This window comes from Helianthus annuus, chromosome 3, assembly GCF_002127325.2.
Source record: "Helianthus annuus cultivar XRQ/B chromosome 3, HanXRQr2.0-SUNRISE, whole genome shotgun sequence".
Lineage (NCBI taxonomy): Eukaryota > Viridiplantae > Streptophyta > Magnoliopsida > Asterales > Asteraceae > Helianthus > Helianthus annuus.
In genome coordinates this window covers 154,605,210-154,673,615 of record NC_035435.2, presented here as the reverse complement: position 1 = coordinate 154,673,615, position 68,406 = coordinate 154,605,210, and the positions used below count along the sequence as shown (strand labels likewise).

At 39.2% G+C, this 68,406-nt stretch overlaps 3 protein-coding genes and 1 long non-coding RNA gene across 4 annotated transcripts; 2 read left to right on the top strand and 2 right to left on the bottom strand.

Annotated features, from left to right (window-relative positions):
* Nucleotides 1-16,765: 16,765 nt before the first annotated feature.
* Nucleotides 16,766-18,019, bottom strand: LOC110928177. The gene is made up of 3 exons (XR_002586189.2): nucleotides 17,777-18,019; nucleotides 17,595-17,686; nucleotides 16,766-16,964 (listed from the first exon to the last, which is right to left on the bottom strand). It is a non-coding gene; the product is annotated as an uncharacterized LOC110928177 (long non-coding RNA).
* A 299-nt stretch (nucleotides 18,020-18,318) lies between these two features.
* On the bottom strand, nucleotides 18,319-40,834 carry LOC110930339. Its single transcript, XM_022173638.2, has 8 exons — nucleotides 40,729-40,834; nucleotides 21,652-22,598; nucleotides 21,418-21,564; nucleotides 21,199-21,323; nucleotides 20,749-21,121; nucleotides 20,403-20,573; nucleotides 19,469-19,575; nucleotides 18,319-19,094 (listed from the first exon to the last, which is right to left on the bottom strand). Exons 2-8 carry the CDS (start codon nucleotides 22,561-22,563, stop codon nucleotides 18,641-18,643), a joined length of 2,289 nt encoding a protein of 762 aa, XP_022029330.1. The 5' UTR covers nucleotides 22,564-22,598; nucleotides 40,729-40,834; the 3' UTR covers nucleotides 18,319-18,640.
* Nucleotides 40,835-41,379: 545 nt separating this feature from the next.
* Nucleotides 41,380-42,456, top strand: LOC110932388. The gene is made up of 3 exons (XM_022175727.1): nucleotides 41,380-41,545; nucleotides 41,615-41,877; nucleotides 41,980-42,456. Exons 1-3 carry the CDS (start codon nucleotides 41,380-41,382, stop codon nucleotides 42,454-42,456), a joined length of 906 nt encoding a protein of 301 aa, XP_022031419.1.
* A 14,473-nt stretch (nucleotides 42,457-56,929) lies between these two features.
* LOC110932387 lies at nucleotides 56,930-57,334 on the top strand. The gene has a single exon (XM_022175726.1). It carries the CDS (start codon nucleotides 56,930-56,932, stop codon nucleotides 57,332-57,334), a length of 405 nt encoding a protein of 134 aa, XP_022031418.1.
* Nucleotides 57,335-68,406: the final 11,072 nt, after the last annotated feature.

Sequence of the window (68,406 nt, the reverse complement as noted above, 5' to 3'; positions counted from 1 at the left end):
AAAAGCCTAGTCGAGGGCATCAAGGCAAGGTTGGGAACAGCCAGGCGTGGCTGGGTCGATGAACTCCCAAGTATCTTATGGGCTCACCGTACTAGCCCAAAAACAAGCAATGGGGAAACACCCTTCAGCCTAGTCTACGGTTCAGAAGCAGTGATCCCCGCGGAAGTAGGTCTCCCCTCTCCAAGAATGTTGGCTATTGAAAAACTAGACAACATCATGGAACGCAGGATCGATTTGGACCTCTTGGAAGAAAGGCGCGAAAACGCTGCCATCAACGAGGCCAAATATAAATCCAAACTTGAAAAGTACTACAACACGCGCGTCCGCGTTTGTACTTTCAATCCAGGAGACTACGTCCTACGCGACAACGAAGCATCTAATGCTGAGCGCCCAGGCAAACTTGCCCCCAAGTGGGAAGGACCCTACCTCATCAAAGAGGTCTTAGGGAAAGGCGCATACAAATTACAAACGTTAGAAGGCGAACCTATCGCACGAACATGGAACGCACAACAGCTTCGACGTTGTTATATGTAAGCCATGTTCCTACATTTCCTATGTAACATACCGGCCCGCAGGCCATTATCAAATAAATAAATAAGCAATTTTATACATTGTTGTTTGTTACTACTATTACAAATGCGTGTTCCACTTTGCGGTATCTCAAAAACAGATTGGCAAAATCTTCATTCGCGATACCCATACAAAGTGGTAACCACACACAAATATTGTAATAGGCCAGCAAAAGGCAAAAAGACTTGCATGTTTATCCGGCCGGATAAACAAGTTTTGTTAACACTTAACACAATTCCTGAGCCCAAAAAGGCAAACAATGGGATTGACGCGTACTCATACGACAAAAGTATGAAGTATATTCGACCCCATTCACAAATGGGTAGAATTCCGGATATATAAGTTTTTACAAAGCTTCCACAATTCTAAAACCCCAACGGGGTAAATAACAGAATTGACGCGTACTCATACGACAAAGGTATGAAATATACTTGACCCCATTCACATATGGGTAAAGTTCCGCATACATACGTTCAAACATGCAAGAATTGAAAACACTTGTACAAATTGAACAAAAAACTTTATATTCAAAAAATTCAAGCACCCACGCGGTGCTTAATGGATTTACATGAAGTTCCTAATATATACAAGGGGAAAACAAAAAGGGGGCACACTTGCCAACCTAAGCCCTATTTTGTACCGCTGGTACCCGCGTCATCCCCAACACCACCAGCGGGATCTTCCTCTTCTGCATCAGCATACAGCATCCGCAGCCGGTCAACGTAATCCGCAGCCTCTAAACAGTCGTCCAACTTCTCCACACAAGAGAGGGACGTATCATAAAAGGAGGCTACGGCCGCGTTCAGGTGAGCTTCGGTATCCACGTCCCGAAAGCCGGATCGCTCTTCGATAACACCGCCTATAGACATGACGTTCATATGGGAAATACAGCGGTTATAACCAGCTTTAAAACCGGCATCGCGGGCACGTTCCTTGACCAAGTCTAAACCATCTGCGGTCTCAGGCGCATCCATAATAGCCTGAACAATCTGCAGTAAACAAAGGATAAGTCTCGGATACTAATCCAAGCAACTATAAAGGTAAGGGATACTTACACGCGCGATACCGTGACTCCGCATCCATTCACGGTCAGCCTCCAGTTGGTTAAACGAAGAGGTCAGAGCATCTCTGGCCTCAACGGCAACATTGGCCCGCTCTTCCGCCGCAGTCACGCGGGCTGTGAGGTCTGTAACCGCGACCTCCCGGGCCTGAACCTCAGCCTGTCAAAAAGCAGAAAACAGTTTACTCAGTAAACATTCTCAAAAAGTAGAGAAATATAAAACAAAGGTAACAAGTCATACCTGAAGGCTGGCAACAACTTTATCCAAACGGGCGCGCTCAGCATTCGCCTCTTCAAGAGCCTTAGAAGAGCGGCTCTCCCTCTCTTTGGCCTCCTCAAGGGCTTTTGCAGCACGAGCCCCCGTCTCCTTGGCCTCTTCCAGCGCTTTAACAGCCAGGGCCTCCGCCTGCTGCGCTTTAACCGCAATTGCCTCAGCTGCAGCTTTCTCTTTGCCCAAGACAACATTCGCTGCCTTGGTGTTCGTCAACTCCTGCCGAGCACGGAACAAATTGTCATTCTGCTTAGCCTAAGATTCATTCCACTTCTTGCGCTCGTTGGACAACTTTTCGTTCCAACTCTTGCGTTCATCAGAAAGGAGTTCGGCAAGAGTACGAACCTGTTTCAGCTGAGCAGTGGCAGCCCACTCCGAGGTCTGTTTCTGCTTCTCAAAAGCAGCTCTATCCTTCTCAAGCTGCTCCGCACCCGCACGAGCAGCCTTGATCAACTCTTCCGCTTCGGCCCGCATGCGAGCAGCTTCATCCTCTCTGCGGCCTAACACCTTGTAGTCTTCCAAAATGGCGTTAGCCACTATGGAACTTCCTACTAGCAAGGTGGAGAGTTGATTGATGCGCAACTCACGGGGGGCGGCACGGGCATGTTCTAATTCAAAGGGGGTGCCCAAACCACCCAGAATCTCCTTACACGCAGAGGGGTCGTTGGAAATATCATCCCCCTGCATAATAGTCCAGGGGGGTCGGTGATACACAGTACTTCGACCCTGGGTATAGGTGCGATAATAATACTCCAATTCAGACTCCCCAGGCTGAATTGGAAGCACATCATAACCCGCACCACCGGCAGACGAACCGGTACCCTTCTCACCAGCAGGAGACTTCTGCGGCTCAGCATCATGCTGCCGCACTTCAGCATCAGTTTTTTGCGGTTCTGCATCAGACTGTTGCTTCCCAGAATCAGAAAACCGCACACTCAAATTATCTCCCTCATTGGGAGAGATCAGATTGTTGGACGAGTCAACGGTATCGAATATCTGGGTCGCAACCTTCTCTGCGGTACCCTCCTTCCGCACGGTTGACTCGGGCACCACCTTGACAGGAGGTGTCGAAGGTTCCTCAGTCACACCCGCACCCGCATCATGCGGGGGTGACTCTGGAGCATCAAAGATAGAGAAATCTTTATCTTGAAGCTCTGCAAAACAAAGTCAAATAGCTATCAAAACACATGTTGTACATAACACTTGAGACAAGCTAAACAACACTTACCAACAGTAACCGCAGGTTTCTTCGATGTCGGACCAGTCCTCTTAGACTGCAACCTCCGACGTTTCGGTCCACCGGCACCAGCAGCCGTCTCTTCTACTGGCCTCTTCCCAGCACCAGACTGCGAGCCCGCAGCTGTACCCAAACCCTCAAGGGTATCAGATACTATCACATAATCCAAGTATCTACGGAAAGAAGAGTGAGAGATACCTGCCGCCTGCGGTACCAGATGAGGCACAACAGTGACCTCCGATATTTTCTTTTGGCGAAAGCGCACGCCTTTCACCGTTTGCCTCTTAGGCACACCCTTCGCATCAGGGTCCCCTAAAGCCCCAAGATCACCTGCATAAAAACCATCCGAGAGGTGAGTCAGTGCAACCATTATTGTTATCACAAGAATAAAGGATTCCTAAACATACCTTTGCCCCGCGGCAACTCAACTGCTAATGCGGCCTCAATAGGCACCCGGAAGTTATCTCGAATGATAACATTAAACTCCTCCTCGCCATCCGCACAAACAACTATTTCCACCTGACCCTGGAAATCCGGGGCAAACATCCTCCATACAGGAGCATCCTCTGATAGCAAACGCACAAATCAGTAACGTATACGGGGATTAGAAAGTTAAACAAATGAAAAGTACGTACCACCACTTTTCTCCCGCACCGCGGGTTTTGACTTCTTGTTCCTCCTTGTCAACATCATGCGCAACACCCACAACTGTGTGTTGGTCAACTTCACAGACTCAATGGTCTGCAACTGTGGAAACCACTCCACAGTCTTCAAACTTGGGACCGCAATGGTCCCTGCTATGATCGTCTCGGTCACATTCCGAAACGTCATCTTTGCAACAATGGCAGCAGCCTTGATGTAAAAGAACTTCTTTTTCCACATCGTCATCCCCTTGGGAGGAGTCATCAGTTTGGGACTACCCTCTCGCTGACGGAAAGAAAAGAACCCCAAGGACACCGTCATTTGATAAAACCGTCGGAAATCTCCAACGGTAGGCTCTATGCCAAGAGCACGAAAGGTGAATTCAAAATTTCGAATCCGGATCATACCAAACGGACTCAGTTGAGAAATGTGGACCTTGTACCACTCCAAAACCTCGACAACAAAAACAGTCAAAGGTAACCGGAGATTACAGTCACCAAAAAAGTCTGCCCACATGGTCACGTAACCGGCCGGAGCATCGGCACCGGTGTCACCCTCCGATGGGTAACAGGCCCCATATTCAGGAGGCATTTGGACATCAAGAATCAGACGATCAAAGGTCTTCTTGGTCCACTTTAACACAGGTAAACCACCACCGGCGGCTCCCCCCTCTTCTTCCTCCACTACCGGCTGTTTAGGGTTTTCACCCTCCACATTGTGTGGACTTGACGGTTCAGCCATCAGAAAGTGTCGAAGAAATGAAAGAAAGTGAGTAGAAACACTAAAAACCTCACCGGAAACTTCAAACAAATGATCGGAGAAGACAAGTAACTTCTTTTCTCTCACCGGCAAATTTTTGAAATTTCGAACAAGTGAGGGGAAACCACGAACGGTTTCCCCTTATATACCCATCGCAATTAATGCGGAGGGAGAAAACGAATCATCACGTTCAAAAAGAACGAATTGCGCGACACCACGTGTCAAGCGCCGTTTTCGCTGACGGTTATCACGCGCGCGTGGCCGCCCACGCGCCTGACATAAGAGACGTTTACACTCTTTGCTACAGTGCATTTAATGCCTCGGGCAGTGCAAACGTCCTTTCATTTCAGCACATGCCAGGAAGATCTCACCAACTTCCACCAACTCACACGTGAGATCAGCCACGTATGCAACAAAAAGCGACTACATTATCCAATTATAAGCGGCATGCGGTTTCTCTGGTATACCGCACCATAACCCATACCGCATGTCGTTTTTTTACATACCCCTAAAAATAGGTAAAAATATATATCTCTATACTATAAGGGGGTATAATACCTATCCGCACTATCCACGAGCACACGTGGAATATGCGGACATGACACACACGAGCCCGTTCAGGTGTGTCAGATGCTCAGAACCAGCGTTGTTCTTTGGACTGAACCGCATCTCAGACACAGGTAAACCGCATCGCCTTCATTCTCTTCAAGCTTCAAATCCCTCCTATCCGGTTCACAACCGCAGAGGGTACATGAACACCTTCTTTAACATAAAGAAGGAAGGGAATGTACGCGCGCGCACATCAGCAACCCTGACTCCTGAACCTTCAAGAGCTACATCCGAACAACACACCCGCTTCGAGCGAATATGGGAATGCAAAACCGCAGACACTCATGAGTAGCTGCGGACATAACCATAGCTTCCGCAGACTGGTTGCTACGGAAGAGCCAAGCTAACTCCACATCACCGAGCGAAGCTACTTCAAGACAAACTCGGTATTGGAGCGTGAAGGTAAGTGGCTCCAGAAAGAACGCAGATAAGCGCTCTAAACAAGCCCTTGTCGAACAGCAAGCGTCCGAACAGCGGTAACAAGTCTGCTTATGACTTTGTTTGCCCGCCTATGGGCCGCATAGAATAAACAATGGTGGGTATACCCTTGCCTATGACCATGTTTATTTACCCATAGTACAAATCTACATTGTTCGACCAAACATGGCCAACAATGACGCAACGAGGTAACCGCAAAGGACGTGCGGTTACTAGAGAGCTATGACGATGAACACGAAAACCCAACAAAAAAGGGATCGTCATCTCATGACTAGATGCTGAACATAGAGCTTGAGCAAAGCACTTACAAGCATCAACTACTTTTGATCCCGATCTCAGAGATTGATCCAAAGTTTCTTTTCTTCTTCATGTACCACTTCAACAATTGGTTTGAAGACAGGACCACCTCTCAGAGGTTGGAAGTTTGTGCATACCTTCAAACCACCATCTCAGAGGTTGGTTCGAAGTTTGTGCAGCATTACTAACAAGGTCTCCAAGAGACCTTCGGCACAACAACAGGTGGCAACCCACCTGGTGACATAAAACGGCTGAGAATTTCGCATCAGACGAAATTCCTTCACCGGTACGGAAGAGGCGTCAGATGACCCTTCCAGACCTCCAGCTTGATTTACATACAGAAAAGACCATCCACATGGTCTAGGATCTTCTCCAGACTCCAAACTACCTTCTAAACACCATAGTCCAGTACTCCTCCCACATACAACTTGTATGTGGCAGCAACACTAGACTGGGGGGACTTGAAGGGGTATGGTCCCAGATCTCGCGTCAACATCGACCGCGAGTGACCATTACCCTTATCAAAACCCCCACCAGCTAACAACCTACTTGTGCCCATGCGAGAACGCGTCGACACAAGGGTTGAATCCAATCTATCTAGTAACGAAGGAGGACTTACATGGAACATGAGAACGGTAGAGTGATGCGACATAGCATCACATCTGGTGTATGAAAACGGAAGTATTCACAGCAATGCGGCCTCGCACCGCGTCCAGTGAACACTTCTATCAATACAAGGAAGCCTTACCTTAGGCGTAGAAGAAGATGAACGTAACGATGCGGCTGGCACCGCATCATATGGGCATTTTCGTCACGATAAGGGATGCAGGCAAACAGTCTCCGCGGACGACGATGCGGCTAGCACCGCATCTCGCGTATTTCTTGATCACAAGCAGGAGACACGGTAACCTCAGACGTTACCGCATGCAGCGATGCGGCTTGCACCGCATCCTATGCACTCAACAAGTGGGACTGACACCACAGTGCAAGTGGCACCAATGGCAGTTACCTGTCAGAGCTACGTAAGCAATGGACTGACGTGGCGTAACCTCCACAACCGACAAGCCTGACACACCTGCAAAGGTGCAGCACGTCGTCAGTCCATCCATCATCCTCCTCCTTCACTCCTCGGCTATAAATACCAACCCCAAACCAGGTTTGAGGTATCTCTTCACAACTCTCTCACTACTACTACTATCTTACTTTGCTTCCCAAGCAAACTACTGATTCTCACACCGGAGAGTGGTAACAAGGAGCACCCCCCACCCCATCCTCCTTGTTACGAGTCACGGCTTGTTTCCTTGTGCAGGAGATCAAACACCGGTGATCCAGCCAGCGATCCTCGAGAGGAAGGGATTAACCCTTCTTGACGAGACCAGTGTGTTAACCCTGCCCGGTTAACCATTGTTTCATCAACTAGATAAAAAAATGTAGAAGTTTTATAATACTAATTAAAAAAAATGTTGACGTTTTATACTAACACTTGATAAAAAAATGTAGAAGTTTTATAATACTACGAGTGAAATTTATTAATGTATTATGAATTTACATCGAGATAGTTGGTAAACGGGCAACAAGCTGCGCCGCTACCCCTTTTTGAATAGCAAAACTAAGCCTTTTAAAAACTACGTCCATAGATCTCGGGGTTATAACATTACTATGCATGACCCTTTGAACTCGACTAAGTAGTTCCACAGCCTCTGGCGCCAGAAAACCAAAAGTATCAAAAGCAAATGGGATAAACACGTGTTGGTTGTCAAGGCACGCTTTCTCATGTTTGGTCACTTTACCCGAAGCAGCCTTTAAAGCAGCCTGACCCATCGTAAATGCACTACCCCCTAGGCCCACAAGCGGGGAAACCCCTGTTAAATCCCACACATGCATGTTTTCCTCCTACCCATCCAAAGATCAGAATGTCAGCTGGTCGAAGGGTAGATCTCCCTTCCAACGGGTCTGTTAAGAAATTAACGGGAGCCTCTTTCTTAGCAGAAATACCAGCGCACCTGAATATGTCAAAAAGGACATCCTTAACCAAATCATGTCGGTATTTGAACCCCGGGAGCTCTCTACAGTGAACTGCATGCTCCCCAAAGGAATCCAAACACGCCTTATGACAAACAGGGCATACCTCATCAACTGGGAATAAAGGAATCATGAGGCGATACTTAAAGATAGTACGATACTCCACTGGCGACATATGCTGGCCTAACCCATCTATAGGTATAGCAAGAAGGAAATCTTGTGCATGTGGTGCTCGGAGACACTCAAAAACGGCTTTTTGTCTAACGGTCAAGTCAAACTGTACTTCGATTTCGTGGACAATTTTACTAAAAAGAGCACTCGCCAATGCATGTTGGGCTTTAGGGGGCGTGTCCTTATTAGTGAAACCGCTGAAGTCAAATCTTGGAATCGTATCACGAAGACAAGCCAATACTAATTAAAAAAATGTTGACGTTTTATAATACTAATTAAAAAAAAATGTTGACGTTTTATACTAACACTTGATAAAAAAATGTAGAAGTTTTATAATACTAATTAAAAAAATGTTGATGTTTTATAATACTTATAAAAAATTGGCATTTAATAATATTTATAAAAAATTGGCATTTAATAATATACACAATTCATTTCATAAAAAATTTAATTTTCTTAATATTTCACAACTTCCCCATACAAATACCCTATCAAAATAAAGTTTCACACACCCCAATCATTGGTAATCATTGGCTGACACCCCAATGATTGGCATTAATTAGACGGTAGGGACCAGTTTGAGGCGTATTGGGCAATAAGGGGCGTATGGGTGGGGCCAGTTGAGACGTATTGGGCAATGAGGGTCATTTAGGATTAGGGGTGTGTAGATACTTTGGGGGGGGGGGTGTGGATACCTCCTCCGTTATTAAATTAGTCTATCCGATCAAAGTTTATTAAACTAGTCGAAACCGATATGTTAAAAAAGGTGAAGATAAGCGACTTCTTTTTTTATCGTTCAATTGAATTTAAACAAAAGTACATGTGAAAATTATGAATATAAAGGCCATATTCTTATTACTCTTTTGTTCTTTTGTCTGGATAAGGCTTTGGTTATTTAGACATGCCCTTTGGTTATTAACGAGTTAACGCTAACTCGCGCGTTGTGACGGGATGTCGATTACGAATGACTCTAGCATATATATATGAGACTTGTGTGTCAATCCAATGTTTCTTTTCTTGTAGGATAGGATCTTCCCAAATAAATGAGGGCTGATTTTACCATTTTACCCAAAAGGTTACACGATTAAAAAGGACACAGGCGTCAAAATTTATCATTATCCCGTCAAGTCACCACGTGGCTGTTAAAATATATAATATATGGTGTGTTAATTCAAACTTACATATAATATGCGTACAATGCGTTATTTGAACATGAGATTACAGGGCAAAATAAATTGATTATTTAATAACCAAATAAATAACTGTTGGAATTCTGGTGACGAACATGTATGTGATTGAAATAAGTAAACAATATAATCCATGTGAACTTGAACCAACCTTTGAATAGTAAACAATATAATCCAGGCATTCATTGAACCTTTGAATAGTAAACAATATAATCCAGGCATTCATTTTATCAACCCGATTCTCATACATATTCCTAAACTCTCCCCTATGTATATCATTTCACAGTATAATATGAGACACCCTCTTCCTGTTAAATCGACATGAGTCATGTCGATGCCATATAAAAGTTGGAGATTCCTCTTATCATTCAATTTCCACGTAACAATTTAATTGGGATACACACCCACCATTTAATTACTACTTATTTAAAATTCTAATAGGGACACAAATAAATTTCAAAAACTTAGATGCCACCAAAAAAGAAAAATAAACAGGTTATGGCGATTGTTTTTTTTTTTTTAATTAAACAAAAGAGGTTATATGATCTATTTGTAAGATTAAATATTTTATTTATATATTTAATCTAGTAGCCATCATTATCATTTATATAATATGGATCAAAATATATTAAAACCTATAATAAATTAGTTGGTAATTGTTGATGGGCCAGATTACCCTAATTAACTAATTGGGTTTCCTCTTGGGTGTATATAAAGAGATTACTAGAGAGGGATTAGGTTTAGACATTCATAACATCACACTCAATATCGCCCCTCCTCTCTCTCCATTACTACGAGTTCTTCAACCCTAAAGAACTCGGTACTACCATCAAGAAGATACATCCTAAAGGGGAACCAGACCAATCTGACGAACATGACGTCTACTTCCCTCTCTGGTGTGGTGACTGCTAATCAGGTACACACCTCTTATTTTATTGTTCATGATTGAATTTACATCATTAGGGTTTATGTTTTACCCATGTTCTTATGATATAATCAACATGTGGTATCAGAGCAGATGTTGATTGTATCAATTCAATCAAGGAATTCAATGAATCGATTTGGAAATTAAAATCAATCAAAATTATTTTATCTTTGATGATTGCTAAGTTGTTTTATGAAAATAATCGAAAGCAGTTAAACTTTTTCGGTAATAATTCCCACTGATATGTTGATTTTGAAATTCGAAATCAAAATTAATTCATTGAATTGTTTTACGAATTACACTTCATCAATATTTAATTGAAGTCAATATTTTATGGATGCTTATGATTGATGATGAAAAGAATATCTCATATCATAAATAAAGTTTGCTGCAATCATTAACCAAGTTTTGTCCATTGTATTATAAATTAATTGAATTCAATGGAAAACACTTTTATTAATATTATAATTATGATATCGGAATGTGTATTACCTTTAATCCAACGATTTTTTTTTTGTTGGTAATAATGTAAATAACATTTAATTTTAAAAGAAATCCCTTTAATCAGGGATAACTTAGTTTTTGATTATAATTCCTAAAATTGTGTAACTTTATCTCAAAGTTTCGAATAAAATATAATTTTAATTATAATCGAATAATTAACTTGGATAGATACACATGAGATTTTTAGAAATTATGATCAAAATCCCTTAAAATTAGCTGATTCAAACTTATCACAATAACAGCTGTTGACAGTGAACTCGAGACCATAAGGTTATAACTCGAGACCACAAGGTCTCGACTCGAAATCATAAGGGTCCTCAAATGTTTACAACTCGAGACCACGATTTCGACTCGAGACCATAAGGTTTCGACTCGAGACCACTGAGGTTTCGACTAAGGGCTTCAATCTTCACTACTCGAGACCGTGGTTGCGACTCGAGACCTCATCATTGAGTCGAGATCTCATAAAACACAGTAGTCGAGACCATGATTACGACTCGAGACACTGAGGTTGCGACTCGAGACCTTAATGAGTCGAGACCTCATAATGTTATAGATGAGTCGAGACTTGACTCGAGATCTCACTCGAGACCTCATAACTGAGTCGAGATCTCACTCGAAACCTCATTATTTTAGGCTGTTTAATGTGAACTAAGACTTAGCTATTAAATAATTGGTTTTGTAAATACTTAGTTAATTAATAAGGATCAAATAATCTTTTACAAAACCAAAATGGCTTAACTTGAATGAGCTTCTGATATATCACTTCTGGCCAAAGCTGATTTGATGCATCTATTTATTGTTCAAGTATTATAAAAGCTATGTTAAGTATGCATTACAAAACGTGAAATGTCTTAATTCTGGCCAAAGCTGATTTAATTCATTTATGTTTAGCATGCTTGACAAGTGCATAACTAAAGTGATTGTCTCATTTCTGGCCAAAGCTGATTTGTCACGATTACTTTGCACACATACTTAAATGATTACACTTCTGGCCAAAGCTGATTTGTCTTTGTTTAAGTAGGATTTTACTAAGTCTATTATTTTGATGTTAGTAATAGACATATCACAATCTCTTCACATAATGATCCTTACTTAATTTTATGATCATTTCGTCTGCCTTATTTTAAGTACCCATAATTTTACTCACTATAATTTACTTCTACATATATCTCATCCACTCTAATTCCTAAACCCAAAATGTTTGCTTTATTTAAAGTTTCTATTGGAATTAGCTCTTAAATTAAATCCTTGATTATTTCTTAAGACACGATAATCCTATTGCTCTCTTCTGATAAAGATTATAAAGAAGAAAATTAGAGCATGATGATCAGGACAAATCGAACATGATGTCTCTTATGATAATCAAGAACTCTCTAACATAATGCTATCACTAAAGTTATTTCAGACTAAGATTTTCCTAAGGCTAATCTCTTATATATGGAATAATCACTAGAACTCCTTAGATGCATGCCTTCTTTTAAAATTCTAAACTATAAAGTTAAGTGGTATATGTGAATACATAATAATGTACAATACCATGACCCATAAAGTTAAGGGCTTACGCATGGAAATAAGTACATTTTCCAGTACATTACATATTAAGATTTTCACTTGTACAATTTGATGCCTTATAAATCAACTATAACACTCAACAATACCAAAGTATAATGAGTGTGTTGGTAAGCAACATATGTACAGAGAAATAAATGTTTGAAGCTGGAAAATAAATTGTTACTCACCCTACAACCACTTAAACTTTAAAAGAGGATTGTTCTAAGGTCTATTGACAAAATACAAGTACAAAATCCCAACTCTAAGTTTCTTCAAAGGAAAATCTCACTGCATAATTATGTCATTAGACTAAACATAAGCAACGAGACTATCCATTATTCTAAAGAACAGTTGGATGAATTAATTAGATAGTCACTTATTAAAGATATTTAAGTCTACTAATTATAATATTCCTATTAACACATGATTACTTCACTCTAGTTTTAAACGTTTCCTTACCAGAAGTTAACAAATAACTAAAATGAGAGTTAGTGACATGATTAAATGTTAAGGCTATAAGAACAATAATAAGCAATCTTCTAACAACGTTTTTCGATACCGTACATATATTCTGAGTATTAATCAGAATATAGTATCATAATTAAGCAATGTTATGAAGGTTGTGGGGTTTGCATAGTCAACATAAAGTCACACTTATCTTAAACTCTCATCTTATTTGTTCTAAATACCTGGATTGAAACATTATTAAGATAAAACTAGATGATACCTTACACTTTCACAACTTTTGTCATCATGCAAATGAAAAATTTGACAGAAGGAAAATGAGACTTACAAATTTCATCCATTATAACCAAAATTCGTGAGAAATCATGACATGGTTAATGAGGATGATTTCTTATCTAATCTCATTCTAATTGTTTTTAAATCATGACGTTATAGCCCTAAATATCACTTGGCTCAAGGAATAAGTATGGGTCCATCATAAGTCATTCATTGACATTCGTGGAATTTATTCCAAATGGAACATTCAGACATAATTCATTTATCATTAAAGACTATCTACTTGTATCTAAATTTGTCGTATATGGCCCACAGTTTTTTAAAAGAAATCTATTCATATATGTACTTAATAAGATTTCTATTAAATATGTCCCTAAAGTTTCTCATGATATCTGGACATTAAAGGAATCAAATAAAGTCTAACGTATATGTGATAGGTTCCCACGTCACGTAGCTCATTGAAACTTCTCTTGTAGCATTCTAGAGATATTAAAGATCAGTGGGCGCATTAAGTGTCTTAATAATAACTTGCAATAGCTGCAAAAGGTGGGGGAGTTAAAACTTTATATTACTTCAATTTACACCTCTTGTCCAAGACACTGTTCTATCAAAACTTGTCTCCTTAAATCTAAAGCTACTCTTACAAAAGTTTCATTGTTGCTTAATTGTGGGCACACTTAGATTTCTCATCTAAACTAACATAATCCTCAACAAGAGAAACTACAACGATTAACGTCATTAATTTGTGTTTCTCTATTAGAATTTGTTGGTCATTAAATATTGACCCTAAGCATGCTGAGTTCCTAAAGATTTCTAAAGTCAGTGGGAGCAGTCAAAGTCCTTATCATGACTTGCAAGGAATACAAGAGGCGGGGGGAAGATTGTCATTAAATTCCACTCTGAATTTAACTCCGATTACACCTCTTGTACACCATACTGCACCAACTCTTACAAACTTAGAATCCTGAAAATGATAGAAACCTAATCAAGAGCTAATCCATAAAACTGAAACTTCTAACAAACCCAATAATCAACTCAGGAGGTCATCTAGGTTTAAAAACCTACTAACTTTGATGATTACATAACCTCCCTAATTTGGAGTTGAAATGGATTTTGGAAAAGTTTACCGATCCTATCTCTTCTAATTAAGCCATTAGTGTTAATCAATCTTCTGAATGGAATAAAACTGTTTTCTAGTAAAACTGATTTTATGTGTTCATATAACGTTTGGGATTTGATTGAATTACCTAAGAGTGTTCATAACTAAACCAAATCCTAATATGTAAACGTTAAGACACTAAGAAGCATGATTGATTGTCAAAGGTTATACTTAGAAAGAGATAAATTATCAAAGATTTCTTTGAGGATCATCACTGTTCTAGTAGCTTATAATAGATTTGAGCTACATTAGATGAACATTAAAACAACTTTCCCTAACAACTGGCTGACATATTTACATGTTCATAAAACAACTTGAAAGTTCTAAACTTAAGATTAAAGAACAGTTTGTCTATAAGCCAATAAAATCCATGTATGGATTAATGCAAACATAATAATGTGATGAAATCTTAACGTAATTATTTTCATCAACAACCAAGTGGATTAATGTACCTACCTCAAGATGAGTGGGAGCAACTAAATTAAACTTGTCTATATAGATGATATTCTTTTGACAGGTATATGTTACATAAGTCAAAGCATTGTTAACACAAACTTTGATATAATAGATCTCAGAGATATCTCTTACATAATAGATATCATAACATGTTGAGATAGACCAAATGGGACATTACTTCCGTTCCATAAGTTTAACATTAAATTGGTCCTTACATACGTAACAAACAGTACTGCTCTCCTTTAGAGGATAATAGGATAAATGAGATTATTTCTTACGCTTCATTAATTAGAAGCCTTACGTAAGTTTAAGTCTATACTTGTTTAGATATTACTCACATTGCAACACACTAGATATGTCTAGATTAATGTGAAGCATCTTATGGAGTATTAAAATATCTATAAAAGGAAACGAGAGACTATAATTTAAAGAAGAAGTGAGAATTAAAACCGGTTTATTACTCTAACTTTGTAATATTCAAAGATGACAAAATGTAATTTCGGGTATATCTTTATGTCAGCAGACAAAACCTATCTTATGGAGGAGTCATAATAAACTGATAATAACAACCTAAGTTATAACGACATAATATAGTCACTAAATGTTGTTGAAAATTTATCAGTGGACTCATAAGTTTATTAACTCCATGTGATTAATATATTGAAGACTTATTGTGATAAAGTCAGCTACCATGTCTCCTTGAACAGTAACAGTTCGAGAGGTGCTGCATTAAATTTCGATACACAATTAATTATTCGTTTATGAACGAATTGAGGAAACTAAATCTTTGTATCGAATGCATTCATGATATGCTTAAGGATCCTATAACTAAAAGTCTATCACCCATAACTATTATGTAAGCGCTTATAATAATCACGGGTTTATTGATGACTATGTACAACTGCATATCGTACTATGAATGATTAACTTTTAATATTCCTCATCAGTTTGATTTTGTATGTCTCTTACATATGTTCTGCCGGTGTAATGACATATAGACAACTATAAATACAAATCAAACGCTAAAGGGCTTGTTTGTATTTTGATCATAACTGTTAGGTTTTAAATTAAGGCTATAGTATGACTAATGGGGGTCCTGAGTCGCATAATGATTCAACGGCTGTATTTCTCTGCTATAGTACTTGTTTAAGGCTAAAATGAGTATTAACTTCTGATCAGACTAATCTAATACTCATGATAAATGATTATTCGGCTAAGTGGGAGAATGTAAGATTAAATATTTTATTTATATATTTAATCTAGTAGCCATCATTATCATTTATATAATATGGATCAAAATATATTAAAACCTATAATAAATTAGTTGGTAATTGTTGATGGGCCAGATTACCCTAATTAACTAATTGGGTTTCCCCTTGGGTGTATATAAGGAGATTACTAGAGAGGGATTAGGGTTAGACATTCATAACATCACACTCAATATCGCCCCTCCTCTCTCTCCATTACTACGAGTTCTTCAATCCTAAAGAACTCGGTACTACCATCAAGAAGATACATCCTAAAGGGGAACCAGACCAATCTGACGAACATGACGTCTACTTCCCTCTCTGGTGTGGTGACTGCTAATCAGGTACACACCTCGTATTTTATTGTTCATGATTGAATTTACATCATTAGGGTTTATGTTTTACCCATGTTCTTATGATATAATCAACACTATTCCAACAAAACCATCACATTCAATTCTTATTTCTTCGTTAGTTTAAACATTATGTTTCCTCTAAAGATGTAATTGAGAATTGGTTGTAGTGATTCCTCTTCAGAAGGTTCTTTTCATCATTAGCAAACCAAATCCGAATTGATACACAACATATAATCAAACTAAAAAAACATATAAAACCTGAATAAATCGAGGTATCGAAAATCTTTCACAGCGAACAACCAAAATCGAAACCGTAGTGTACACCAAAATCATCCAATCATTGCCTGTAATTCTCTACCTTTACCTCACCATTTTTGTTCGCCCTGCTGAACCCCAACAATTGAACTACAAATTAGTTCCGGCATTTTAATAAACACATAGAATGCATTACAAAACTAACACAACACTTGCCTAAAAACACAAAGTAGAACGATTTACAGCAACCATGAAAGATTAGTTGAAGAATCTGAATACGTAAAAAATAACTCTTTTTATTCGGATTGGGAAGTACGTGGTCCAAAGAAAAAAAGAAAAACCAAAACCTGAAGGGATTAGATACTTGAATGGAAGCGAAAATTACACCGACGACAGTGACACTGTTGTAAGCCTGTCGCGGCCTTCCTCTAGACCGTCTCAATATCAAATACATTGAAATTCTCCTTTTGAATTAATTGTGATAATGCATTAATTTGAAACATTCTGATAGGAAAAAGAAATGAATGTTCGTAACATATATAGTGAGTAGATTGAAGAACCAAGCAAAATTCTTGATAATAAAGCCACACAATAAACAATTGTGATACTACATGATGATCAACAAAATACATAACTCTGACCACATGATGCCTCGAACAATATAATATAGTAGGTAGATTGAATAACCCAACAATATTGGTGATTAATATGTATATTTTTGTATTGGACACAAAATCATTAACGTAATCTTGCAAAACCATTGAACCACTATGACGAAATACCACAAACTGAACATCATGAACAAACATCAAATTGCCATGGATGGATAATAAGATCATGCAAAAAAAAAAGACAGTAATTAAAGAAGAAACATCTCCCATTTTCACTATCATCACCATTACTCAACATGACTACCACCTAGCCTTCACCGGAAACGGAACCGCCTCCTCCGGCAAAGGCACTGCCACCGCGCCACCGTTAGCGCGGTTAAGACTCACCGGAGACGTCAAGGCGGCGGTTCCGACTCAATGGAGACGTCGAGGCGGCGGTACGACTCGCCGGAGATGAAGAGACGCAGTTACGAATCGCCAGAATTTATAGAGTTGAAAATAACGTGATGAAGTAAAATCATACCAATTTAATTGATATGGCCATGGCAGGATGAAGACTTGCAGAAAAACGCAGGTTGTTCGATTATCCACACCATCTGATATCAACTATAAGTCCTAGAATCAAGAAAACACATCAATCATATGATGAAGTTAACATTGAATGAATGAAAACAACAGTTACAATTGTTCATATGGAATTTATACCTGTCGGGATTTCTGCGAAGGGTTGCGTCCCTTGATTTCGGTGGAGCGCTGAATCAAAAAAACGAAACGACGCAACCGTTGAGATTGACTTTATTCCGGCTAAGGGTTGCGACCCGTGGAATAACACATTGAATAGTTTTTGTGAACCGTTATTAGTACCATTAGAACCGCCGAAATACTTGAACTGGTTTTATGGCGTGTAGATTTGTTTTAATACTCGCGCCGGTTGTGTTTGTATATGTCGGATTGTTTCATTTGATGCATTGCATCGGTTTGGTTAGCAATTGGTGATTGTTAAATTTTGAATGAAGGAATCGTGCCTATTAAATCTAGAACGAAAAGGTGTCTGTTTTTTGAATGAATCAGTGCAATATACAATATACAATATATATTATAATTTTCTAATGGCCGTAACTTTTTAACGAAAGGACATGACTCAAGTTGCTTACAATATACAATATATATTATAATTTTCTAACGGACGTGTCTTTTAAATGAAAGGACATGACTCAAGTTGCTTTTTGTAGAGTATAGTAATTTGGACACCCCTTCCTTTTATATGACACGAATAGCATTTATACATGTGATATCCACCGAAGAAGTTGTTATGGAAACATAAATATACAGACATCATACCGCCTTTGTAGCATCAGAACACATATAAGATTGCTATGATTGTCTTTAACATCCGAAGCTTTACTTATCCACGAGTTGTTCTTGGTCCGTATCGCAGTTATTCCACCATATAAGCTCCGTTCAATACGTTTCCTTGGCTAATCTGTTTCCGTTCTTTGTAGTTTCAGACCAACAATGATAACAATGTCCAAAAACTTTATGGGGGTTAAAGGATATAAAAAAGGACATTTACAAGGGTCTAAATTCAATGCCTTCAATAACAATGCCAAAAAAATTCATGCTTCTGAACCTTTTTTCCTCCACATATAATTTATAAACTATGTCAGTGGTACTAACTGAAACTTCTGAAAACTGAACTTCCATCCAACCATCTTTCCTTTGCTTTGGGTGGCCTTTCATTTTGCGGGCCTGCAATGGGCCGGGAGTTGATCTTTTATCGCCATGGGATCCGACAATTGGGGGATGACAATGAGTATTTAAACAGATTGACAATGGAAGCAAATGGCATTTGTAGCCATCATCAATTCCAATTACCATCGGACCCTCGAATGAAGCGTAGGTATCAGGTAGTTTGAATATGAGGTGGCATGAATATTTTGTTTGAGGTGACAGTATTTTCGAATCGGCTTTAAGACGAATTTCAAAACTGTAACGCTTAAGGGACTTGGTTACCACTTTAAATCTGCAAAATATTTATGAAAACAAAATATCAAAATATTTAACAAGTTTGCAAATTGCAATAAACACTCATAATAGTTATGAAAACAAAATATCAAATAATAGAGAGCATGCTGCATAAAAAGGTAGGAAACTGTATGCTATTTTTTTATTTAAGGTGTTAAAACTTTTTTATGCATTTGAGTTTTTTCTTTTGCCCTTTTTGGCAGAAAAAACAGCACTTAAAAAAATTTAAAAAAATCTAAAAAAAGTTTAGTAATACCTTTAACCAACATAAAAATAGTTGCATACTTCAAATGGAAAATTGAATATGTTTTTCTACTTAATACATAGTATGAAATCAGTTAGCAGCCAAATCAATAAGAAAGAGGGATAAACCTTGATTGTGATTCGGGTACGGAATTGCATTTCCAATCAGTAGTATCCAGAAACGTACTTGCAGGTATCATAAGACGTTTCTTCATATTTTTGCTGATAGAAAACCACTGTTCATTGATAAACATTTTTGTTGTTAAGACTACAAAATTGCCATCATTTGAAAGAGATGTCTAATGTGAAAATTGGGCCATGGAGAGGTCTAATGTCAAAATTAAGAAAGGATCATTTACAAATTTATTCAAGATTTCAAGGCCATGTAATAATTTTCCAAAAACCACAGGTAATCACTAATCACCTACCCCCTAAAAATAATACATAGGTCTGCCCTTGCATACGTACAACTACAAGTAAAAGGTATATGAACGTATTGTTATACATACATGGCTATGTATATAGGTATAATATGTACATACATAGACACATGTATATGTTGGCATGCACATACACATATGTGCATGACTACATTCATACTGTATATGGATACCATAATGAAATCGCTAATCATTCACATCCATACTACAAGGGTTGATTATGTATTAGTATAAAGTAGTTTAGAAGGTAGTTATGAAGTTCGGGGACCAAAGGTGTCAAATCAGAAGATTGTAACCGACACCCCTAAGGGAATCGATGTCCCTTGGGTCGCACCTATTTGATTGACGGCTTCAAAAGAAAAGAAAGGGACATGCCTCTTCATGTTTAATCACATCCACAAGATCAAGGACACACCCGTTCGTGAAGAGACGCGTCTATTGATTCGCACCTAGATTTCATTTGTAAAAACATTCCATTCAAATTCAAGTTATATGAAAGTTTAGTTTATCATTTACGTTCTAGAGATCAAAGATCAACCTGGGCAACACATAATACATATATACCCATACACATATATGTCTTATTACTAGTTAAAGAATAGCTAAAGAAAGAATAGGAATACCTTATCACCGTCAATGAGGAAACCTTTGCGAAGAAGAAAGTAAAGTTCCTTCTTGGTTGTCCATTGTATATAATCTTTTGACAACTCAATTAAATCTTTAAAATCCATCAGCAAATTTGGCTCCGAATCGGTCTCCACTTTAACTTTTCTCTCTTGGTTTCCACAAGTCACCTATAAAACGTATCCTTTATATAATTTGTTGATTTATATCATTGACAAAAAAAAAAAAAAAAATTCCACCCATCAAATTCCATAAAATTTCATTGTATGTATGAATAATATGAAATTTAAGATTGATAAACTGAAGATAATGTAAAAAAATTCAAATAATTGTAATTTAACTTACATTCTCCAAAGGCCGAAACTCAATGCCTTCAAACGCAAACTCCTCTTCAAAACCAAACTGATGGTCTAACGGAATTTGGTTCCTTGACAAGAAGTCAATACTGAAATTTTGTGGTCCGTGGTGGTTAGTAAACTGATAGAGCTTAGTCACCAACCATCCATCATCCTCTTCGGCGTATGCAATACATGATCTAGAATAATGTGTCTCCTCAGCCAATTTGTATTCAAAGGGTATGTATTTTGGACTACTTCTACCACAATATTTGAACACAATGTAAATTGTGTATGTGACATGTGGTGACAAAAAATGAGAGTTAACTTCCACTCTAAAACGATTGCTATACACATTCCACACGTAATATGGAAACTTGCACCTATCACAATAACATCATATCTTGATACAGGAAAACAATTATATGATAAATATATTTATTGTGAGAAAGTAACTAACCTTGCAACTTTTGCTTTCCTGTTAGGTGCAGTATATGCGTTCTTGGTTACGAGATTGTCCCCAAAGAAACATTTTGTTGCAGATACCGTTTTGGTAACTTCTCCCCTTATATTAATTGATACCCACTGTCTAGCAAACATATTCAAGTTCAAAAAAAAAAAAAAAAAAAAAAAAAAACTTTCAAATGAAATACACAATAATATGGCGATGCAAAATTACCATCTTGCCATCATCAACAAGAAAACCTTTTAAGAGAAGCATGAGAAGTTGATTATGTGATCCATATGACAGAGGAGGTACAGCAAGGTCTGCAATCTTGATCAGTTCTGCAATATCCACTCTCTTAACAAGGTTTTCAAAAATCTCCTATAAATATAAAAGGTTTTAATTTCTCTTAGTTTTGTAGCAGTAATACCAAATAACAAAATTTTTAAAACAGAAAGAATATAATACTTGTTGTTCTAGCGCAAACTCAAGTTGTTTCACGATCTCAGCAATCGTTGGTCGTTCTTCACGAGCTTTCTTCACACATCGATAGGCAATGGCTGAAAAGGAATTAAAAGAACCCGGTTCCATCTGTTCTTTTAGACCAACAAGAATAATCTCATCTAACCGTTTCTCCTCATAGCACCGTCTCCACTTGGGCACTAAAATGTTACTTAGTTCACCACCACTATACTCGCAGCATAATCTCCCACACAAAACTTCAAACAACACAACTCCAAAGGAGTACACGTCAGACTCTTTCGATAGAAAACCCATCTCCCAATACAAGGGATCGCAATACCCAGGCGTACCCACAACATTAGAGATAAGATATGTTTGCGGTTGGTTAGCAGGGCCGGTTTTCGACAGGCCAAAATCAGAAACTTTAGCCGTCCATTTCTCGTCTAGAAGAATGTTTCCACTTTTGATATCTCTATGAATAACTCTCTGTTGTGATTCCATGGGATCATGTAGGTAACTTAACCCACGTGCAACGCCTATGCATATCTTCAACCGTTGGGTCCAAGTGAGATTAACGTCACCTAGATAACGATTAAGGCTCCCACGAGAAGCATACTCGTACACAAGTATCATCTCATCACCCTCATTACAAAAGTGCATTAAAGAGACCAAATTTTCATGTTTGTACTTTGAAAGCATCATTATCTCCTTCCAAAACTCAACGTTTCCTTGTCCTAATCTACGATCTAACCGCTTAAAAGCAACCATGGTTTTTCCCTCCGGGAGAAAGAGTTCCCCTTTGTATACCCGTCCGAACCCACCACGGCCTATTAGCTTGTTTGTACTAAAGTTTTCGGTAGCTGATATTATATCTTGCAATTGAATTTTGAGGTGATCAAACTCTTCTATAAAAGACATTATATACAGATCAAACTCTTACACATAGTTATAACCTAAGACATGCAGACAGATAGTTCTTGTCAATTTCTGAATTAACAAAAGAACTCAAGCAACACATAATATATTTCACGTTAGAGTAAAGTGCCAAAATGGTCTCTGAGGTTTGGTAACTTTTGTCACTTTAGTCCAAAACTAAAACGTTTTGAATTTGGGTCCCCATTTTCATCCAAATGCAAAATCTGGTCAGATTTTTTCAAGTAAAATCCAACTTTTTTTTGTCTTTTTCCTCCTTTTCAATGAAGGGCAAAATTGTCAGATTTTTTAACTTTGTTATAATAAAACGTTAAAAAGACCATTTTGCCCTCCATTAAAAGGGAGGAAAAAGAAAAAAAAAAGTTGGATATTTTGATTTTGGACGAAAATAGCAACAAAATTGAAACATTTGACCAAATTCAAAAGGTTACTAAAATGGTAAAAGTGACCAAATATATACAAATTTAACTATGAGGAGTAAGATGTTGTGTAGTAGCAATAAGTAGCCTACTCTCCTTCTTCCACTTTCATGAAAAAAATGAGAATTACATAATTTGCAGGATCAAATTCCTTATCAAAACCTGCAATATTTGTATTCCAGCACATACTACTATTTCTACTTTTCTAGTGTACAATTTAGAAGAAAATGACAGTAAGCCAACAAGTACTGGAGAGCAATCATAAAGCCACACAATATTGTTTTCTGATGGGAACTAACCTGTGTAGGAGAAGCCGATTGATCTGTCGGATAAGGTTAAAGAGTCAACCGACAGAACCGTGTGAACAGAAGAAGTGGACTTGTTTGACCAGTTTGGGTTTTAACTCTAGGTGTTTGTGTTGGTTCAGTTCTGTTTATACATAAAGGAAAACATATATAAATCATACCTGTCACAGCAGATAGTGCAGAGGAGAATCCAGTGAGGGAGTTCGACATGCCTGTCATCTTGATCTGGTTCCTCCTTAGGGTGCTGACTGATGATGGGGACTTAGAAACCGAAAAGGGTATCGGTTATGGAGAGGAGGCCGAAAACCTTATTGATGTTATGACTTATGGGGTGTGAATTGTGAAACTGAGTAACCCTTAAACCTCCATATAACTCTCCTTATATAAGCACTCAGGAGGAAACCTAATTAGTTACTAAGGGTAATATGGTCCATCAACAATTACCAACTAATTAAATAATAGGTTCTAATATATTTTGATCTCTATAATGTAAATGATTAAGATGGCTATAGATTAAATATTAAACATAATATATTTAATCTTACATTCTCCCACTTAGCCGAGTAATCATTTACTATGAGTATTAGATAAGCCTGATTAGGAGTTAACACTCATTTTAGCCTTAAACAAGTACTATAGCAGAGAAATACAGCCGTTGAATCATTATGCGACTCAGGACCCCCATTAATCATACTATAGCCTTAATTTAAAACCTAGTCGTTATGATCAAAATACGCGTAAGCCCTTTGTTTGATTTGTAACCTTTATTTGTCTATATGCCATTATACCGGTTGAACATATTCTAATAGACATACAAAATCAAACTTGAGGAAATTTCATTAAACATAAAACATAAGCTAGTACAATATGCTCAAATAAGGTCTTTACATAATCCCATATTACGAACATGTTCTTCATAAACCTTAGGAGGGAGACCTTTAGTCATCGGATCCGCAAGCATATCCTTAGTACTAATATACTCGATACAAAGATTATTTTCCTCAACACGTTCACGTACAAATAGATATTTCGTATCGAGATATAAACCAGCTCCAGTCGAACTGTTACTGTTCGAGAAACTAACGGCAGCTGAATTATCACAGTAAAGCTTCAATGGTCTAGAAATGGAATTAACGATTTTGAGTCCAGTGACCAGGTTTCTAATCAACATTCCATGACAGGTTGCGTTATAAACAGCAATGTACTCTGCCATCATTGTGGAAGTTGTAGTCAACTGTTGCTTATGACTCTTCCAAGAGATAGGGCCGCCTGCTAACATAAAGATATAGCCCGAAGTGGATTTCTTGTCATCTTTGCATTTGGCAAAGTCAGAATCAAAATAGCCCACCACTTCCAAATGATCACTTCTTCTATAAGTCAGCTTATAGTCTTTCGTCCCTTGCAGATATCGAAGTACCTTCTTAGCTGCTTTCCAGTGATCTAAGCCAGGATTAGTCTGATAACGGCCTAGCATTCCAGCAATATAAGCGATATCTGGACGAGTACAGACTTGAGCATACATCAAGCTCCCGACTACTGATGCATAAGGTATCTGGCTCATTTGCTCCTTCTCAACCTCTGTTGTCGGACACTGAAACGAACCGAAAACATCTCCCTTAACTACTGGAGCGACGGAGGGTTTGCACTGTTGCATGTTATATCGTGTAAGGACACGATCTATGTAGGCCCTTTGGGACAATCCTAAGATCCCTTTGTTTCTATCTCGGTGAATTTCGATGCCAATGACGTAAGATGCATCTCCGAGATCCTTCATGTCGAAGTTATGCGAGAGTAACCGCTTCGACTCATGCAACATGTCTAAACTATTACTTGCCAATAGAATGTCGTCAACGTAAAGGACAAGTATAGTAAAGTTGCTCCCACTCATCTTGAGGTAGGTGCATTGATCCACTTGATTCTTCATAAAACCTTGCTTCTTCATGACTTCATCAAACTTGAGGTACCACTGACGTGATGCTTGTTTTAACCCGTAAATGGATTTCTTCAGCTTACAGACTAGATGCTCCTGACCTTCAGGCTCAAAGCCTTCAGGTTGCTTCATGTAAACATCTTCGTCCAAATCTCCGTTAAGGAAAGCGGTTTTAACGTCCATCTGATGCAGCTCTAAATCGAAATGAGCTACTAGGGCCATGACGATCCTTAATGAATCTTTACGAGAGACAGGTGAAAACGTCTCTTGATAATCAATCCCCTCTTTCTGAGTGTAGCCCTTTGCAACCAATCTCGCTTTGTAGCGTTCAACGTTTCCATTCGGATCCAGTTTTGTTTTGAACACCCATTTGCATCCTACGGGTTTGACTCCGTTGGGTAATTCTACCAAATCCCAAACGTCATTTTTCTTCATGGAATCAAGCTCATCAATCATTGCTTTATTCCATTCAGAAGACTGATCACTGCTAATGGCTTCATTGTAAGAGATAGGATCATTGAGCTTTCCGGGATCCATTTCAGTCAGGTAGGTAACATAATCATCCCAATTAGGAGGCCTTCTTTGCCTGGATGACCTCCTGAGTAGATTATCGGGTTCAGCGTTGTCTTGGTTTTGAGCGTTTGATGTGCCTTCGTCATGAGGTATAATGGGTTCTGATTGTAGAGGTGAATTTGGAGTTGGTGCAGTAGCTTCAGGTGTAATAATTGCATTGGGTACAAGAGGAGTAATCGGAGTAATGGTAAGCGACGAGTCTCTCCCCCCCGCGTCTTGTACTTCTTGCAATTCTTCGTAAGGGTTGGTACTGCTCCCACTGACCTTGAAATCCTCCAGGAACGCAGCACGCTTGGTTTCAACAATACGGGTGACATGGGAAGGACAATAGAAACGATAACCCTTAGAGTTCTCAGGGTACCCGATAAAGAAACAGGTAACTGTCTTAGGGTCAAGTTTCCTTAGGAAAGGATTGTAAAGTTTTGCTTCAGCAATGCAGCCCCATACTTTCATATATTTAAGACTCGGTTTCCTTCCTGTCCAAAGTTCATAAGGAGTTTTAGGGACAGACTTAGAAGGAACTCTATTGAGTATATGAACAGCTGCTTTTAACGCTTCAGTCCAGAGGAATAATGGTAAGTTAGTGTTGGCTAACATACTGCGCACCATGTTCATAAGGGTACGGTTTCTTCTTTCAGCGACACCGTTCTGCTGAGGTGTACCAGGCATGGTGTATTGGTTCACAATCCCCTGGCCCTTACAAAACTCATAAAATGGACCAGGAGCTTGACCCACATCAGTATGTCTTCCATAATACTCACCGCCTCTATCTGATCTCACAACTTTAATCTGACGATCTAATTGCTTTTCAACTTCAGCCTTATAATCTTTAAAAGTTGTTAGAGATTCAGATTTCTCCTTAATAAGATACAAATACATGTAACGAGAATAATCATCAATAAAAGTGATAAATGAAGTATGTCCTGTTATGCCAGCGATTTGGTAGGGACCACTAATGTCAGTGTGAATGAGTTCTAATAAATTAGAACTCCTAGTGGCACCTTTCTTATTCGCTAATGTCATTTTACCTTTAAGACATTTGACACATGTTCCAAAATCAGAGAAATCGAGAGGAGGTAAGACTTCATCCTTTACGAGACGATTTAATCGCTCTTTTGAAATGTGGCCTAAACGCTGATGCCACAACATGGATGAAGTCTCTAAGTCTCGTTTCTCTTCCATCTTTGTGAGTGATTCATTAATGTTATATGACAACAAAGATTTGGAAAAGCCATCATCTAGTTCTAATCTATAGAGACCTCCATCCAGAACACCAGTACCATAAAGAACAGAATCATAATGGATAGAGAGTTGGCGATGACCATGGGAAACAATAAAACCGTCCATGTCTAACTTTGGTCCTGATACAAGGTTTCGAGTTACCTCAGGAACATATAAGGTATCATAAAGTTTAATACATAAACCAGTTTTCATAACTAATTGTAATGTTCCAATGGCCTTCCCTTCTAATTCTCGATCATCCCCAACCTTAAGCGTTCTTTGGTTTCTTTCCAGCTTCCGGATTGAAAGGAATCCCTGAGTAGAATTGGTAACATGAACCATAGAACCAGAATCAAACCACCAAGAATTAGCAGGAACACTTAAATTATAGGACTCAAGTATCATAAAATAATCGTTACCTTTCTTAGCCAGCCACTCCTTAAAGTCAGGGCATTCCTTCTGCATGTGTCCTGTCTTTTTACAGAACTTGCAGCGGATACTGCCTAAGGAGTTCTTAGAGCTGGAAGGTGCACTTGTATTAGGGTTAGGATTAGACTTATGGACTTTAGAAGCATCCTTCCTCTGATAATTGTTCTTCCTTTTCTTAGGATTGGAGGTAGTAAAGTTGGCAACATCAGTATGGCGATCCATCCTCATACGCTCCTCCTCCTGTACGCACATAGCGACCAGCTCACTCATCGTCCATTTTTCCTTCTGAGTGTTGTAATTGATCTTGAATGATTCAAAAGACGAAGGAAGCGAAGTAATGATGAAATGAACAAGGAAACCATCACTGATTTCCATTTCCAGCCCCTTCAGCTTATTGGCCATGTCATTCATCATCATGATGTGCTCGCGAATGCCGCTCCTCCCATCATACTTAGTTGTCACCAGCTTAAGAATAAGAGTACTAGCGTGCGCCTTAGACGTCCCTTTGAACTGCGCCTCCACATGTTCCAAGTAGGTTTTAGCATCTTCAGAATCAGGAATAGCTCCCCTGATTGCATTGCTTATGGATTGCTTCATAAACATGAGAGACATGCGGTTACACCTAGTCCACTTTTCATGAGTTAACTGCTCAGCAGCAGTACTTTGAGTGGTAAGGTCCGCTGGCTTTTTCTCTCTTAGAGCATAATCAAAATCAAGCAATCCGAGAGTAAGCATGAGAGCATCCTTCCATGCAGCAAAGTTATCACCAGTCAAAGGTGGAATCCCGCAGTTGGGTGCTGATAGTGGAAATAAGATGAGCAAGTTATGATACTAAGGAAGAAATTCTAATGTGATCTATGGGCACGTTAAACTAAGGCAGGCAAAATAATGACCATTTTACATAATGAAGCTGTGATAATGTCTATTACTAACATCAAAATAATAGACTTAACTAAAAAATTCTACTTAAACGAAAACAAAACAGCTTTGGCCAGAAGTGTAATCATTTAAGCATATGTGCAAAGTGGTTGTAACAAATCAGCTTTGGCCAGAAATTGAAACAATCACTTTAGTTATGCACTTGCTAAGTATGCCATCTATGAAAGAATTAAATCAGCTTTGGCCAGATATTAAAACATTCATGCTTATGATGCACACTTAGCATAGCTTTCGTAATACTTGAATGATAAGTAGATGTATCAAGTCAGCTTTGGCCAGAAATGATATATCAAAAACTTATTCAAGTTAAGCTATTCCGGTTTTGTAAAACATTACATTATCTGATTCTGATTAATTAACTAAGTAAATTACAAAACCATTCATTTAATAGCAAACTACCCGTTAGCGCGGATCGAACTAATCACGTTATGGTTGCGAGTCGCAACTACGGTCTCGACTAATCACGTTATGGTTGCGAGTCGCAACTACGGTCTCGACTAATCACGTTATGGTTGCGAGTCGCAACCTCATGGTTGCGAGTGATGACGTTATGGTTGCGAGTAGCAACCTCATGGTTGCGAGTGATGACGTTATGGTTGCGAGTAGCAACCTCATGGTTGCGAGTGATGACGTTATGGTTGCGAGTAGCAACCTCATGGTTGCGAGTCGCAACCTCGTGGTCTCGAGTAGCAACCTCGCTAACAGCTGTTAATTGTGATATCATAACCGAAAATTCGAAATCTAAGGGATTAAGAGATATTCTTTCCTGTTTTAAAGTGATCTAATTTTATCAACATATTTCGAAAATAATAACTGTTTATCTAATAACAGTTTCGAATAAAAATTAAAAAATAAAATTAGATCAAACATGGAAAAAAACACCCATTAATCCTAAATCATTCCAAATCATAACAGAATTTTCGAATTTTCACATGAACATGATGAACCCTAATCATAAAAAATAAAATTCTGGAACCCGAAACCTGAATTTTAATAATTTTACTAAACAGATTTCGGCTAAAATTATAATCCAGTTAATTCGGTGAACAAACAATTAATCTTTTTCATCGAAAATCATGATTTCGAGTCGATGCTTATGACTCGAAACCGGCTGTTAAGGTTTTAAAGGTTTCAAAATTCCGTTTTCCAAGTTTCAATCCCAGAATTATGGATACGAAAACAGAACTGACTAATCAACATATGCTCTGATACCACATGTTGGTTCAGTTCTGTTTATACATAAAGGAAAACATATATAAATCATACCTGTCACAGCAGATAGTGCAGAGGAGAATCCAGTGAGGGAGTTCGACATGCCTGTCATCTTGATCTGGTTCCTCCTTAGGGTGCTGACTGATGATGGGGACTTAGAAACCGAAAAGGGTATCGGTTATGGAGAGGAGGCCGAAAACCTTATTGATGTTATGACTTATAGGGTGTGAATTGTGAAACTGAGTAACCCTTAAACCTCCACATAACTCTCCTTATATAAGCACCCAGGAGGAAACCTAATTAGTTACTAAGGGTAATATGGTCCATCAACAATTACCAACTAATTAAATAATAGGTTCTAATATATTTTGATCTCTATAATGTAAATGATTAAGATGGCTATAGATTAAATATTAAACATAATATATTTAATCTTACAGTTTGTTATGTGTGAAGTGCGGTATGGGTTGGGCCGTGAGGTGACCAATTTTTTTTTTTAACAGCAATTTTTTTTTTGTGTTACGCTACTCCATCTTTAAATTGAAGAGCTCTCTTATCCCATTTTGGTCAGACTAGAGATGGACATAATAACTGGTTCTAAACCCGACCCGGTAGACTCGACCAGGCATCAGTTCCAGTTTCTACCTGCTGTATAGAAGAACCGATTCCGGGTTCAAAAAACCCGTAGGTTCGTACCTGGTTCCACATTTTATAAAAAAAAAAGGTCGTACCCGGTTCCTACCCGGAACCGGTTCCTCCATAAACACAAAGAACCGGCAGGATTAAAATAAAACCAATTACATTAAAAGTGAAAACCAAACATTACCTACCTACCTACCATACATTAAAAACAAACATCATACCTAAACATCATAACAAAACATAAGATTAACATAAAACACACTCAAACCAACATCACATAAACATACTAAACCTTCGAAGAACCGGTTCCGGATGATTCACCGCCTTCACTTCTCTTAGCCGTAGCCTTTGTCACCGAACAATGACGGTCGGTGTGTTTTTTAAGAGTCGAGTTCGCTGTAGCCTTCATGAACTTCCCACAACCTTTGCAACGTGCCATTTCATGGCTATCAGACATCAGGCACATATCAAAGTGCTTCCAAACTTGGGGGTTTCTTTTGGTTTCCAAAACCATGACCACTGATGTGCGTGAAGTGTGTTATATTTTAGGTATGTATTTTAAGCCCTTTTACACTTTTTAGCCAAGTTTTAAATTTATAAACCACGATATTTACTAACACTAAACACACATATGGGCAAGTGTACCCATTGTGGACGTAGTATAGTGTTGGTAAGATACCGAGGTCGTCCAATGACACAAGAGCTTTTAGTACCGGTTTATCCTCAACGTCTAATCAAATCAAAAATGTTAGAAAAAGATTTTAAACTAAGAAAATAAAACTAACTAAAATGCTGAAAATAAAAATAAAAACAGATAGACAAGATGAATCACTTGGATCCGACTCGTGTGTTAGTGTAACGTTTGATTATTTTCGCACTTTTCCACTTGTTTAAGAGATTATCTTAGTTATTGTAGTAGGCCCCTCTTTTGAAGGCGACGTTACCCTCAACCCAGTAGTTTGAGTCAGCAAGGATACAATCCTAAAGGGTCGGATTATTGAAAGATAATTAACTAAGTTATTAATGCATAATGTGGTAGGCCCCTCTTTTGAAGGCGACGTTACCCTCAGCTAAGTAGTCTGAGTCAGCAGTGATACAGTCCTAAGTAGCTGGATTAAAGTTTTAATAGTAGTTTAACTTATGATGGGATCAAAGAGTTTGGACCCCCGCCATCCAATACCTTTGGGTATTGAAGGAGGTCCTACTAAATTTGACCCAGGTCCATTGCAGAACCTCTAAACGCTGAACAATGGCAAGACTCTTACCAAACCGTTCCCTTAACCCCCGACCAGGTAGCCAACATACCTCCATATAAACCGTGGAGATATGAATGGTTAAAATCTTTTATTTTATATAGACAGTAAAATAATGCCAAGACACCACGGACAAACGACAAGGAAGAATCACCTTCAACATAAGAAACTAGTAATTAAAGTCATTAATACAAAACCAATTAAAAAGTGCAAAAGACTAAAAATAAAAAGTATTACACTAAACACTTGTCTTCACCAAGTGATGTAAGCGACTTAGGCAAACATGGCCTTTGATTGTCAAGAACTCTTACGATCAATCTTGGATCCCGAGACGACTCACACACTCTATGATGGATAATGGATTATGGTGGTAGATGATGGTGTTATGGTGGTGGTGGGTGGTGGGTGAAGTATGAGAGAGGTGGTGTGCCAAGGGATGAGTTGAAATGGCTCCAAACACTCCTATTTATAGGCTGAACAGAAGCTCGGGCACGGCCCCGTGTCCATCCTTGTCTCTCTCCTCATTAATTGTAATTCGCAATTACAATAAATGCGCCTGCAGGAGTCTGACCACGCCCCCGTGTCCGCTGGGCACGGCCCCGTGGTGGGCAATAGAAGCTTCTAAAGGTTTGTCTTTTCTGCTGCTTCTTGGGCACGGCCCCGTGCTCGCTGAGCACGGGGCGTGTTCAGTCTTCTGTTTTCTTGGTTTTGCTTGGGAAGATGCTGTTGAGGGGTCGGGCATTCCACTTTTGTTCCTTTTCTTGTATTTATGTTAGATTTTGCTGTCTTTTTGCTTCTTTTGTTAATTTGAGCTCATTTAATCCTGAAAATACAAAAGGAAGACAAAAACACACTTTTTCCAACATTAGTACTAAAAAAGGGTTAGTTTTATGCCACAATTGATATAAGAGTGAATTGCAAGTTTTGTCCTTTATCTTTAGACCATTTTGCAAGTTTTGTCCTTTATGTTTAAGTTTGACGAGTTTTGTCCTTTATGTTTAAAAATCAAGCACGTTTTACCCTTTGGGCCTTAAAAATCAAACACGTTTTGTCCTTTATGTTTAAAAAATCAAGCACGTTTTGTCCTTAAAAATCAAGCACGTTTTGCCCCAAAGGGTAAAACGTGCTTGATTTTTAAACATAAAGGACAAAACTCGTCAAATTTAAACATAAATGACAAAACTTGCAAAATGACCTAAAGATAAAGGACAAAACTTGCAATTCACTCTTGATATAATTTATATGTTGCATTTTGCATATCAAATACCCCCACACTTGAATCTTTGCTTGTCCTCAAGCAAAACTCTTTATAATGTGGCTTTATTCACTCCCAAATGGAATGGGTAGAAGAGAAGGTTTTTTTTTTTTTTGGGCTTTTCATAGAGTGTCGGGATTTCCAAGACTCTTTGTTGAGGTTTTATTTTTATTTATTTACAATTCTATTCGGCATGATTTATTAAGAACATTCCTTAAGATAAATTACTTATTTGGACATAACATACCTTTTTTAAAATTTCATATATACAAGTTCACATACCTCACGGGAGATCACGCAACACTCGGCCGAAGGTGTATTTTTTTTAGTGAATCACTCGAGAGCGGCATGGAACTTACTTCTACCATAAGCTTGCCAAGCAATCAATCCTCCTTCTTTTTAACTATATACCTTTGTAAATATCAAGAGGACTTTATGGGTTTTTTTTTTTTTTTGCTTGGGCTAAAGGTGGGTAGCTGGGTTAGTGGTTAGTAAAAAAGGGCGAAAGGCGTAACAAACGTCGGTTTGAAAGACTTTTTATTTATTTATTTTTATTTTTATTTTATTTCGATGGATTGTTCAAACAAAGATATTTGATAAACTTTGTTTGTTTGTTTGGCTTCATCGATTTTTTTTTTTGAAAGTCATAAGAGAACCGAACGTTGTTACTAAAAAAATAAATAAAAAGGTTTAGGTGGGTAAAAAGGGTTGTTTTGGGTTAAGAAATGAAAATGTTTAGGCTCAAAGAGGTTAACTAGGGGGATTTTAGGTAGGTGGTAAAAAAAAGAAAAATAATGGTATAGAATGAAAAAGGGTTAGTCCTAATGACTCCATCATTTACTTACTTGGGTTTAAGTTGGTAAGGACCGGGAATGTATTGTTGTGGCAAGTTCTAGAGTCGTATGAACCAAGCGGCTATTCACACAAGAAACGAAAAATGAGCATTTAGTGTAAAGATATATATATTTGTATGCTCGTTAAAGGCTCAAAACTCACTTTTGTGGGAAAAGGGTTTTTATGTGATCAAGTATATATAATCGAATTTTAACTAAGTTTATTATGCCTTTCATAATTTTCTTATGTTGGTTCTTTTTATCACGACGCTATTGGTTGTAAATTCGTAAAAATATAACCTTATTAAGACTTGAATTCCCAACTTAAACTTAGACAAGTAAAAAAAAATTGAAAATTTTTGGAAAAAATTTGGAATGATTAGTGGTTCCAATAGAGTTTTATGTAAGGCTTGTTATTAGGACTTGCAAAATTCAAGGTTTTAGCATCCTCCCACACTTAAATTACACATTGTCCTCAATGTGTCCCAAAAATAAGTTTTTAGGTTGATTGAATGTGTAAAATGGTGTTTAAAGCAAAATTTTATGTTACTGGCAGTCTGGACACGGCCCCGTGGGGACCGGGCACGGCCCCGTATTCAGGTGCCAGTAACAAAAATTTAAGAAAAGAAACAGAAGCCTGAGCACGGGGGCGTGTTCAGTGAACACGGCCCCGTGTCCAGTTACCTGAACTGGGCGATTTGCTGCAGATTGTGCAGCACGAGGCCGTGTTGGTTGGACACGGCCCGTGCTGAGCCTACTGTAATGGGAGATCGTTGTCGGATTGTTCTGTTTTAGTGCATGGGGCGATGTTTCTCGTTTCTCTTGTTATCCTTCACCATCAGAGTGTGTTTTATTTCTTATAATACCATCCAAACCTTAAAACCATCCATTCATTAATAATCATAGAGAGGATTACATAGTCCTAAAAAGAAAACAAATAAAAAGTCCTAAATTAGATAGATCTAGTGAAACCTAAAATTATCATAAGGAGTCCTAATCCCTTGTTAAGAACCAAAATTCCGGGAATTCATCCTCGGTATTGTAGTAGGACTTCTTAGCCGAGTGTTATCTTCCTAGATGTTTTTAAAGCCATTCTTCTATTTCTCTTGGGAGAAAGAAGGTGGCTTCGTTTTCTTCAACATCTTGCGGAGGAGGGGTAGCGTCAACTGGAACTCCTTGCAATATGTCCCTAGGAGGCCCCGGGTGCATGGCATAACACTCGGTTGGTATGATAACTTCAGGCACCACGTTTCATGCCCTTTGGGTTATTATAGGTACCAAAGGGGGCGATGCGAGAAGGTTTAACCTCTGGTGCAAGAGGTTAACTTCCCGGAGACACCCTTCCAATCCCACCGTTAGATGGTTGATGCGGTCGACCAAGGCTTCTTCCACCCCCGTCATTTCATCTATAGCTTCTCTTAGGGCGTAAACATAGTTTACAAGAGAGCCTTCCGCCGTAGATGACCTCCTTCTGTTTCGGTTGTTCCTTGCGTGTGATGCAGACGTTCCGCTTGTTCTGCTTGCCATTCTGAGAGGAAAGACCGTAACGAGCTCAAATTTTTGCAAAACAGTCCCTCGGACACGGCCCCGTGTTCGTTGAGCACGGACCCGTGTCCAGGTGTCTGTAAGTTTTTATATCAAGGAATCTTGCAGTTTTTAAATTATTTTACTGGTTTATATGTAAAGTTTAAGCACAAATAATTTAAAATAAAGTTTCCATGACTTATTTTAGACAAGATTCCTTGGATAAGATCTTACAAACACTTCATTAAAGGTTGGAATCATGAAGTTTCCAACTCTAATGGAGGTGTTAATTAAAAATTGAGGAAGAAGGTAATGGACAAAAGTGGAAAAGACAAGATGGTTCTTGAGAACCTTCTTTTGGAATATACCTAGGATAGTATGAGTGAAGATCTCAGGAACCTCTGTCTTTTGAAGTGGTCCAAATGAGCAGGAATCATGCTGCATTTATAGAAAACAACAACACGTTGGACACGGCCCCGTGTCGGCTGGACACGGCCCCGTGTGTAGACAGAATCCTGACACATTTTTGTCCGTATTCTGATAAAATCAAAAGAGAATCTTTTGGTGGACACGGGGGCGTGTTGGCCGGACATGGCCCCGTGTCGAAGGGCTGATTAGGAAGGTTGTCTTTTGTCTTAAGGAACTTTTCTGGATAGGGTGGTTCCTTACTGGATGGAACAACCCCAAAGTGCCTAAGATACCTTAACTAACCTAGGTTAAGACGAGAACGCAAGAGGTTGTCGGTGAGGGTGATTCCTATGCTATATGTAGGTGGACAAGTCCAACCCTTTTTCGGGCTCTTGTTAAAGAAGGTGTATGCCGAATCGCTCAGGTCTATGTATGCATCGAACGAAGTCGATGGGGAGTCCTTCACGGCACAATCGACACAGGGACGACTATCGTCCAAGTCTTTGCAAGAGTCGAAGGTATTATCGGGAGCAACGAGATTGTTTGAATGCGATCCCAACACTTCTTCTTGGTTATCGTCTTGAGATGGATTTAGAAAATCCATCCTAAGTTCCTTTAACCAATCAAGAATCAGATCTTCTAGTTGAAATAGTTCATCAAGAAGCATTTCCCCTAAAATATCTGGTTGGGCGCCTTCGAGGGAGAGATAAGGATTATTTTTACTTTCGCCCCTCTTAAGGATACAGGGAAACGATGAGTCTATATAGTGGGGCTTATAGTTTAGAAAGTAACATTCTAATTCTTTATATCCGCCTCTACATAATTAACACCACGTACCATAAGAGTGCCGAAAGTAAAAAAAAAATCATCATCACTCATTTTTGTGTCAGAATTTACCAACCGTCGGGATCTTACGGTTCTGTTTTTAGTAACTGAATCTTGGGCACGGGGGCGTGTTGAGTGGGCACGGCCCCGTGTTCAGCTTACTGTCTGACTTAAAACAGGATTGCCAGTTCCAAAGATTGGGCACGGGGCGTGTTTAGCGGGCACGACCCGTGCTGAGTTCTGCAGAAGCTGAAAAATTAAGAAAATTCTAAAAAAATAAAAAGAAAATAAAAAAAATGATTAGGCCGTTGATTCCTAACTTTCTTAATCTCCTTGTGTCCCCGGCAACGGCGCCAAAAACTTGATGTGCGTGAAGTGTATTATATTTTAGGTATGTATTTTAAGCCATTTTACACTTTTTAGCCAAGTTTTAAATTTATAAAACACGATATTTACTAACACTAAACACACATATGGGCAAGTGTACCCATCGTGGACGTAGTATAGTGTTGGTAAGATACCGAGGTCGTCCAAGGACACAAGAGCTTTTAGTACCGGTTTATCCTCAACGTCTAATCAAATAAAAAATGTTAGAAAAAGATTTTAAACTATGAAAATAAAACTAACTAAAATGCTAAAAATAAAAATAAAAACAGATAGACAAGATGAATCACTTGGATCCGACTCGTGTGTTAGTGTAACCTTTGATTATTTTCACACTTTTGCACTTGTTTAAGAGATTATCTTAGTTATTGTAGTAGGCCCCTCTTTTGAAGGCGACGTTACCCTCAACCCAGTAGTTTGAGTCAGCAAGGATACAATCCTAAAGGGTCGGATTATTGAAAGATAATTAATTAAGTTATTTATGCATAATGTGGTAGGCCCCTCTTTTGAAGGCGACGTTACCCTCAGCTAAGTAGTCTGAGTCAGCAGGGATACAGTCCTAAGTAGCTGGATTAAAGTTTTAATAGTAGTTTAACTTATGAGGGGATCAAAGAGTTTGGACCCCCGCCATCCAATACCTTTGGGTATTGAAGGAGGTCCTACTAAATTTGACCCAGGTCCATTGCAGGACCTCTAAACGCTGAACAATGGCAAGACTCTTACCTAACCGTTCCCTTAACCCCCGACCAGGTAGCCAACATACCTCTATATAGACCGTGGAGATATGAATGGTTAAAATCTTTTATTTTATATAGACAGTAAAATAATGCCAAGACACCATGGACAAACGATAATGAAGAATCACCTTCAACATAAGAAACTAGTAATTAAAGTCATTAATACAAAACCAATTAAAAAGTGCAAAAGATTAAAAATAAAAAGTATTACACTAAACACTTGTCTTCACCAAGTGATGTAAGAGACTTAGGCAAACATGGCCTTTGATTGTCAAGAACTCTTACGATCAATCTTGGATCCCGAGACGACTCACACACTCTATGATGGATAATGGATAATGGTGGTGGATGATGGTGTTATGGTGGTGGTGGGTGGTGGGTGAAGTATGAGAGAGGTGGTGTGCCAAGGGATGAGTTGAAATGGCTCCAAACACTCCTATTTATAGGATGAACAGAAGCTCGGGCACGGCCCCGTGTCCATCCTTGTCTCTCTCCTCATTAATTGTAATTTGCAATTACAATAAATGCGCCTGCAGGAGTCTGACCACGCCCCCGTGTCCGCTGGGCACGGCCCCGTGGTGGGCAATAGAAGCTTCTAAAGGTTTGTCTTTTCTGCTGCTTCTTGGGCACGGCCCCGTGCTCGCTGAGCACGGGGCTTGTTCAGTCTTCTGTTTTCTTGGTTTTGCTTGGGAATATGCTGTTGAGGGGTCGGGCATTCCACTTTTGTTCCTTTTCTTGTATTTATGTTAGATTTTGCTGTCTTTTTGCTTCTTTTGTTAATTTGAGCTCATTTAATACTGAAAATATAAAAGGAAGACAAAAACACACTTTTTCCAACATTAGTACTAAAAAGGGTTAGTTTTATGCCACAATTGATATAATTTATATGTTGCATTTTGCGCATATCAACCACTTCATCGTTGCATGCCATAACCGATTTTTGAGGTGTAACTTGAAGGTTGAAACCGATTTGAGTGGGACTAAGTTTTGAGTGAAGGTGATATGCTTATAAATACTTGAAACCGATTTTAAAGTTTTAATGGAAATTAATCGATTCCAACGGATATAAAGCCGTTAGGAATCGATTTTGGCAGCTTTATTGTAGGTTTTTCTGGAAGATACCCGGAGGAACTGGTTACAATATACCCGGACCGGTTAGAAACAGTTCCGGTAATTTTGGTTTGAAACTCAGTCAAGAACCGGGTCCTAGAAGAATCAGCTCCATTCAAACTCAGTCAAGAACCGGGTATGGTTAGGAACCGGTTCCAGGTATACAAAAAACCTGATTTGCCCATCTCTAGGCCAGGCTATGTTGTCTTAATCATGCCCACATTGGTTTCAGAGTTTGGCTTGGGCGTTCCCCCAGGAAACTATACAGCCGACTGCCACTTGACAGACGTTGTGCTACCATAAGAGCTGAACACTCTGTGGTGTAACATACGGAGGGACAAAACCCGGGTAGGCTCAGGATAAAACCTGGCATCTCTGCAAGAAGGCTAGGCTCTATCCATTATTACCTAATCCAATAAAATGACATAAGTGGAAATTGAACGTGGATCTCCATTGGAGAAACCAAGTCTCTCAACTAGTAAGCCACAACTGGTGGATTTCTTCTTGCAAGCAATAACAAACCAACAAAAATATCACCACTCTTTTTTTTAATTTATCTTATTTAAAAGTTAGTTTAATGGGTAAGAATGGTGAAATCATTACAAATCAAAGTTAAAAGAAAATGAATGCGAGCTCATTTTTATGTGACCGTGATGTGACAGACAACTTTTGACATGACACTAAAAAAGTGAAACCATAACACACAAGTGTTAAAAAGATTCAGTCGTTTAGTCCAGTTTGAGTTTAACCTGTATTCTGTGTATATATTTTTATTAATGTGACATCTAGCTACTAATATGTATTATAATCTTTTTGTATCGTTTTATAACTTTTTTGTGGCAAACCATCAAACCTGGCTGACCTACTCAACCACGGATTTGGTGTTTAATGTAGTTAGTGGTTTTGTATAAAATTTTCATCCTAATGGACAAACTATAGCGTAAACACCCCATAGCGCTATCAATCGTTCGTTGTTTTATTTGTAGTGAAAACGCTTGTGTTAATCGCTATTTATGGCCTTCACCACTGAGAAATTAAGTGTGTTGGTTAAAGCACTTGATTTCCCAATTAGTTGTAGATTATTTTAGTGTAACTGAATTGACTTGTTGACCAAAGTGTATCTGATATACATCAAGCAAATTAGGATAGTGTGGACTACACATTTGTTTGTGTTTATTATGATTTACGTATTTAGGAACCTTGGTGGTCATTATGGGCGAAGCCCCTAAGCAATGGGGTTCTAACGGGCAATGCTCCCTTGGCGGTGGGTCCGAGTGCAACACCCCTAAGAGCAGGGTCCAAGGGGCGGCAACCCCTAGCATGTTCCGAAAATAATCTCGTCTAACCTTTTCTCTCAATAGCGTTGTTTCCACTTGGGCACTAAAATGTTACTTAGTTCACCATTCCTATACTCGAAGCATAATCTCCTACACAAAACTTTAGACTACACCCAGGCATACGGACAACATTAGAGATAAGATATCTTTGTGGTTGGTTAACAGGGCCGACTTTTGACAGACCAAAATCAGAAACTTTAGCCGTCCATTTATATCTCTATGAATATCTCTCCCACGAAAAACATACTCATACACAAGTATGATCTCATCACCTTCGTAACAAAAGTGCAGTAAAAAGACCAAATTTTAATGTCTGTATTTTGAAAGCATCATTATCTCCTTCCAAAACTCCAATGTTTCTTTGCCCTAGCCTACAATCTAATAGCTTAAAAGCAGCCATGGTTTTTCCCTCCAGGAATGAGAGTTCCCCTTTGTATACCCGTCCGAACCCACCACACCTTATTAAGCTTATTTGAATTTTGAGGTGATCAAACTCTTTTATATAAAAAAAAATAAAAAAAAAAACATTCTATAGAGATCAAACTCTTACACAGATGGTTTTCATCAATCAAACAACATTTCACATAAAATTCTCAAAAAAAAAAAAAAAAAAAAAAAAAAAAAAAAAACCAAAACAAAACAAAAAACAAAGCAGTATTTTGTATTCTGACACATATTACTATTTCTAATGTGCAATTTGAATGAGATCATAGTAATTCAAGAAGTACTAGAGAGTAGGTCGTTCATCACACATAACAATCATAAAGCTACACAATATATGTACATTTCGATAGGAAAGAAATGAATTCCTAACCTGATGGACTGAGTGAAGGGGATGAAGAGAACGACTGAGCAACAAAATTGAGTGGATTAGAGAGATTGAAATTGGGGAAATTGGAGTCAAAAAAGCAATCAGTAACATTACGTATGGTCAACACATGACATAATTCCCAGTGTGCTACATGAGCGTCACATTAGACTTTTTCTCTACTTTTTTTCAGTTTTCCCCATGAATACATGGTGTCGTCCAACTTTTTTGTATTTCACATTTGTAATTTTAAATTAAAATAAACAACATACAATATGTGTATATGTTTGTGTTAGCGTTGCGTGTGCATACAGGCGCGCGTATGGCATGTGTGTTTGTTTTCCTCCCCGATGATTCATTAGACTAAAGGGTATGGGGGCCGGCTAAGGCCCAGCTAGGACCGGCGCCGGTCCCTCACACCGCCCCCTGGGCTCGGCTCGACAAAAGCGACTCCCACAGCTGGGGAGGACGGGCCTGCTTTTTCGCCTTTTTCAAAAAAGAGCCGTTGTAACGGCTATGTGTTATTTAAAAAAAAATCCATTTTTCTATAAAAACACATCCATTTTTACCATATTTTCCCCACTTTCAACCCAAAACCCTCTCACTTTTATACCATTTTCTCCCCACTTTTATAAAAAAATTATCTTTTCATCCACAATGCCATCTAATTCTTGGTGGTCCTCGTCTTCGGATGAGGAAGAAGAGATGTTTTTCGCAAACGCTATGCTACGGGCGGGGCAGATTCTTATTGAAGAGGAAGAGGAAGACGTCTCGTCTGAAAGCGTTATTACCAAACGAATACGAATTAACAGAGACCGCGAAGGTTTATCATTAAAAAAAATTTATTATCCTTATTCCTTATTTCCTCGTATTTATATATTTTTTACGACAGGAGCGCACGAGAAATTGGTGAACGATTATTTTTCGGATGAACCACTTTGCAATGACGAGATTTTCAGACGCAGGTTCCGAATGAGTCGCCGGTTATTCACACGGATTGCTAATGATTTGGCGGGGCTAGACCCATTTTTCACGCAACGACCTGATGCTCGAAATTATGAAGGGTTCACCACGTTACAAAAGTGTACTGCGGCCATTCGCCAACTGGCGTACGGGACAGTGGCCGACGCTTTGGACGAGTACTTACAAATGTCGGCAAGAACTACGCGGGAATGTTTGTATTGGTTTTGCCATAATGTGGTGAAACTGTATAGCAAAAAATATTTGCGTAAACCAAACGCGTATGATGTTCAGTAGTTGTACCAAGCTCATGAAGCACGACACGAGTTTCCGGGAATGCTTGGTAGTATTGATTGTATGCATTGGGCGTGGCATAACTGCCCGACTGCGTGGCGCGACCAATATACGCGAGGTGATCACGACCATCCAACCTTGATACTTGAAGCCGTGGCATCACAAGATTTGTGGATATGGCATTCTTTCTTTGGTCTCCCTGGTTCACTCAACGACCTCAACGTGTTATACCAATCGGCGATCTTTACCGATGTCATTAATGGAACCGGTCCGGACACCCGTTTTATAGTTTTTGGGGTTGAGTATAGACGTGGGTATTATCTTGCTGACGGGATATATCTGTCTTGGTCTACAATTGTAAAGACTATTCCATATCACGAGGACGAAAAAAGGAAAAAATTCGCCAAGCGTCAAGAAGCTGCAAGAAAAGACATCGAACGTGCTTTTGGTGTCTTACAAAAAAAAATGGGCCGTCCTTGAACAACCGGCACGTGCGTTCACACCGAAGAGGTTGCGCCTTTGTATGTACGCTTGCATTTTGCTCCATAACATGATTATTGAAGACGAAGGTCGGGCGATTTGTGAGTATGATGAGAATGCATCTTACGGGAATACTGTCTCGGTTGATCCGCCACAACAGGATTTAAACTCATTCTCGCTAACCAACGACTTCACGCATGCAAACCTTCAACAGGATTTGGTAGAACATATTTGGAACAACGTTAACGTCGCGGACGGTGACGGTGACGAAGACGAAGACGAGTAGTGTAATTTTTTTAAATTTTTAAATCTAGTCTTTTTTTACAAATTTTAGGTAGCGTAATTTTTTTAGGTTATGTAATTTTTATTTATGTTATGTAATGGATTTTATTATCTTCCTTTATGTCTTATTTTTATTTAAATGTTGAATAGTTTTTATAAAAGTTAACAATAAAAAATTATGTGGGGTAGGCTCATCCTCCACCCCCCCCAAAATGCATGGAGGCCCATCCTCCATGAGATGGTGATGTGACGCCTACGTGGTGGCCCATCCTCATGGGGATGAGCCTCCCCATACCCTTTAGCCTTAGCATTCATAGAATTTTCTTCGGGTGAAATTTTCTCCCCAAAACGGAATAGGTGGTGTCCCACCCAGGGACATGGGTCATCGATCCTCCCCCGGACTCCACTTCATCTACCTTTAGTAGTGCTAATAGACATGTGAAACCCACACAACCGTACAAATCAATGAGTGATTTTGTTTGACCAGTTTGAGATTGAAACTGTTTGGTTTTAAGAGGGTTGTGGTATGGTTGATTTGGCACGTTGTGTTCTCGGGTTCGAAGAAAATGAAAAGAAAGTAAAGATTTTACATGTTCCAGATTTTAAAAAGGAAAAGAAAGTAAAGATTTTATGTGTTCTAGAGTTTAAAGGAATAGAAAAGAAAGGTATAATTATACTATTATACCCTCGTTGGGTTTTATAATAGGTTTAGTGGAGGGTAAAATGGTAAATGATAAAACTTTATATTTGTCTTCCTTATATTTTGGAAGGAAAGTTTCGGGAAGATTTTCCTCCCACTTCCCTCCATTTCTTTTCACTTTTTCCGTTAAAGAAACTATGAAACAAAATTATTTTTCACTTTCCTTATGCTTCCTTCCATTAGTAATCTTGAGAGCGCATATCAGTTGTTAATAAATACTTGGACTTATTCCTACATGATTTGTCGGAAGAGCCATCAACTCATATGGTGTTGAGTGCAACTATGATAGCAAAGAGCTCACATGATCCCTGAATGAAATGCAAAAGTTGATAAAGAATTTGCAATAACTAATCAATAACGGTCTTATCCTCGTTAATAGTTTTTACGGTGCACCTATGATGTTTGTAAGAAAAAAGGATGGCAATATGCTGGTTCGTTTGATTGGTTTGAGATTAAAACAAATTCATTTTGACGTATATTTGGGTTATTTAGGTTATTAGATAGATTTAATGGTTTGGAAGGAAAGAAGAAAGAGGTTCTAAAAGGAATGATTAGAGTAGGTTGTTGGGTGATTTGGAGATCGAGAAATGAGGCAAGATTTAATAATAAAGAGGTTAAGCTTGAGTATATTATTGGTGAAGTCAAGAAGACGGGTTTTTTATGGTACAAAAATAGGAATAAGGGTATTTTGACATCGCGGGATGATTGGTTGTAATACCCCGAACCTTAATGTGCTGGTTATAAACTTGTGAAATATGTAATTTATATTTCATATATTGTTAAACGAGTAAGATGATGGTGTGAAAGGTGAAATATCTTGACAAGCCATGGCTAGTATAGGAGACCATTTAATATTAATAATTAAATATATTATTTTTTACCTTACTCCGTTTTTAATGAAACTTAGGTTAAAACGTAGATAAAAATATGCCCGTTCTAATGACATATTTGTCGTTTTATAAAACGTCATATTTTAAAAGTTATACAAGAAAAACGAGTGAAGCAGCTAAATTAATATAACTAAGCTAGCTAGCTAGCACGTCAATTGTCCCACATCGCCCAAAAAGCCATTGAGGTGCTTGCTTGCTTCACATATATATAGGAGTTAAATTGTAAGATTTTAGATACGCCAAAATTTTAACAGGAACGCTCTAGTATTGAGAATCCCGAGTATACGATACCCCGTTGGGTGTTGTTAGTAGTCGTTTTTGGAGCACGAGTAGGAGTAGGAGTAGGGAAACTCTACATCAACGTGCCGTAGATAGTCTTGAGTTATACTCTCGTTTAAGTTTATGTTTAGTTATTTATTATTTATTTTTAGTAGTTAATATTAGTTTTATTATTAGTAATAATATATTAGTAGTAGTAGTGTTAGTATTATTTTTAACCAGTAGTTCTCTGAAGATTAATAGCACACTCAGACTAGGCCAAATAACATGTTCTTAGGAGAAGTACTTGCATAGTTCAATTGAGTGACGCTAAAAGAAGTAAACTATGTTGTATTTTTTTATGTGCTATATATATATATACGTATATATGTATATCTCTATGTGATGTATATAGTTGTTATATTATAATGATGTATCATACATACTAGTAACTCTTTATACTCATATTCCTTTAGGAAGGAGACAATGTCTGAACATAGAGATGAACAAGGGTCTAGAAATAATCCGAATAACATAAGGAGAGAGGAAGGCTCTTATAGGACTCGAACTCCCTCTCACAGTGTCAGGTCCCGGTCTAGTACAAGTGTGCGTCTAAATACTGAGGATATCCACAATATAACTGTGGAAGTGGCTAAGGTAATGAAGAATGCACAAACCGGTAATGTTAACCAATCTGGAGAACGACATGAAGAAAGCTCAGCAGCCTCCACGCCAGTACAAAGGGAAGGAATGGGCGAAAGGAAAAACACTATTGCAACCATGCCACTAGAAGGAAAAGGTGAATATTCCAAATCAGAGGAATGTACTTATAAGCACTTCATGTCCTGTAAACCCCAGTCCTTTGACGGAAGAAAGGGATCACTAGAAGCTCAAGACTGGCTCAACAGAATGGGGTCAGTATTAGACATATGTGAGTGTGATGACCGCAACAAAGTACGGTTCGCCGTACATATGTTTGAAGCTGAAGCCCTTCTTTGGTGGAACATTGTGGTCCGAACAGAGGGAAAAGAAAAGGTTAAGGAGATGAAGTGGGAGGAGTTTATTCATAAGTTTCTTGCTAAGTATTGTCCTCCCAGTGAGACTGAGCAACCGGAAGTGGAATTCTTTTAGTTAAAAATGGGAAATAAAACCTATCGAGAGTATGTTTCTCGTTTCAACGACATATCTCGACTGGTTTCTTATTTAGCATTGACTGAGGAACAACTGATCAATAGGTTTATTTGGGGTCTACCCTCTGAAATGAGGGTGTTTATCAAATCCAAATCCCCCAAGACTTTTGCAGAAACTGTTGAGGGTGGCGCCGTTATGGCTGCCGAGATGATTATGCGCATGTGCATCGATTGTAGAGACTTGAATAAAGCCACTATAAAGAATTAATACCCTTTGCCCAGGATCGACGACTTGTTTGATCAATTACAAGGGGCAAGTTATTTCTATAAAATAGACTTGAGGTCTAGATACTACCAAGTGAAAGTTGCACTAGAAGACATACCTAAGACTGCCTTCAGGACTAGGTATGGTCATTATGAATTTTTGGTAATGCCATTTTGGATTAACCAACGCACCTGCAGTGTTCATGGACCTCATGAACAGGTTTGTAAACCTTACCTCGATAAGTTTGTGATCGTTTTTATTGATGATATCCTTATCTACTGTAAGATGAGGTAGAACATGAACAACACCTAAGAGCAGTCCTTGAATTGCTCAAGAAAGAAAAACTCTATGCAAAGTTCTCTAAGTGTGAATTTTGGATACGTGAGGTGAAATTCCTAGGCCACGTGATAAATGAACATGGAATACAAGTTGACCCTGCAAAGATCGAGGCCATCAAGAAATGGGAAGTACCGAAGAATCCCACTGAAATCAGAAGATTTCTGTGGTTAGCAGGATACTATAGAAGGTTTATTCAAGACTTCTCAAAGATTGCAACACCATTAACCACACTAACCCAGAAAGCTTCTAAGTTTAATTGGGGACCTAAACAAGAAGAAGCCTTTAACACGTTAAAGCATAAGTTATGTAGCGCCCCAATACTGTCACTTCCTGAGGGAATAAAAGATTTTGCCGTCTACTATGATGCATCTCACTATGGTATGGGATGTGTACTCATGCAAAGAGGCAAAGTGATTGCCTACACCTCTAGACAGCTGAAGATTCATGAGCGGAACTACACAACCCATGATTTGGAACTTGGTGCCATAGTGTTCGCGTTGAAAATTTGGAGGCACTATCTTTATGGTACAAAGTGCACTATCTATAGTGACCATAAAAGTTTAAAACATATATTTGAGCAGAAGGAGCTCAATATGTGGCAGAGACGATGGATGGAGTTATTAAGTGATTACGATTGTGAGATCCAATACCATCCAGGTAAGGCAAACATAGTAGCAGATGCTCTAAGTAGAAAAGAGAAACCTCAACCAATAAGAATTCGTGCAACCAGAATAGAGGTTAAAACTAGTCTCTTAGATCAAGTTAAGAATATACAACAAGAAGCCTTAAAAGAGAATCATATTGTAAAAGAAAGAATGATTGGGAGACTGAAGCTACTGACAATGGGAAATGATAATATCCTTAGGTTCAACAATAGGATATGGGTTCCTAATTTTGGAGGACTGCAGGATACAATCTTAGAGGAAGCTCATAAGTCTAAGTATTCAATTCACCCTGGCAGTGACAAGATGTATAAGGATTTAAGAAGAGATTATTGGTGGCCAGGAATGAAGTGATCTATTGCCCATTATGTGGAAAGTGCCTTACATGCCTTAAGGTGAAGGCAGAACATCAAAAACTGATAGGTCCGTAACGATCCGATTTCAGTCTCGGTTCAGTGAAAAATATGGAGACGGGTGATTTGAGCCAATAACAATTGATAATAAACAAGAAAGATTGAAACTTTAATGATTGTAGCAAAAAAGTTTCATTGATAGCGATAAAAGAGATACAAAGATAATCATCCACCCCGGGTGAGCTCCCCGGGGTGGCGGCTCACAAATGCACCCCTCACAAATGAGGTCTACTCTACTATTTATAGCCCCTGAGCCTTGTCCTCCAAGCAAGCCGCCCCTTGCTTGGAAAACCTACTAAAATCAGTAAAACAAACGACAGTAATAACTAAATTCGCTACCTCACACAAATAATAACATCGCTAATTAAAGACGTTTTAATTGATAACATCATTCTCCAATTTGACCCAACAATATTCCCCCGAGAATGATGCTATCAATTCTTCATTTGATCTTCAAAACATATCTGACGTCGTCTTCGAATCTTCACAAATCGGCCAAATACCCAATTTCTTCATTGTCGTTTTCCCCCGCAAATGTAGACCCTCCTATATCTCGTCAATTAAAGCTCCGTATCTTATTTAAAGATAAATTGTAATAGACATGTAATAGGGTTCAAACTCCAATGATAAAAATCAAATAACTAGCTTCATTCTAAAGATCTTCAAGTCTATCAGATTCCATATATAAGCTCTCGATCTTCCACTAAAGTCGCTGGTAATTTCTTTAGTTGACACAACCCCAACAAATAAAGTCGCTAGCCAACAAAGTCGTTCCAAGCCTGATGTAAATTATAAGGCCCAAAAAAGTTGCAATCATCAGAGCATGTCGAATATCATATGTCAGCAAACATTCTTCAAAATTACATCAACAGCAATCATGCTCCAGTGTGGCCCCCCACCAAAATAACAAACATTTTCTCATCAGTTGATGGGCCCATCAAAAATACATATGCATTCAAATACATCACCAGCCGTCATTCTACATGTTGGTGTTGAAAAATAATTTAATCAAACAATTAATTTATTAATTACCGAGTTATCAGCCAAACCAGTTTGTTCCAACTTGAGCAAACTGATTAAAGAAAGGTAGAAGGAGACTGTCCCGTTGTCGGACGAATTTAAAGAACAAGTAAATTAAAACCAACCTGGCGAGTGAGAACGAAGATCCTTGAACGAAAGCCTTGAACTGCACGGAAAAAACTCCTGTCCTTAAAGGATTTTACGCGCTCGTATTGCTGTGAGCTGCAGCGTAAACTCCCAGGATTTAATGCAGAACTGATCTGGTATTCCAACAGCAATGGAAACCAGAAAACGCAGAAGCTGGAACGAAAACACGAACACACAGTAGAGAGAGAGAGAGCTGCGAAATTGTGTGTGAATAAATGGGTAGCAGGAGCCTTCAATTTATAGGTTTAGGATTCACCAAAGAATGAGAAAAACGTGGAGAGATATACCTAATCCCATACGAATTCGTTTTTCTGGATGCATATCCATACGAATTCGGTTACAGAACAGCTATCCAATACGAATTCGAATCAGTATGGGATAACCCCCACTGTTTCGAATTAATCTCTATCTCCTTATCTCATTTGAACCCCAGATCTGACCCACCTGACCAGACCTTAGCTAAAAATAAAAGCTCCTCAGCTCCTCGCGACGATGCGTACGTGCGAAGTGCAAAGTGCGCCTCAAACGCGCCCATTCGCGCCTCAAACGCGACCATTCGCGAGCTCGCGGCTCGGCTCGGCTCGGCGCGCGTGTGGGCTTCATCCACTTCTCAACCCATTTAACACTTTGGAGGCCCATAAGGGGTAATCCCTTATAAACCATTCAAACTTCAATCACTCCACCAATGTGGGATGGAGGAAACATACCAACTTGTATGTTCCTCTTTAATATTATCTATAATATTTCCAACAATCCCCCACCAAGTTGGAATGTTTCCTTTCACTTAGACTAATGATGTCACTAGGTGTCACGAAGATTAAACCCAGTTTATGTTGATAAACAAGAAGAGACAGATTAGATGGTGTCCTATGGAATTAAACCATAAACCTGATAGCCCCCTTCGGTTTACCCCCACACATCACCAGCTGACTTTGCGTTCTCACTGAGCGCGAATATGGCCGTGCGCTATAAATCCTTTTCATGACCCTTTAGAAGATAAACCACTAATCTTCACTCGAGGCGGCACCACCCCTAGATCATATAGGCAAAGTTTTACATCATCCACGTTGCTTGGATGCCTCCAAAACTTTGTTAAGAACATAAGCTCACCCTTGTTCTCGGCAACGACGTACTATCATACCTCACATGGATCTATCAAATTTGATAGTACCTTCTATCGTTAAGTGACTTCGTTGTTACCCATTAAACTTGAGAAATAGGAGCACTAAGTTCAAGTTGGGTTTCCATCACTAACGATTCTATTGTGGTTTTAGACCCATGTCTCTCGCGGTATTCACAACCAAATCTCTCGTCAGAGGTTTAGTAAATGGATCTGCCAAGTTCTTACTTGTCTTGACATAGACAACCTTGATGGTACCACTTTCAAGCAGTTGTCTCACATAATTGTGCCGAAGACATATGTGTCTTGATCCCCCATTATACACTGCGTTGTACACTTTAGATAGTGTGGCCTCACTATCACAATACATGGGAATAGACGGCATTGGAACATCCCACAGACGGATGTCAGTAAGTAGATCTCTAATCCACTCTGCTTCCTTACCAGCCGTAGCCAGCGCTATGAGCTCAGCTTCCATAGTTGAGTGGGCAATACACGTCTGTTTCTTGCTCGCCCAAGAAACTGCTCCTCCTGCTAGAGTGAAAATCCACCCACTTGTAGATTTTGAATCATTTGTGCGATCAATCCAGCTTGCATCAGAATAACCTTCAAGTATTCTGGAAGAAGACGTGTATGTCAATTCTAAGTTACTGGTCCTTTTCAGGTATCCAAGTACTCTACCCACTGCCTTCCAGTGTTCTGTCCCTGGATTAACAGTATACTGACTCAGTTTGCTTACAGCAAAAGCAATATCAGGACGAGTGCAATGCGTTGCATACATCATACTTCCAATAGCACTCGCATACTCTAGTTGAGCCACTGCTCTTCCAGAGTTCACATTAAGTTTCACACTTGGATCAAACGGAGTATTAAACTCTTTAATATTTAAGTGTTGAAACTTAGTCAGAATTTTCTCTATGTAATGAGATTGACTAAGAGAAATCTGACTTCCAGCTCTCTTCACCTTGATCCCAAGAATGGTATCAACTTCTCCTAGATCTTTCATCTTAAAGTTCAAGGACAAATATTTCTTAGTTTCAGAAATACCTTCAAGGTGAGTGCTAATGATCAACATATCATCAACATAGAGACAAATCACGACTGTATAACCGGGTTCGCATTTAGTATAAATACATCTGTCAGCACTGTTGTGTCGAAACCCGAAAGCAGTCACAGTGGTGTCAAATCTCTCATGCCACTGTTTAGGAGCTTGCTTCAAACCATACAGAGATTTAATAAGTCTACACACTTTATTCTCTTGTCCAGGCATCACAAACCCTTCTGGTTGCTCCAAATAAATCTCCTCATTTAGATACCCATTTAGAAATGCTGTCTTTACATCCATTTGATGGATGTACAGCCCTTTCAAAGCAGACACCGCTATTAGAGTTCTAATAGAACCTATTCTAGCCACAGGTGCAAAGGTATCAAAATAGTCGACCCCTTCTCTCTGCCTATACCCTTTAGCAACTAATCTCGCTTTATAGGCAGAGATGGATCCATCTGGATGATACTTCCTTTTGAAAATCCATTTGGATCCAATAGGTTTCTTTCCCTTAGGTAGATCAGCTAACTCCCAAGTTCCATTTCCCATAATGGAATCCATTTCATCATTGACTGCCTCCTTCCACAAAGGAGCATCTCTTGATGACATTGCCTCGTTGAAAGTTTTAGGATCATCATCCAAATTTACAGCAAAAATGACCTCTCTCGTCACTTTCTTTTGAGTTCCTTCAACCAGGTAAGAAAAGAAATCATCTCCATAACTTTTCTCTTTTCTAACTCTAGTACTTTTCCTTGGTTCTTCAACTATTGGTGAGGGTTGAACCCTTTTCTCAGAAGTACTAGAAGTTGTGGTGCCATTTGAGTTTTCATCATCTCTAGAAAACTTGTTCTCAAAGAATTCCACATCTCTGGATTCTACAACTATACCTGATTCGTCATCCAACAATCGGTAAGATTTACTATGCGAAGCATATCCAATGAACACACTCTTGAAAGCTCGTTCTCCCAGTTTGAGTGTCTTTGGATCAGGTACGCGATAGTAAGCAAGACAACCCCAAACCCTCAAATGCTCTAGGTTTGGTTTTCTTCCTTTCCATAACTCATATGGACTCGTAGGTATCACACGACTAGTGATCCTATTATGAACATAACATGCGGTTAACACAGCTTCCCCCCACATATTACGAGGTAGACCCGATTGGTTTAACATACAGTTAGCCATCTCTACCAAGGTTCGGTTCTTTCTCTCAGCCAAACCATTTTGTTGGGGAGTATATGGTGCAGTTCTCTCATGTATGATGCCTTCTTCTTCGCAGAATGCATCAAACTTTCGGTTAAAGTATTCTCCGCCTCTGTCCGAGCGAAGAATTTTAATGCGTTTCTCCTTTTGTTTTTCAACCTCAGCCTTATATATTTTGAATGCCTCAAAAGCTTCGTCTTTTGAATGCAACAAATAAACATATAAGTATCGGCTCGAGTCGTCACAGAAAGTGATAAAGTATCTTTTACCCCCACGAGTAAGAACTCCATTCAGTTCACAAATATCTGAATGAATTAGTTCTAGTAGTGATGTATTGCGTTTATGAACACTTGGAAAAGGTTTCTTTGTGAATTTTGATTTAACACAAGTTTCGCATTTTTCAAAGTCTTTATCATTTAATTTTAATAAACCTTTAGTTTGCATTTTTTCAATGTTTTTAATATTTGTATGAGCTAAACGTTTATGCCATAAAGAAATTGAACAAGCGATATAATCAGAAGACATAATTTCATTCAAATCAAAACCAATTGCATTACATTCACCAACACTAGAACTAACACTACCACCACTATCACTATCACTTTCATTCCCAAACCCATCAATCACTGAAACGCCCCCTTGATCCGAATCTTCTTCTTCACCAATCCCATCTTCAGCTAAGTCAAGACGATACATTCCACCCGTGTTCTTTGCTTGACCCACATAGATGTCATTTAGAGAAAACTTCACACGGAGATTCTTGATAACCAGCTTGTAACCATTCCGATCAAACTTATCAGCAGAAACAAGACCCTTGGTGATACCAGGAACATGCAAAACGTCCTGAAGAGTAACCACTTGACCATCTCTAAAGTTTAGCCGCACCGTGCCTTTACCACGAACCTCTACACGATGTCCATCAGCACATACCACCACTGTTCCTTGAGGAACAGGAGCATAAGTCAGAAACGAGCCACGATTCCCACAAACATGAACAGTGGCTCCAGAATCCAAAAACCATCCTCTACATGCCACAATGCGTGTATATTGAGAAAGCATGTTAACTTCACCAAGACCCACATTGGCCACTAGATTGGTGACTTTCTCAACATCAATAGCACTTGTAGAACCAACCGTAGATCCAGATTTCCTTTGAGAGCACTCTCGTGCATAATGCCCTGTTTCTCCACAAACATGACATTTACCAGACCTCTTTGGTTGATGGTTGTTAGTGTGTTGTGACTTCTTGAATTCTTTCTTCTTTGGTGCTGTAAACTTCTTATTCTTTGATGATGCCCCTTTTCCCTTTTGACCAGATCCACCAGCAACATGATTCACACTCGATCCGACTTTACCTCTTTTGTCCCTGTTGCGCGTTTCCTCCTCAATTCGAAGGTGCTTCAACAGTTCATCCAAAGAGTAGTCCTCAGACTTGTGCATCATTCTCTTTGAGAAATCTTTCCAACCAGGAGGCAATTTTGCAATAATAACCCCTACTTGAAATATTTCTGGCAGCGGAATAGAAAGTGCAGTCAATTTGTTAACAAGAACTTGGAGTTCATGCACCTGCTCCAAGATTGACTTGTCATCGACCATTTGGAAGTCTAGGTACTTGGCAATAAGGTATTTGTTAGTACCTTCTTCATGAGCCTTGTACTTATCTTCCAAAGCTTTCCACAATTCTCTAGCACTTTTTATCGGCGCGTACAAGTCATAGAGACGATCCGAAAGGGAATTTTTGATGTGACCCAGGCAAAGATCTTCAGCTTCCTTACGGATAAGTCTTTGCCTTGCCAAATCTTCATTTGGGAGCTCTCCTGCTTCACCAGGAGGGTCATCAGGGATTGCAGGCAAGTCAGGATCAAGGATATAGTAAAGTTTCAGCACAACTAGCATGAACTTAACCTTGTCCGCCCAGCGGGTATAGTTCTGACCATCGAATCTGTCCAACTTGACAAACTCTTGATTCATGAATCTCAGATTGGCTGTTGGTAGTTCAGAGTCCATTAATTCTGTTGATTAAAACACAAGATAAAATCCTTTAAGATTGTTGAAAAATAATTTAATCAAACAATTAATTTATTAATTACCGAGTTATCAGCCAAACCAGTTTGTTCCAACTTGAGCAAACTGATTAAAGAAAGGTAGAAGGAGACTGTCCCGTTTTCCAACGAATTTAAAGAACAAGTAAATTAAAACCAACCTGGCGAGTGAGAACGAAGATCCTTGAACGAAAGCCTTGAACTGCACGGAAAAAACTCCTGTCCTTAAAGGATTTTACGCGCTCGTATTGCTGTGAGCTGCAGCGTAAACTCCCAGGATTTAATGCAGAACTGATCTGGTATTCCAACAGCAATGGAAACCAGAAAACGCAGAAGCTGGAACGAAAACACGAACACACAGTAGAGAGAGAGAGAGCTGCGAAATTGTGTGTGAATAAATGGGTAGCAGGAGCCTTCAATTTATAGGTTTAGGATTCACCAAAGAATGAGAAAAACGTGGAGAGATATACCTAATCCCATACGAATTCGTTTTTCTGGATGCATATCCATACGAATTCGGTTACAGAACAGCTATCCAATACGAATTCGAATCAGTATGGGATAACCCCCACTGTTTCGAATTAATCTCTATCTCCTTATCTCATTTGAACCCCAGATCTGACCCACCTGACCAGACCTTAGCTAAAAATAAAAGCTCCTCAGCTCCTCGCGACGATGCGTACGTGCGAAGTGCAAAGTGCGCCTCAAACGCGCCCATTCGCGCCTCAAACGCGACCATTCGCGAGCTCGCGGCTCGGCTCGGCTCGGCGCGCGTGTGGGCTTCATCCACTTCTCAACCCATTTAACACTTTGGAGGCCCATAAGGGGTAATCCCTTATAAACCATTCAAACTTCAATCACTCCACCAATGTGGGATGGAGGAAACATACCAACTTGTATGTTCCTCTTTAATATTATCTATAATATTTCCAACAGTTGGCCCAAGGAATGATTAGGCCAATCATTGGCCCATTATCACACAAGGCCATGCAAGTTGCAACAACCAAAACCCTAGCCGCAAATAGCATTTTCCTGCCGACTTCACCGGAATTCTATAGATTCCGTTCAACCTTGTCGTGCCGGAGGAACCGAACACCGTAGCACCTCCGTATACCATGTGACACTACGTTCGCTACCATCACACAACCGTTAAGGTCATCGACCATTAAACTTCGCTGGAGAACCTTCTGGTTATCATCTCTACCATCGTAATTCCGCTGTCAACCACCATACTCTCTGTTGCACAGCACCATCGGAACCAGTCGCCACCCAAAACTCTCATAATCTTCATCACCATCTTTAATCCAAACCATCACCTTCCATCACCATCTAACGTTGGTAACCGACACTATTGGAACTCATCGCCATTCACCATATAAAATCGTCACCGAACACCTCTATATCAACGGTCATCGATAGAACTTTTGACGTCCTGTATCATCACCATCCGCTGCTGCCGGAGATATGGCAGCAGCCGGCCACCTTACATATTACCGAAGAACTGAACATGTCGGAAAACGAACCTGATTTACCATGTTATGTGTGACCTCTATGTCTCATCAGGGGAACAAAGTCCAGCTCCCGGCTTCTCCGGTCATCTTCAACATAGACGTCGGATGATTAAAAACATTACACCAAACTTTCAGATCTGGATCCATGGTGAAAACCCTAGCCGCCACCATTTTTGAACTCCACTAACCAACAAGAAACATTTACTGGATTAACAAGTATAGCTGTCGGATCTGAAACATCATCAAATACATGAATCTGTACTAGTTTTACGTCTCCGACGGGTTTCCGGTTAAGATCCGACCGAACCGAAAGCTGAAACGAGCCACCGAGGCTCTGATACCAAATGATAGTCCCGTAATGATCCGATTTTAGTCTCGGTTCGGTGAAAAATAGCGAGACGGGTGATTTTAGCCAATAACAATTGATAATAAACAAGAAAGATTGAAACTTTAATGATTGTAGCAAAGAAAGTTTCATTGATAGCGATAAAAGAGATACAAAGATAATCATCCACCCCGGGTGAGCTCCCCGGGGTGGCGGCTCACAAATGCACCCCTCACAAATGAGGTCTACTCTACTATTTATAGCCCCTGAGCCTTGTCCTCCAAGCAAGCCGCCCCTTGCTTGGAAAACCTACTAAAATCAGTAAAACAAACGACAGTAATAACTAAATTCGCTACCTCACACAAATAATAACATCGCTAATTAAAGACGTTTTAATTGATAACATCATTCTCCAATTTGACCCAACAAAAACACTCTGGATACTTGCAACAACCAGAGATTCCAGAATGGAAATGGGAGAAAATCACCATGGATTTTATCATAAAGCTCCCAAGGTCAAGTCACGGTTATGATACTATTTGGGTAATAGTGGACAGACTGACCAAGTCTGCACACTTTGTGCCAATTCGTGAGGACTATAAGATGAACAAGCTAGCTCAAATTTACACCAAAGAAATAGTCTCACGACATGGGGTGCCTGTATCGATCATATCAGACAGAGATAGTCGTTTCACATCTAAATTCTGGCAAAGTTTCCAACAAGAGTTGGGAACCAAGCTTAATCTAAGCACTGCATATCATCCTCAGACGGATGGGCAGAGTGAACGGACTATTCAGACATTAGAAGACATGCTTCGGGCTTGTGTAATTGATTTTGGTGGAAGTTGGGACACTCATCTACCACTCATCGAATTCGCCTACAATAATAGCTATCACGCCAGCATCAAAGCTGCACCTTATGAAGCTTTATACGGAAGAAGGTGCCGAACTCCTATCTGTTGGACGGAAGTAGGGGAAAGTCAACTATCTGGACCAGAAATCATTGTGGAGACTACAGAAAAGATCCAGCAAATAAAAGAAAAGATGAAAAGTGGTCAAGATCGACAAAAGAGTTATGCAGATCACAGGCGTAAACCCTAGAGTTCCAACTAGGGGATAAAGTAATGCTTAAGGTATCACCTCTGAAAGGAGTGATTCGGTTTGGAAAGAAGGGAAAGTTGAAACCCCGATACATTGGGCCGTTTGAAGTAACAAGCAAAGTAGGACTAGTGGCTTATCGGCTAAAACTTCCTGAACAGCTGGCAGGAATACATAATACTTTTCATGTATCAAATTTAAGGAAGTGCCTAGTGGACGAAGCCCAACAAATACCCCTGGAAGACGTACGGGTTGACGACAAACTCAACTTCATCGAAGAACCACCACAAATCGAAGATAGGAAGGTTAAAAAGTTATGCAAGAAGGAAATCCCGTTAATCAAAGTCAAGTGGAACGCACGTCATGGACCCAACTTTGCATGGGAACTAGAAAACATAATGAAAGATAAGTACCCTCATCTTTTTAAGTAATGACAAATTTTGAGGACGAAATTTTTGTAAGGAGGGAAGTATGTAAAACCCCGAACCTTAATGTGCTGGTTATAAACGTGTGAAATATGTAATTTATATTTCATATATTGTTAAACGAGTAAGATGATGGTGTGAAAGGTGAAATATCTTGACAAGCCTTGGCTAGGAGATCGTTTAATATTAATAATTAAATATATTATTTTTGACCTTACTCCGTTTTAATGAAACTTAGGTTAAAACGTAGATAAAAATATGTTCGTTCTAATGACATATTCGTCGTTTTATAAAACGTCATATTTTAAAAGTTATACAAGACAAACGAGTGAAGCAGCTGAATTAATATAACTAAGCTAGCTAGCTAGCACGTCAATTTTCCCATCGCCCAAAAAGCCATTGAGGTGCTTGCTTGCTTCACATATATATAGGAGTTAAATTGTAGGATTTTAGGTACACCAAAATTTTAACGGGAACACTCTAGTATTGAGAATCCCGAGTATATGATACCCCGTTGGGTGTTGTTAGTAGTCGTTTTTTGAGCACGAGTAGGAGCAGGAGTAGGAGCAGGAGTAGAGAAACTCTACATCAACGTGCCGTAGATAGTCTTGAGGTATACTCTCGTTTAAGTTTATGTTTAGTTATTTATTATTTATTTTTAGTAGTTAATATTAGTTTTATTATTAGTAATAATATATTAGTAGTAGTAGTGTTAGTATTATTTTTAGGTACTAGGGTTATTGTCAGGGGCGGGTATTGGGTAGCCTAGCCTTAGTTAGGCATGGACTGATCACCCATGCTTAAACAAGGTAGGGTTAACCAATATCTAACCATGATAATGACTAGTTAGGTGTACCATTACCTAACCTAGGATTATGTAATTGTGTCAGGACCTTGAGACATAACCCAGTCATACTAGCGGCAGTTAAGCAATTGCTAATCAGGTGAGTCATCATACGTGTCTTTTTAAACTGTGATAGTATACTCGTCCAAAACTGGTAATAATGAGAATGCTGCAGTATGCATGTGTCAGTAGGGGTATATGGAATCCTATTATGCTTAATGAGGTGTGTCACTCTGGGAAGGGTAATAAGGTGTTGTACCCACAGGCACTTCGTGCTTATAAGGTCCAGCGACACACACTCATACCTATGTGACAGCCGTAGGGGGACACAGCTGGAGGACCAGTATGTCTCTTGTACGGTGGTTTGTGACAAGTCAAATGTGACCTATAAGGTTCAATGAGGCCCAACCTGACTATAATGTGGTCACATGCCCATATTGTGTATGCATATAATGTAAACTGTGGTCTGTCTTTATAAAAATTGTATAGTATGAGCTCACCAGTATATATCTGACGTCGTTTTGAGTATACTTATCTCAGGTGAGTCATGAGGAAAGCTATAGGAAATACTTGACAGTTGTGGAGTTTTAGAAGATCAAGGAGTTCTTAGTTGCCAAATGTTTGTAAATAAATAAAGTGTTGTACTCAGACTATTATAAGTTTTAATGAAAGTTTAGTTTGTTTCCGCTGTAAGTGTATCAATTGTACACAATCACCCGGGTTACGGGGTGAGGGTGTCACATTGGTGTAAATTTGTAATGTTGTTGTTTGGTTACCTCGGTTTGAGGTAGCTGTGTTTTCTTAATGAAGTTCACTTTCAAAAAAAAAAAAATAGATTTAATGGTTGTTCATTTACCATTGATTTAGACAAAAGGGTATGGGGAGGGTCATCCCCATGAGGATGGGCCGCCACGTAGGACGTCACATCACCATCCTTCATGGGATGGCCCTCCTAGCAAAATGAAGGGGGTGGAGGATGGGCCTACCCCACATCATTTAATTTTTATTGTTTAATTTTTTATTTGTTTAACTTTTATTGTTTAACTTTTTTATTTGTTTAACTTTATAAAAACAATTCAAAATTTAAATAAAAATAAGACATAAAAGAAGATAATAAAATCCATTACCTAACATAAATAAAAATTACATAACCTTAAAAAATTACACTACCTAAAATTTATAAAAAAGACTAGATTTGAAAATTAATAAAAATTACACTACTCGCTATCTTCTTCGTCACCGTCCCCGCCGTTTGCGTTGTTCCATATATGTTCTACCAAATCGGCCTGAAGGTTTGCATGCGTGAAATCGTTGGTTAGCGAGAACGAGTTTAAATCTTGTTGCGCCGGATCTACCGGGACAGTATTCCCGATAGATGCATTCTCATTATACTCACAAATCGCCCGACCTTCGTCTTCAATAAACATGTTATGGAGCAAAATGCAAGCGTACACATAAAGGCGCAACCTCTTCGGTGTGAACGCACGTGCCGGTTGTTCAATGATGGCCCTTTTTTTGTAGAACACCAAAACAACGTTCGATGTCTTTTCTTGCCGCTTCTTGACGCTTGACGAATATTTTCCTTTTTTCGTCCTCGGGATATGCAATAGTCTTGACAATTGTAGAGTAAGACGGATATATTCAGTCAGCAAGATAATACCCGCGTCTATACTCAACCCCAGAAACTGAAAAATTGGTGTCCGGACCGGTTCCATTTACGACGTCGCTGAAGATCGCCGATTGGTATAGCACGTTGAGGTCGTTAAGTGAACCGGGGAGACCAAAGAAAGCATACCAGATCTACAAATCTTGAGATGTCACGGTCTCAAGTATTAAGGTTGAATGGTCGTGATTGCCTCGCGTATATTGGCCTTGCCACGCATTCGGGCAGTTCTGCCACGCCCAATGCATACAATCAATGCTACCGAGCATGTAAAGACCTTCAAAAATGTCCCTAACTAACCTATAAATACAAACCCCGGACCTCTAAAACCTTATTGCACATGAAAAATCAAGAAAACAAAGTTCTTGAGTCTCAGGCGGGCCGCGTAAAAGACAAGTTATGTATTACGCGGGCCGCGTCAACTTGATGTTGACCGGATAAGGATGCCGGGGACACGTGTTGACCACCTAGGGGACCTACGTATGACCAATCAAGTCTACGCCTAGACTGGGCGGCTAGGCGGGCCGCGTAAACGTAAGCTGAGGGCTTACGCGGGCCGCGTGAGGCCCCAATTTCAGCTATAAATAGCCTGTTGCAGGCACAGTCCACTGATGTCGAAATCATTTCGTAAAAACGAATTCTCACCACTTTTCAATCAAAAATTCAATTAGTATAGCGAGGCGCTACCACGATACCGGGTATTAACTCGATCGCTATTACGATTCAACGTCCGATCGATCGAAACTATCCAACAGATGTTTAAGTGCTGCCCACATTAGGGTTATACTTTGTCATTCGTCGTGATTTCGACTTGAATGTTTGAGTGCTGTCCAAATTCGGGCTATACTCTGTCATTCGTTGTGAATCCGCAGGATGGTTAAGTATTGCACTTTGTCATTAGTTGTGAGGGTTTTAATCTCGTGAATTGTCGTAACTGCTGTATTAGTTACTAACCCAGTTTGTGTGCATTGTTAATTAAATTAGGTTAAACAAGGCTAATAAGTAGGCTTATACACTGCTCGTTAAATCTGCAATGTGAGTCATTCTCTTTTTATCAATTGTTTTACAATACTCCAAATTATTTTCCAAAGTTATAATTACAGTGATTAAGTTTATGTAGTCTTCAATTACAGCCGGTATGTGGGGTATTGTGCACATTACTACTATTTTATCAGATTAGGTGGGCGAGCCTAAATCATGATACCCTGTTAGGTGAACGGACCTAAATAGGGATATACGTCACTTGTGGGTGAACGGACCTACAGTGATATGACCACCGTCACCGAAACGAGTCGAGTGACAAATACTGTGGGTAGTTGGTTGACATAGAAACATTGTAATCTCTCTTAATACTGTAAGTTATAACAAATGGGTCGGTTTCAGTAAAAATGAATGATTCACTCAGTATTTCCCCGCTGACAAAACCTTTTTCAAACATGTTTCAGGTGATCTGTTGTGAGCAAAGAAAAGTGTCGTGAAGCACTACAAGCTTAGAGAAGTGGCTCAATATATATAAATAAAGAAACATGTTTTGTAAAATTAAGATTTCCCAGTGAAATCATTTTATTGTAAATTACTGGGTTTATCCCTAAATTATGTAAACGAGCAGTTTAATATTAAAAGATCCTATTTTAAAAGACTTCCGCTGTCGCTTAAATTTAATACCACGGGATTTCCTGCCTCGCACCTCGGGAACGGGTCAAACCGGGGCCGAGGGCCGTGACAGGAAAAAGGTGGTATCAAAGCCACTGTTTTAAGCTTATCACTGATTTAAGCTGATTTTAGCTTATTTAAGTAATTAAGAAATACTTTGGAATTTCTAATTGCCATTCTGTGAATATGTGTTTTACTAACTGATTAATTATTACAGTATGGGGAAACAAAGACTTTCTGCCATCTACCACAAATTAGATACTACACCCAAAGAAAAAGGAACCTCTTCCTCAAAATACCCAACAGATCTAGAAGAAGGGATTTTTGTCCGTAAAGCACAATATGAAAATCCTCTTACCTCAGAGAAAAGAAATTTGATTATTAGGAAAAGTCAGAAACCCCAATTCAAGAAAGTGAGGTTTAATCCAGAAACCCAGGAAATAGGCAATAAATCACCATGGGAAGACGAGTTAGATGAAAAATGGGCAGATCTTCACATGCTAGCCACTGTAGCAGTAAATGCAAACCTTTAAGTCACTATTAGCACCTATATTATCTACAAGCTAGAAACTTTAAAAAATTAGCCTGTAAATAAATAAATTACGTTAAACCATAGTGTGTTTCAAGTTTCAATATCCTTTGTATTGAATCTGTTATCCGGTATGCAATAATACTTAAATGTTATTTGTAAAATTTTGTTATAAAATTTTAACTTAGCATTTTTGTATTTTGCATATATGCTAAACAGCATGAGTGAGCTATCTGAAGCCTTTCAGAATCTCAATCTCTATCCTGTACGAATAGAAGTTTCCAACGACTTCACTGGTTACATTGCTGACTTGGAGGAACCTATGGAATTTAAAGCTCCACCTTCGGAAAAAGCAAAACCAAAGAAAAGAAGGTATGTAGGATGGAGAAAAGTACGCAAGAGGAAACCAGTAACTAGGAAACTCCCTAAGATAGAAAATCCTATGAACAAAGGAAAAGAAATCGAGACCGGAGAGAGTTCTAAGCAAGCAGAAATCAGGGAAAATACTAAACAAAAAGGAATAGAAATTGGAGAGAGTTCTAAACAGACTGAAGAAATCACGTTTCAAGTAGAAATAGACCGTCTACTAGCAAACTTCGATGTCCTTAACCCTATCAACAACAATCTGTACCCTTATCCGGCTGAAATCCAACTTCCAGTAAATCTGGGAACCAGTTATTCCAGACCCTCTAATCCACACTCGACCTTTAGGCGAAATGGAAGAGTGGTGGACAAATGACTGGCAATTTCAAAACATAATTAATAGTCGTAAATGGAACCGGTCCGGACACCGGTTTTTATCTCCCTCGGAAGGAAGAAGGCAATTTCAAAACATAATTAATAGTCGTAAATCTGTACCCTAGATGTTGTTAAAGCCATTCTTCTATCTCCCTCGGAAGGAAGAAGGCAGCTTCATTTTCCTCAGCAACTTGTGGAGGAGGGGGAACACTCACCGGGACTCCTTGCACTACCCTTTGTGGAGGCTCAGGGTGCATGGCGTACCATTCGGCCGGTATGATGACTTCGGGCACCATGTTCCACGCCCTTTGGGTTATTATAATTACCAAAGGCGGGGAGGCGAGAAGGTTTAACCTCTGGTGCAAGAGGTTGACCTCTCGGAGACACCCCTCCAGTCCCACCGTGAGATGGTTGATACAGTCAACCAATGCTTCTTCCACTCCCGTCATTTCATCAATAGCCTCCCTTAGGGCGTAAACATAGTTTACAAGAGAGTCTTCCGCCGTTGATGATCTCCTTCCTTGTCGGTTGTTCCTTGAAGAGGTTCCACTTGTTCTGCTTGCCATTTCTCGGAAATAAACCGAAGAAAGCTGAATTTTTAAGAAACAGAACCTCGGACACGGCCCCGTGCTCGATGAGCACGGCCCCGTGTCCACTTGTCTGCAGGATTTTAGGCCACGGAGTTTTGGAGTTTTAAATTATTTTTATAGTTTTCAGCTGGGTTTTAAGCACAGATAATTTAAAACAGAGTTATACAACTAACTTTAAACAAGATTCCTTAGCCAATAATCTTACAAACTTATCATTAAAGGTTGGGATCATGGAGTTCCCAAGCTTTCATGGAGGAAATGTTTGAAAAAAAAAATTGGAAGAAGAGGTAATGAATATAAGTGGAAGGGACAAGAGGGTTCTTAGGAACCTTCTTTTAGACTTACCTAGGATGGTATGTGTGAAGGTCCCAGGAATCTCTGTCTTTTGAAGTGGTAAAAATGAGCAGGATTCAGGCTGCATTTAAAGAAAACGACAGTGCACTGGACACGACCCCGTGTTGGTTAGACACGGCCCCGTGTGCAGATGAAATCCTGACACATTTTGTCTGTATTCTGACAAAATCAGCAGAGAATCTTTTAGGTGAGCACGGGGGCGTGTTGACCTGGACACGGCCCCGTGTCTGGAAGCTGTCTTATGGAGTCTCTTTAATTCTAAGGACTTAATGATATCGGGTGGTTCCTTACTGGTTGGAACAACCCCAAAGTGCCTAAGATACCTTAATTGTCCTAGACTAAGTCGAGAACGCAAGAGGTTATCGGTGAGGGTAATTCCTATTTTCATTCTAGGTGGACAAGTCCAACCCTTTCCCGGGTTCTCATTAAAGAAGGTATATGCCGAATCGCTCAGGTCTATGTCGAACGAAGTCGATGGAGAGTTCTTCACGGCACAATCGGCACAGGGACGACTATCGTCCAAGTCTTCGCTAGGTATGAAGGTATTTTCGGGAGCAACGAGGTTGTAGGAATGCGGTCCCAATATTTCTTCATGGTCATTGTCTTGGGGTGGATCAATGAAATCCTTCCTAAGCTCTTTTGACCAATTTAAAATTAGTTCTTCTAGTTGAAATAACTCGTCAAGGAGCATTTCTCCTAGAATATCTGGCTGGGCGCATTCGAGGGAGAGATAGTGATTATTTTTACTTTCGCCCCTCTTAAGGTTATAAGGAGTCGGTGGGTCTATATAGTGGGGCTTATAGTTTAGAAAGTAACATTCTAATTCTTTATGTTCGCCTCCACATAATTGACACCACGTACCATAAGAGTGCCGAAAGTAAAAAGAATTACCATCACTCATGTTCATGTCAGAAATTACCAACCGTTGGGATCTAACGGTTCTGTTTTCAGTAAGTGAAACTTGGGCATGGGGGCGTGTTGAGTGAGCACGGCCCCGTGTTCAGCTTACTGTCTGACTTAAAACAGGATTACCAGTTCCAATGATTGAGCACGGGGACGTGTTCAGCAGGCACGGCCCGTGCTGAGCTCTGCAGAAGCTGAAAAACTAAGAAAATCCTAAAAAAAATAAAAAAGAAAAATAAAAATATGATTAGGCCTTTGATTTCTAACTTTCTTAAAATCCTTGTGTCCCCGGCAACGGCGCCAAAAACTTGATGCGTGTCAGTGTGTATATATTTTAGATGTATATTTTAAGCCCTTTTTACACTTTTAGCCAAGTTTTAAATTTATAAAACACGATATTTACTAACACTAAACACACATATGGGCAAGTGCACCCATCGTGGACGTAGTATAGTGTTGGTAAGATACCGAGGTCGTCCAAGGACACAAGAGCTTTTAGTACCGGTTTATCCTCAACATCTAACCAAATCAAAATGTTTAGAAAAGATTTTTAAACTAAGAAAATAAAAACTAACTAAATGCTGAAAAATAAAATAAAAATAAAACAGATAGACAAGATGAATCACTTGGATCCGACTCGTGTATTAGTATAACCTTTGATTATTTTCGCACTTTTGCACTTATTTAAGAGATTATCTTAGTTATTGTAGTAGGCCCCTCTTTTGAAGGCGACGTTACCCTCAACCCAGTAGTTTGAGTCAGCAAGGATACAATCCTAAAGGGTCGGATTATTGAAAGATAATGAATTAAGTTATTAATGCAAATTATGGTAGGCCCCTCTTTTGGAGGTGACGTTACCCTCGACTAAGTAGTCTGAGTCAGCAGGGATACAGTCCTAAATAGCCGGGTTATAGTATTAATAGTAGTTAACTTATGAGGGGGTTAAAGAGTTTGGATCCCCGCCATCCAATACCTATGGGCATTGAAGGAGATCCTACTAAATTTGACGCAGGTCCCTTGCAGGACCTCTAAACGCTGAACAAGGGCAAGACCCTTACCAAACCATTCCCTTAACCCCCGACCAGGTAGCCAACATACCTCCATATAGACCGTGGAGATATGAATGGTGAAAATCTTTTATTTTATATAGACAGTAAAATAATGCCAAGACACCACGGACAAACGATAAGGAAGAATCACCTTCAACATAAGTAACTAGTTATTAAAGTCATTAATACAAAACCAAATAAAAAGTGCAAAAGATTAAAAATAAAAAGTATTATACTAAACACTTGTCTTCACCAAGTGATGTAAGAGACTTAGGCAAACATGGCATTGATTGTCAAGAACTCTTACGATCAATCTTGGATCCCGAGATGACTCACACACTCTATGATGGACAATGGATGATGGTGGTGGATGATGGTGTTGTGATGGTGGTGGGTGGTGGATGAAGTGTGAGAGAGGTGATGTGCCAAGGGATGAGTTGCAATGAAACCAAGCACTCCTATTTATAGGCTGAACAGAAGGCTGGGCACGGCCCCGTGTCCGCTGCACACGGCCCCGTGCCAGTCTGACAATCTCTCTCTTCATTAATTGTAATTCGCAATTACAATTAATGCGCCTGCAGTACTTTCGCCACGCCCCCGTGTTCACTGGGCACGGCCCCGTGGTGGGCAATAGAAGCTTCCACTGGTTTGTCTTTTCTGCTGCTTCTTGGGCACGGCCCCGTGCTGGCTGAGCACGGGGCGTGTTCAGTCTTCTGCCTTCTCTATTTTGCTTGGGAGGATGCTGTCGAGGGGTCGAGCAATCCACTTATGTTCCTTTTCTTGTATTTATGTTAGATTTAGCCGTCTTTTTGCTTCTTTTGTTAATTTGAGCTCATTTAATCCTGAAAATACAAAAGAAAGACAAAAACACTCTTTTTCCAACATTAGTACTTAAAAAGGGTTAGTTTTATGCCTCATTTGATGTAATTTATATGTTGCATTTTACACACATCAACTGGGAAGAATTTAAGAATCTCGTAGAAAGAAAATTCTGTCCCGAGTATGAAAAGGATCAAATGACAAATAAGTTCTTAAATCATCGCATGACGGGTGTAGATTGTCGTAGTTATACTTCGACATTCTTTGAATATGCTAGAGTAGTACCAACACTGGCTTCGCCAGAACTGGTACTCATTTCTTGCTACATTTGGGGACTAATTAGTGAAATCCGTAACATCGTTAAGGCTGCGAGACCTCGCACTATAGACGATGCTGTGGAATTAGCTAATACCCTTAGGGGCTGTTTGGTAGCCTCTGAATGGTTATTAAGAGGCTACCTCTTAATGGAACCATTAAGAATTTTACCAATGAGAAGGTAGAATAATGTGACATGTGATGATTTACCATTCAGAGGTTACCTCTTAACCATTCAGACTTGAGGTTACCTCTTATTCATTCAGAGGTTTTAAACCATTAAGAGGTAGCATCTGAATGGTCATTAAGAGGCTACCAAACAGCCCCTTACTGATGAACTGGTGCGCACAAGAGAGGAAGATCGAAAGAAGGAATTGGCTCAAAAGATTACCCAAGGATTTCGTATGGGTAATACAAAGAAAAGAGGAACAGGGCAATCCTCAAATCCTCCTTTTTGCAGAAATTGTAAAAAGAAACACTTTGGAAGGTGCAATGTGACCTGCAATTTTTGCAAAGCTATAGGACACCGTGAAGAAAATTGCAGAAAGAAGACAACAGTCTGTTTCAACTGCGAAGAAACCGGACATTTCAAGACAGAATGCCCTAAACTGGTTAAACCAGCAGACAACAGGGCTAAAACCTGCAGAAGGAAATACCAAGAAGAATGCACGAGCATTCCAGCTAACCACCCAGGAAGCAGAAGTCATCCCAGATGTGATAGCCGGTACGTTCTTAGTTCATGACGTGTTCGCCAAAGTATTATTTGACTCTGGTGCAAACCAAAGTTTTATCAATACTTCATTCTGCCAAGCTCTTAATTTACCATTAACTACCCTTAGGCAGATTTTTACAGTCGAAACGGCAGATGGGAATTCTGTTAACGTAAATAAAGTTTTACAAGAAGGAAAGATAGAACTTTTAGGTCATAAGTTCTCGGCCAACCTATTACCTATGAAATTAGCCGGATTCGATGTGGTGTTAGGAATGGATTGGTTGGTAGCCAACCATGCTCGAATCCTGTGTGATAAGAATTCCATAGAAATTCGTACCCCCACAGGAGAGGTAATTTTAATTACAGGAGATAGACCTCGAAAGCCACTGAAATTCATTTCAGTAATGAAGTTGGCTAGTTATTCAAGAAAACAAGAAGTAGTGTATATGATTTCTGTAATCATTAACACTAAAAGTAAGGAACTTCAGGACATCCCTGTAGTTTCAGAATACCCAGATGTTTTTCCAGAAGAATTACCTAGATTACCACCCGATAGAGAAGTAGAGTTTAGAATTCATCTAATTCCTGGTACTACACCAATAGCCAAGGCACCTTATCGACTTAGAGTTAGGAGCTATAATTTTTGCCCTTAAGCTTTGGAGACATTATCTGTATGGAAGTAAGTTTACTGTTTATACAGATCATAAAAGTCTAAGATATATATTTAGGAAAAAAGAATTGAACATGAGACAAAGAAGATGGATGGAAATCCTAAGTGACTACGACTGTGATATTCAATATCACGAAGGAAAAGCAAATGTAGTTGCAGATGCTTTAAGTCGTAAGTATCATGAAAAGCAAAAGCGAGTCCGTGCCCTCAGATTAAATCTGCAAATTGATTTAATGGAA

Excerpts from the sequence above, each read along its gene's own strand:
- LOC110932388 (XM_022175727.1), top strand. The coding sequence starts at position 41,380 with ATGCCATCTAATTCTTGGTGGTCCTCGTCTTCGGATGAGGAAGAAGAG. Across the intron at positions 41,546-41,614 it reads AATTAACAGAGACCGCGAAG|GAGCGCACGAGAAATTGGTG; the intron begins GTTTATCATTAA and ends TTTTTACGACAG. Across the intron at positions 41,878-41,979 it reads ACGAGTACTTACAAATGTCG|TTGTACCAAGCTCATGAAGC; the intron begins GCAAGAACTACG and ends GATGTTCAGTAG.
- LOC110930339 (XM_022173638.2), bottom strand. The coding sequence starts at position 22,563 with ATGTCTTTTATAGAAGAGTTTGATCACCTCAAAATTCAATTGCAAGAT. Across the intron at positions 20,574-20,748 it reads AGTTTCGGCCTTTGGAGAAT|GTGACTTGTGGAAACCAAGA; the intron begins GTAAGTTAAATT and ends TACGTTTTATAG. Across the intron at positions 19,576-20,402 it reads TCCTCATTGACGGTGATAAG|TGGTTTTCTATCAGCAAAAA; the intron begins GTATTCCTATTC and ends ATCAATGAACAG.
- LOC110932387 (XM_022175726.1), top strand. The coding sequence starts at position 56,930 with ATGCTTAAGGTATCACCTCTGAAAGGAGTGATTCGGTTTGGAAAGAAG.